Consider the following 63,531-nt stretch of genomic DNA (forward strand, 5'->3'; position numbering starts at 1 on the left):
GTGGGAGGAACTCCAGAGTTACCTCCCACCCACAGTAGACCCCGATCAAGCAAGCAAGCGACAGGAACAAGATTTAGTGTATACTTACCTCGGTGGGCTCGATACGAGCTACGAAGCTCTCTGGTCCCAAATACTCCTTTCTAGCAGCTTACCTCGGTTCGATGCTGTCACAGCGCTTATTCAGCAAGAAGAGACTCGACGCATCACCATGGGAGCATCAAACAATAATGAAATGAAGGCAGAGCCTTTGCTGCGCTCTCTGGCGACCCAGCACGAGGCAGGGGGACACCCATCAACCTCGAGCGGTGTCACCACTGCAACAAGCAGGGTCACACCCTCTCACGTTGCTGGCACCTGCCGGCCAGCGCAGCACCGAGGCGAGCGAGGGAGAGGGCGACACGAGAGAGAAGAAAAAAGAGGGGAGAATAGAGTGGGCGGCGTGGGGTTAAGTGTGTCTAACCCTAAGGGTTATGACACACTTGTCGGGTCGGAGGCAGTTAACGGGTCAAATTTTTTTGGCCCGACTCGACGTCCGGCCCAGCAGCAGCCATTGGTCCGGCCCAGCAGAAGCACCTCTTGGGCCCACCCAGGCCAGTCCAGCAGCAGCTCCTAAGCCAGTCCGACCCATACCAGCAGCACCCATTGGGCCGAGCCAACCCGACCCCATCCGTCGATTCGACCCGGATCCGGCCCAGTTGATAATTCCCAAATCTCGCACATCATTTCTCAACTTCAATCCATGTTACAGTCTCAGCAATCCCGTGGGTCAGGTTTAGTATCTCACAATTACAAAGATTTTTTACCTGCGTGTTCTGATTGGAGTATTGATTCTGGTGCAACCGACCACATGACTTGGGATTCAACAAAGTTGCACAATTTTGCTCCTATCAATTCCCAACATGTGATTGTTGCCAATGGGGATCAAGCCGAAATTTCTAGTTTTGGCTCCTCCAACTTTTTTAATCACACCATACCAAATATCCTTCTTTTACCTAATTTTAAATCGCATTTATTATCTATTGGTAAAATAACTCAGACTTTAAATTGCAATGTTGTTTTCTCACCATCTGCAGTGATTTTTCAGGATCGACTCACCGGGAAGACGATTGGTGAAGGATACCTCAAAAACGGCCTATATTACCTCACCCCCACTAGTCAATGTCTCACCACCACTACCACTTTTCACCAAGGCCTGTTGATGCATAGGCGGTTTGGGCATCCGTCTGACAAAATCTTAAATCGGCTTTTTTGTCTCAACATAAATTCAGGTTGTTGTGATATTTGCAAGTTTTCAAAACATACTAGGTTACCCTTTCCTTTGTCTTCTACTAACTCTGAATCAATGTTTGACTTAATCCACTCTGATGTTTGGGGACCTGCCCCGTCACCTTATATAGTCACTTCCGATATTTTGTAACTTTTATCGACGATTATTCTCGTCTTACCTGGGTTTATTTACTCAATGGCAAAAATGATGTTTTCACATGCTTCCGCAACTTTTTTAACTTTTTCCGAAATCAGTATAATGCCAAAATTAAAACTTTTCGTTCCGATAATGGTACTGAATATGTCAACAAATATTTTTCTGAATTCTTTTCACAAGAAGGCATTTTACATCAAACTACTTGTATTTATACCTCTGAACAAAATGGAGTCTCCGAAAGGAAAAATAGACATCTTCTGGAAGTCACTCGTACTCTCCTTTTTCAAAACAATGTTCCCCCTATTTTTTGGTCGGATGCCCTCTTCACTACAGCCTATCTCATAAACCAATTCCTTAGTTCCATCCTCAACAACTTAAGCCCTCTAGAAATTCTCAAACAAAGAAAAATCAAACTGGGCCACATTAGAGTCTTTGGTTGCACAACCTTCGTCTATGTCCTTAGACTTCATAAACTTGACCCGAGTTCTGTCAAAACCATATTTCTAGGGTACTCCTTTGAAAAAAGAGGTACAAATGTTATGACCCTACCACTTACAAAACCTATATTTTTCGAGATGTCACATTTGATGAATCTACTCCCTACTTTCCTGGTGATCCCACTCTTCCCAAGACGCCGTCTGTCGAATTATTCCCTTCTAATTCTCTCTTTTTTGACAGCCTTTTTCCGGATAGCCTTTCTGACAGGGAGCTGAGTTACGTGACAGTCTCTTCACCTCACTCTTCAGGGGGAGAATCTTTCCCTCTTGTGGCAACTTCTTCAGGGGGAGATGAGTCACAACCAAAAGCAATTCCAGAAGAAATTGCCCTACGGAGATCATCTAGATCAACCAGACCTCCTGCTAAGCTAAAGGACTATGTGTCCCACTCGGTATCGTATCCCATCCAACACTTTATTGATTATAATATTGTGTCAAAATCATACAAGGCATATCTAGACACTCTCACTTCTCACATCGAGCCCACTTTTTTCTATGACACTAACACCGACCCTAATTGGTGTAAGGCTATGAAAGAAGAGCTCCAGGCCTTGGAAAAAAATGAAACTTGGGATCTCATCACCCTGCCACCAAGTAAAAAATCAGTTGGCTGTAAGTGGGTATATAAAATTAAATATAAGCATGATGGTACAATTAAAAGGTATAAGGCTAGGCTAGTAGCAAAAGGTTTCACCCAGACCTATGGTGTAGACTATCAGGAAACCTTTGCTCCGGTAGCTAAAATGAGCACGGTTCATATTTTACTGTCTGTTGCTACTAACTCAGGATGGAGCTTATTTCAGATGGATGTTAAGAATACCTTTCTTCAGGAATCTCTGGCAGAAGAGGTGTATATGACTCTCCCCCCAGGTCACAAATCAGCCTCTGATCCTTCCTTAGTATGTAAGTTAAAAAAGGCAATCTATAGGCTTAAACAGTCACCCAGAGCATGGTATGCCAAGCTAAGCCATTTTCTCTTAAATATTAAATTCAACAAGTGTACTTATGATTCCTCTATGTTCGTTAAACACACCCCTACATGCACAATCATTATCCTAGTATATGTGGATGATATTATTATAATAGGCAATAATAATGAAGAAATTGAAAAAGTAAGACAAAGACTAAAAGAGGAATTTGACATTAAGGATCTTGGTCAATTAACTTACTTCCTTGGAATAGAAATAGCCAAATCTCATAAAGGGCTATTTCTATCTCAAAGAAAGTACGTTCTTGACCTTCTAAAGGAAACATGAAAAATAGGGGCCAAGCCCATAGATACACCAATGGAGACCAAAATTCGGCTTAACCTAGAGGACGGCGATCCCTTAGATAACATAGGACACTATCAGCGTCTAGTAGGAAAATAAATCTACTTAACCGTCACTAGACCTGATATTAGCTACACTGTGAGCATGATTAGCCAATTTATGCATGCTCCCTGTACCTCACACTTAGATGCTGTTGATAGGATCCTAAGATATCTCAAGGGTACCCCTGGCTAAGGCATTTGGATGAAAAACAATAATAATGCTAACATTGTTACTAGCTTTTCTGATGCAAATTGGGCAGGCAGTTGTGACAGAAAGTCTACTTCAGGGTTCTGCACCTTTGTAGGAGGAAACCTAGTTACTTGGAAAAGTAAAAAACAACAGAATCGCAAGATCCAAAGGTCAAGTCACCGAGCCATGGCATCAACAACTAGCGAGCTCATTTGGATTAAGCAAGTGCTCACTGACATGGGAATAAAATGCAAAGGTCCGATGGAAATGTACTGTGATAACCAAGCAGCCAGACACATCGCCTCGAATCCCGTCTTCCACGAAAGGACAAAGCATATCGAGGTTGACTATCACTTCATAAGAGAAAAGGTCCAATTAGGAGAGATATCAACTCCATTTGTCAGAAGCCACAATCAACTAGCAGATATATTTACAAAAGCTCTGGATAGAGCAAGTCACCAAAGGCTCCTTAGCAAGATGGGTTCCACTAACTTATTCGAACCCATCTTGAGAGGGAGTGTTGAAGACATGAGTCTGGAAAATAAATCATTAAACCAGAGGGTAAAGACCACTGGTCAAGGTCTCAGATCAGTACAGCTAAAAGCTGTACTGACTGCTCATCACAGACCTAAATTCAGGCCAAGGGAGCAACCTTTCTTCCCTAACTTCTACCTCACCTAAATCAAGAAAAGAACGTTGGGCATCAGATCAAGTGACCGTTATCTTTCTCATGTATATATTGGCAACAAAGTGTATCAATAATTTCAGAATACAAAAACTGTAATCTTCATCACCGATTAATAAACATAAATTTAATCTTTTTCACAAATATGATGCTGGTAACAACTTAGTCCTCGAGTCCTATATGAGGATTAGAGTAGGTATAGATGTTCACCACCCTCTCAAGAGTTATAAGAAAATCAGGCCAACTAAAGGAGATTTGTCTCGTTCAAATACAAACTTTTGAGCGCTTTTTGCTACATATGTGGTCTTTGAGGCCATTCTGACAGATTCTATGACCGTTTGTTTAATACTCTCTCGAACAATTTTTGAAGGAATAGGGTCCTTCCTCGTATGCTGATTGGCAACGAAGCAATGATTTTGGTGGCACTCATTGGTTGCATGACAGTTTAATAGTTACGGATCTTGATCTTCAAAGTCCGCAAACATTGGAGATATTTGTTTATATAATGGATAATTTTCCTACAGCGCCTGATCAGTATGGCATTCAATATATGGCTTCGCATGGTTGGGCTAATGCCTACTAGTACTATGTGTGGTAAAGTTACTACAGGTTGGTCACCTTTTGTTATCTTTTATTGGGCAAGCAAAGTTATGCCTCCCTTACAAATTCCTATTGGTAATAGGCTGGTTAGGAGGATGCTATTTTGGTTATTCCAGATGATAGAAAGAAAAGAAGGGCCTCACGTCTTAGTACTGCTCTAATAAATTCCATGGTTGTAGATGTTCATGACAAAGGAGATGACTCGGGTGGTTTAAACTCTTCTGATATCGATTGTTTGCCCTCAGTTTTCTCTCATTTATTAACCGTGAAGCCTCGTAACCAAGCTTGTCGATCGCCATGAATTGCATTAGATGGAACTACCGAGGCATGGGCATTCCTCGTGCAGTTCTTAATCTTTGTGAGTTAATCAAAATTCACAAACTGGTTATGGTCTTTCTTTGTGAAACATTGGTCCATGTTAATAAAATGGATGAAATCAAGAGAAAGATTGGTCTTGATAAATTTTTTTATGGACAGGGATGGTCATAGTGGTGGACTTTCTTTTCTTTGGAAATCTTCGATACCATGCAATGTTATTGGCTACTCTAGAAATCATATTGACGGGGTTATTGGTAATTATATACCCGGTTAGTGGTGTTAACCTTGTTTCTATAGTCTTCTAGAAGAAAGCAGACGTCAACAGTCCTAGAATTTGCTACATTCGTTGCACCGATTGTCTTCTCTTTCTTGGTGTGTTCTTGGTGATTTAAAAAACATGACAAGCATTGATGACAAAATTGGTGGTGCTCCCCACCCCTCTTGGCTCCTTTAAGGTTTTAGTCAAGTTCTTTATGATTATGGATTTTCAAACTTGCCTTTATTGGGTTGTCCTTACACATGGGAGCATAGTAGGATCTTAGAGAATTGGGTTCATGAAAGAATTGATAGGGCTATGGTTTCAAATACCTGGTTGAAAATGTTCCTAGATGCAAGGCTAGTTAACTTAAATGTTGTTATTTCTAATCATATTCCATTGCATCTCGTCACTACTTCCCCTTCCTCGATTGCAAGGACTTACCACTTCCGTTTTGAGAATACTTGGTTTGAAAGAGGGTTCTGGATGACATTGTTTCTAGCGCATAGAATAATTCTGTTAATTTTGGATTATTGGAAAAAATTGAAGACCTTCACATTTATCTACCTAGGGTAAGGATGTTTTGCTCTACGATTTTTGTCTAGCATTAAGGAGTGTAAGCAAGAAATAGCCAGGCTTAGCTTGTCACACTCATAAATAGATTATCATTTATTGCAACTGAAAATGTCCTTAATGATCTTTTATGGTAGGAAGACTCGTATTGGAAACAAAGAGCTAAATCTTTTTGGCTTAAGGAGGGGGTGATCTTTATTCTAGATATTTTCATAATGCTGCTTCTTCAAGGAAGCGAACTAATACAATTAAGCAGCTTCAAGGTGATTCTAGTACTTGGTATGATGATTTCCATGGATTCTCAACAATGGTTCGGTCCTACTTTAAATATTTCTTTCTGGTCCTAGTCATATAGATCCTATCGGGTTTCTGATGCTCATAATTTGGCTCTTTTAGCCCCTTTCACTTTTGAGGAATTTAGAAATGCAATCTTCCAAATGCACCTTAGTGAGTCTCTTGGTCCCGATAGATTAAATCCAAGTTTTTTTTAGCATTATTAGAATTAAATTGGACATAGCTATCTTTTTAGCTTTTTCCTATTGGTTATCCTGCAAAAACTTTTCTCATGCCTGGAATAAAACAGTTATTGCCTTAATTCCAAAATGTGAGTCCCTTACTGGAATGAAGACCTACGCCTTATTTCTCTCTGTAATGTGTTTGTTCTCACTAATTGTCTTTGAAAATTTTTCCTATTATTTGTGAATCTCAATCAGCTTTTGTCGCAAGAAGATCAATCTCTGATAATGTTATCATTGCCTTTAAAGTAATCCATTTTATGAAAAGAACGACTAGAGGATTTAAAGGTGAAGTTGCTTTAAAGGTTAATATCAGCAAGGCTTATCACAAAGTTTCTTAGGATTATCTGTAGGGTGTGTTGCTTTTATTGGGGTTTGCAAATTAGTGGGTTGATTGGATTATGTTGTGTGTTCATCTTTAGTTTCTCTTAATGCTGAGGAAATCGAACAATTGTGCCTTACGGAGGGTTAAGACAAGGTGATCCTTTATCACCTTAATACTTTATCATTTGTGCTGGAGGATTATCTGTTTTAATTCAGCAGGCTAAACAGAATGGGTCTCTTCACGGTTGCAGAATTTATCACGGTGCACCAAATGTATCCCACCTTTTATTTGTTAATGACAATTTCTTTTTCGTTAAGGCAGTTGTTGAAGAAAGCAATGCTCTAAAAAGCTATTCTGTGTGTATATGAAGATGATTTTGGTCAAGCTATTAATTTGCAAAAATCAGGTATCATATTTAGTACTAATGTTGTTGTTTCCATGTGCACTACCATCTCATCTTGTTTGGAGGTTTCCTTACCATTGAATACAGGCAAATACCTTGCTTTGCCTTCTCTAATTGGCAAAAATAAAAACATGTTTTTAATTTCTTCAAGGAGCGCCTTTGGAAAAAAGTTCATGATTCCGGCCTACTAAGTTTGTTTCTCAATCGATTCCGGCCTATTGCATGAGTATTGTTTTTAATTCTCCATTCTCTTTTGTGATAAACTCCAAAAGATTATAAATTCTTTCTAGTGGGATATGAAAGTTAATGATGGCCGGTCTATTCATTGGTTCAATCAGAACCGTTTATGTTTTAGTAAGGCTATTGGTGGTTTGGGATTTCATGATCTGCATGGTTTAAATTTGGCAATGCTAGGAAAAGATGGTTGGAATTTCTTAACCAACGCTAATACCTTTGTTAGTCGGCTTTTCAAAGCAAAATACTTTCCAGGGGAGAATTTTCTGTTTGTCGAAATAGGGTGCAATCAAGCTTTGTTTGGAGGGCATTTGGATCTGCCATATGGTTCTTGAAAATAGTTGTAGGTGGCGGATTGGTAATGGCCAGAATGTAAGAGTTAACTGTGACCCATGGATAAAAGATCCTCCATCCTTCTCTATGCAATCTCCGGTGGTCTTAAGTCTTAAACACATTACAACTTCTGACCTTTGGATACCAGGCTATAGGGAATGAGATTATGAATTGTTTAATGACAAAGATATTTAGGCAATTTCAAGAACCCTGTTATATCATAATGTTGTGGATGATTCCCTGGTCCACCATTACACCCATTCTGGTGTTACACAGTTAAGTCAGGTTATAAATTTGTTACGTCTCTTGTTATTATTGTATCTCAACAAGATTGTTCAAGTGCATGGAAGAAACTTTGGTTGTTATCACTTTCTCCCAAGATAAAGCATTTTATTTGGAGTTTGTATCGCGAATGTTTGCCTACCAGATCTAATCTTATTGTTAAAGGACTCAATCTTGACATCACTTGTGTCTCTTGTTTGTCTGCTACTAAAGGTTCAATACATGTCTTTTTCAACTATCCCTTTGTAAGAGCTTGTTGGAATGAGACAAGGGTTACTCTTACTAGCTCTGATTGGTAGTCTGCTTGCTCTTAGGTATCATCGGTTTTTTGGATTTTAGTTTTTCCACTTTTCAGCTAAATTTTGCACCATCTTATGGAGAATATGAAATCACCATAATTCTTTGTTATGATCTAATGCTAGCAAACCTCCTCCTCTATTTAGTTTCTGATGCTTCTACTTTCCTTGGGGAATGGGTTCGTGCTCAATCTGTTAGGACTCCTAATGTCTCTCACTGTGGGCGGGCTAATAATAAGTGAGTAGCGTTCGCAACCAAGGTGGTGGAAATGCAATGTTGGTGGAGCTTGTTTTAAGGAGTCTAATTCTATAGGTATAGGCTTTGTTATTTAAGATTGTAATGGCTTCCTTGTTGGTGGCGGTTCCTCTATTATACTAGGATCTTTGCTTATGAATGAGGAGATAAAAGCCTTTGCAGTAAAGGAAGCTTTATCTTGGTTACTGCGTACTACAATACTATTCTCGAATCTGTTCTCAGCTGGTCACAAAAACCATCAACTCGTCCTCTGTAGATTGATCCGAATTTTGTTTAATTATCTCTAATGGATCCGAATTTTGTTTAATTATCTCTAATGGTAGTTCCTTGTTGAAACAAGGTTTGAATTACTCGATCAAATTTGTCTGTAGGCAAGCTAATCAAGTGGCTCATTGTATGGCAAGAGCAGCTTGCTCTCAGGCTAGTCCGACACTAATTTTTTTTTTTTTTTTAAAACATAAGTTAGAATTCTGAGAGGGACCACATTACAATTCTGACACAACGCAACAAATTGTCCCCGACCGGACCACATTACAAAATCGTTGGCAATGCAGGATGTGAGGCCCCGGCGACTATCTCCTCATGCTAGTCCTATTTTTTGGCTTAAGCGCCCTTTGTTTGTAGGGCCTTGCTATCTAGTGATTTATCTGCTGTTTGATTAATATTATTAACCTTAGAAAAAAGAAACTTTAATTGCTAAACTATAAAATCTAAAACATATAAAATGAAAGATTAAAAATAAATAAATAAATGCAGCATTTCCTTTCTAATACATAAAAGTTACAAAATTAAATAGAATCTTTGTTTTACAAGTCCACAAGTTCATATCCACAATGTTACAGTGATCACTCATGGAACAACAAATTTAACTTTAAATAACTCACCTACATATATATGTATTCTGCACATTATATAAATACAGACAGAATAACGAAAAGGGTACAAAAATAGGGCACATTTCTTTACGAGGATTGCATGCAAAGGATAGGGGATTGTATTGTAGTGTCTCAAGGTTTCTCTTTTTAGCAGTTGATTCCACATTGCTCAACATCTGGACCAGTTACTCTTGTAGTGAACGGATCAACCCGCACCCACAGCAAAGAGAAAATGGATGCCAGTAGAATAGACCAGACGACCACAATGGTTGGCATCCGGTTCTGACGACCCATCAGTCCTTTGAGGAAAGGATAAAGATGGATAATCACCCAAAACGCAAAGAAAAGTTTGCCAAAGAGAGGACCCCATGACTGGTATCCGCTGTTGATGGCATGAGATATTCCAGCAACAACACCAATGAAGTTTATGATGAGGAGTGTTGTTGGTGGGACTAGAAGTGTTGTCCATTTGAACATGTAAAGTTCAGCAAAGTCGCCGTCCTCATCTGATGCCTTGGAGGTGACCGTGAAGTTTGTGTCAATGCCAGCAAGAACTTTGAGCAGGCCTTGGAAAACAGCAAAGAGATGGGCAGAAACACCACCAATAACCCAAAACTGTTCGTTTCTCCACCACTCATCGATTCCAACACCACTCCATCTCATCTCCAAAATACCAGTTGCGAAAATGGAAAGAAAGAGTGATATAAACCATATACTTGCAAGGTTACTGATCTGCAACCAGAATGTGTCGAGCAAACAAAATTAAGTAAATCCTAGAGATGATGCAAGACAATGTGGATCAACAAATCAGTAATCAGAGACTGCACAGAACTGGGCCATGGAGAATGAAATTCCAATACAAGTAAAGACATACAGGATAAATGGAAGATAACTGGGGTATCACTAACCTGTGGAATAATAAACTTGTCTGTAAGCAGACACACAGCTGGAAGTGTGCAGTACATGAGAAGGGGGATGGCTGTGACTGGATAAATGGTGGTGTTTACATATGCGAACCTCTCAAGCCATTTCAGTCTACCACTATAACCGTACCAAATCGGGCAATGCCGACTGAAAAGAATTTCCACAGAACCTAAAGCCCATCGAAGAACTTGATTCAGACGATCAGAAAGATTGATAGGAGCAGACCCTTTAAAGGCTGGACGCTTAGGCATGCAGTAAATTGACCGCCAACCACGAGCATGCATCTTGAATCCAGTAAGAATATCTTCAGTAACAGAACCATAGATCCATCCAATCTGCAGATCAGGTGATACGTATTAATGCTTTATGAAGAACCCAGCTAGCCCACACACAAGAGAGAGAAAAAGCAAAAAAAAAATAAAACATACCTCACTTCCCCAGTCCGTTTTGTCCTCGTACCCACAGCTGATAACATGAATAGCCTCTTTAAGAAGAGTTTCTGATGTTGCAGACTGGGGAACACCACCATTCTCCATGAGTGTTGAGGCAACAAAAACAGCAGACTGTCCAAACCTTTTCTCCAGGCTCATTTGTGACATCAAAAGTGACTTCTCATCATCAAATCCAGCACCTAATTTGCAATGTTCATGGGAATATCTCAGTCATATAACAAAACTCAGTAATTCATAAACCCAAACTTGAATCAATAGCTTCTGTAAACAAATCCAGATAGGGTGATCACTTCTTTTGTAAACAAGCAGCTAGTCGCCAACAAAACCACATAATAACGACATTATCCAATGTAAGAGTAATACCAAAAACTAGACCAGAATGCCAACCAAATACTAGGTCGTTTCATGGCAGACGCATCAGCTTTTGATGTTATAGATATTATTATCAAAAATGCTATATAGGACGTGAAATTCCACAATCAACTGATATGTTTGACCAATGACACCAAAAAAAGAAAACAGAAAAAGACTAGCCCACAAATGTACCTTCAACTCCCTCTTCTATGTCTTCCAAGCTGAAAATTGGCACAGTGGGATCCACATGCTTCCCAGATTTCTTTTTATCTAAGCCCTTTTTGTTTGATTTTGAATTCTTCTTTCGTGATCCACCACAGAGAGAAGATAGTAACCCAGGTTTCTTGTGCTTGGGTTTGAGAGGAGGTTCATAACCATACAAGGCTGTTCTATTGAAGACACATCCAGTACCCACATAAACAGGGCCTTGTACGCCATCCAAACCCCTCAAGTTTATCTGGAATTTCATAAGGTCATTGCCATTATAATTGATGGTAGCAATTGTAATTCTATGCAGCATTTTCTCGATATTTGTTCAATCAACAAGTCATAGCAGACATTAAAGGAAAAATGCTAAGAAATCATTGAGTGACATTATGTAGGAAAATAATTTGTATCTTCAAAAGTTGATCAACGACTTACATCAAAGAAAACAGTATTGCGGTTGGCATATCGATCATTCCTATCAATACCATCAAACCTCTGGGGAAACTGAACATAACATACTTGTTTCCCAAGGTTTGGATCCATCAGGAAACACATAGCTTCTCTCAAAGCCTTGCTGTTGTTTATGTAGTGATCACAATCAAGATTCAACAGGAAAGGTCCATTAGTAAGGACAGCTGATACCCTGACCTGCAAACATTGCATGCCACCAGAGGTGAGATGGAACTAGACATAAGAGAATACTATTTAGCTTTTAATTTTTACATCCTTACAAGTGCATTCATAGCACCAGCTTTCTTGTGGTGTTGGAACCCTGGACGCTTTTCACGAGAAACATAAACTAGTCGTGGCAGTTCATTACCCTCAGCATCAAGACCTCCATTTTGGCCTAAGAAAACCTGAACAGATGACAGACTTAGTGGCATAATGATAAATTGATAATAGGTCTGGAAGCATACACAAAGGAAACCAACTTCATCGCCACAGTGACTCACAGTCCAAAAATGCAAAACACGAGTGTCATGAAGAGGAAAATGTCGAATAACAGTATCTAATCTTATGCAAAGCCCAGAATGCAGGAAGTCTTATTCACTGAACACCGTTTAGTAAAATCCAAATGCAAATGTCATGATGAAGAAAGAGACTGAAGACTGAATAAGGCAAGAAAAATGCAGAATGACATCTAATCCTGCTCAAAAGCCCAGAATGTTGGAAACCTTAGTACCGAGACACCATTTTGTGAAAATTTTCTCGATTTTTAAATATATGTCATTTGAAGGGTAACGGTTTTCATAAACTAATCAATGTCTTCATAAACAGATTATTACCTGAATCATTCCTGGATGATCTCTGGTGTTGTTTCCTGGCCATGGAGTACCATCTTGCATAATCCATCCTTCTTCAGGAATCTTTTGTGCCTTTGCAACAAGCCCATTGATATGAACTTTAAATTCTTCATATTCTCTCTGCATAAGGAAAGGAAGGAGTAAATAAGACAAATTTAATAACTTCATAAATGCAACAGCCCAATGCACACATGTATCATATTCCTACCTTCATAGCTCTCCGCTCTTTTACAAATGATGTTTGCACTTTATCCTTCAAGTAATCAATCTTCTGTGTAAAGTACCATTCTGGGGCCCGTGGCTCAATGTTATATTTCTTGCAAAAAGGTACCCATTTCCTAGCAAACTCTGAAGTCTCAGACAAAGCTTCAAATGTTAACATTGCGGCACCATCATCAGAGACATAGCAAGAGACCTTGTCAACTGGATAATCAACTGCAAGAATAGATAGCACAGTATTCGCCGTCACAAGAGGAGGTTCCTTTAATGGGTCCACAGTACTGACAAAAATGTCAACAGCAGCTAATTGTGATGGCTCTCCTTCACGATCATATCTGTAATGACATGGGAAAAAGCAATTAGTGCCCTAAATACAACGGGACATGGAAACTCTTAAAACCTGGCCACTTGAAACACATGGAATAGGATTTGATCATAAGCAATGTACACAAGGACATTTACATACAGAGTACAATACCTTAACGAAAGCCTGTCAAGATATGTTTCACGGTTTATGGGAAGCCATTTAGGGAACTGATCCAATATCCAGGATATAGCAAACCAAATCTCACATATCACAGATATTAACCACAAAGCATATGCATTAGTCACAGGGTTTGTGATTCGGTAGTGCAAGAAAATGCAGAGGATAATCAGCCGCAGAACAATGACCATTCTGTAGGGATTAATCCTGGATGATGGAATTGAAACCTTCCTTGAAAGAGGTTGCCGGGCTTCATCATTCCTGCAAAACCAAAGAGTACAAAACTAAGAAATTGCCCCTCTTGAACGCAATCAAAAGATAAACAACAAAGATGAGTGTTATACTGAAGAGAAGTCCAATCCACTAATAGTTGGCTGTAGTTAGCACCTAGCCATTTGTACAAAATCTAATAGACTAACAGTTGAGTGTAGTTAGAACTTAGCCCTTTGTGAATCAAAATCATTGTTAAATTTGATGTTCAAAATAGCAAAATAGATTCTAGGTACCACAAGGATTCAAAGTGTCCCAAATGGTGAACCCATGTAATAAGGTATGCATTGGAAACCATTCTAATGTTTCTACCTTATGACTTTTGTAACACCTGTTGAAACTTACAATAGAGAGTCATCCACAAGTACATCAGTGCTGGCATCAATATCTCCAACACCCCTCTCAGATGGAGCTTGGCCACTACTCATAGGAATAACATTCTTCACAGGATCCTGTTTCATCTTCCATCCATCAACTCTCTCTTTCCATGCAACATTGCCCAATCCTGGCGAGCCAAACTCCCTCACTGGATCGACAACTCTCGGATTAGCTGCAGAACAAAAATGCATCCAAAACCTAGAATCAATATCACATATGACCAAACATGGACATAAGGCATGTTCCATGAGAGAAAATTACGTGAGGCATTGATATCGGCTGCATAAGGCAGGGTATGGATGCGTTTTGCACCACCAACTCCAGGAGATGCCATAGAAACATGTTCAGGTGATGCAGCAGATAGCTCTCCAGAAACCTAAGTGTTAAGAGTAGTTGAATATTAATTTTACTTCAATATCATGCTAGCTGAGAGTAAAATAAAGCCAAATGCTTATTAAGCTACCTCATGTCCATTGGTGAGCAGAGGAATATGATTATGAGAAACCTCTTTATCATACTTTGGAGCTCCGACATCATCCTCCCCTCGTCCATAATTCATCTGCCAGCTTAACATGCGCTCTGCAATCTTCTGTCTCTGGTTTTGAGTTTCTGTAGGATAATTGAAATCCTTGGCCCCATCATCAGCATCACAATCTTCTTCTCTATCACCAAGAATAGCAGGGCTACCTGGACATATCCGAGCAATCAGTTATACAAAAATGCAGAAACTAATATCAGCAAAAAAGTAGGTTAGCTAGACTAAACTATTTTCATTTTTTGATTCACTACAAACAGTTTCTACAGTGCGCACAAGCACTAAAATGACTGTAATACCAAAATAAATGCTACATGCACCTCAAAAACTAAGTTCAGGTCAGTTTCTAATAAGCAGACTCGACAAATATCCATTGACAAAATTACATAACAAACCTACAAACCTTTCTGCCTCTTATATCGGGTTTTGCATTGTGGGCAAGACTGATTTCCATCCTTCCTTTCATATTCATAGCAAGGCCTGCACACTGGAAATGCACAAACATTGCAAGCAACGAATGGATCACCATCCAAAGTTGTGCCAACATTGTCACTGCAGATCTGGCAGACCTGTCTGCCTACGCTCTTTACGGGCTTTGCCTGAGTAACCAATGATTACAGTGCATGTTAGAAACTAAATAGCAATCATGATCCACCTAACATCACAAATTATACTGTCCAAACCAGACTAATTTACCCTAAAAATCACACTAATCATAGAATATGAAAAAGTATGTAATTGCAGAAAAACATTGACATCCAAACTTTTTGTTGGATTCAAAGCCCACTTAGCTGCTGAGGCAGTAAACAAAAAGGAAACCAACACATTCCACCATTTGGGTTGTTCTTAGAAAGTAATTTTTCCTCTCAACTAAACTCATGAACCATTTAGCTTCTTTGAAATTGTACATTTCCTCTTTTAGAAGCAGAAGCAACATAAAGCATTTCAGTATCATGCCTACAGTCTATGTTCCTTACCCCAGTTTCACCTTCAGATTCCATTGACACCCGTCCTCTGCCCAGATACGAACAATGGATAGAAATAGCAGTTCAGGCTCAAAATAATTTATGCATTCCTAAATATGCAAGAAGTTGCAAAACAATGCTGCCTTTTGGTTTGCTTCCACTTCAAAAGGTAACTATTTATACTTCCGATCTGCAAAACAAAGTTAAAATCAGATTCTCTTTGCCTTCAAGCACATTCTATACTCTACAGTCATTGCCTTGTAAGATTGAAAAGAGAGAGACCTAACTAAAAAGTTTAACCTTTGTCATCTGACTAATGTCAGAGGCAAAACAGAGCGATATACTGAGATAAAGTGTGTTATTATATTTTAAAAAGAAGCAAAAGAAAGTTCCAATAATCCAAGAAAAGGAACAATTTTTTAAATGAAAATACTGAATTGAATCAATTATCTTTCCTCGATTTTTCGGTAACTAAACAAAGAGATAGTCAAGTTCGAAAAAACAAGACAGATTATATCAAACCCAAATTCAAGCACCAAAAAATAAACGGCATCTTAAATTCAAGAATCAAAATTCAACCTGCTTTTTCTTTCTCTACATTTTATCGGCTACCAAACAGAAAATACTGAAAAGTGTGAATCTTTTAAGGCTATATCAGCATCTAATATCAAAATTTATAGAATTCAAAGTAATCCAGTTGAATTCCTCAACTTTCTCAGCAACCAAACAAAACTATCCAGTTCGACACCAAGCTAAACTCAACGCATCAAGCACAAAACAAAACGCATTCCTCGATCCCATGAAAACCCAGCTCAATTTTCTCAAAGAAAAGTAATTTGCAAAAATCTGCAACGGATCTAACAAGAAAAAAAAAAACTCCACAAGAAAGAAAACGAAAACCTCAAAAATGAAGAGAAAAAGAGATATTTACACTTGCACAGCTCAAACTAAAGCTTGATTTTACAGTGAGAAGGCAACAAGAAATAAACAGACAGATTTGTTTATCCAAACAATACAATGCAACAACCTAACACCTCTCTCTCTCTCTCTCTGTTCTTGCGTTGTCTCTGTATTTATTTCCTGGTTTCTGTTTTGTGTATTTGTTTATTTAGATTAGACATAATAATAAATAATTAAATAAAGAATGACAGAGAGAAGTGTATAATAGCTGTAAATGAATGTGTATGTGATGTGATGTTGGTCATATTTTTTTATAAGAAATTTGCTTGCGAAATGAAGAAAGCGACACTGCAACTAGCAGCATGAAAATCAGAAGTCCACCGACAGTGTTGGGTTTTTTCTTTTTTCCTCCGAATTATTATTTTTTCAGAGGTAGAAGAAGATAAAGAAATAATTAAAACATTCATAATATTCTTCCCCAATCATTTATTCTTTCTTGTGTCTGTTGCTATAAAATTATTAAACAAGAATATTTGTATTTATTATTTTAAATATAAAATATAAATATCAGATATGTAAAAACAATATATATAGTTTGTACAATATATTAATATAAAAACAAAGGAGAAGAACCACATGGTAAATGCATTGAATGAGGCTGTTATCTATTACTATTAATTAGAAAAAAAATTTAGCCATTTTATTTTTTTCATTTATTTTTTATTGTGGCATCTAATATTTTTTATAAAATTATTTTTTTAATTTTAAAATAAATTTAGTTTTCAATATTATAGTTATTATCAAATCTAGCATTTATTATTTAAATTTTCAATTTTAGTATCAAATTTTAATATTAATTTCAATTTTAACTTCTCATGAAATTATCAACAAAATCTGTTAATATGGTATTAACTCCAGAAACAAAAAAAAAAGAATTGAATCAGTACTTATTATTAAAATATTATCATTTAAATACGTAAAATTAATAAAATTTTTAAAAAAATTAATTTACGTACTTAAATGATAATATTTAGTAATGGAATGAATCAACAACTTTAATATTGATTTGATTTTTTTTGTTATTATTGAAATTCACGCCAAGCTAGCAGATTTGGCAGATAATTTTATTAAATACTAAAATTGGAATTAATGTTAAAGTATGATATTGAAATTAAAAATTAAAAATTTACGTGCTAAATTTAATAATAGTGCAAAGTTCATACTTTTTTTTAGCAATTAAGCCTTTAAAATATTAGAAAAAATTTTATAATGCCAAGAAGTGGGATAAAAAAATATAAACTATATGATATGGCTAAATCAGAATTTAAAATGAATTAAAAGAATATATAATTAAAAAAGTGTTGGATAATCCAATTTATCACTTAAAATTAAAGTTCTTTAGCATTTATTAATTTTAAGTTAATTTGATAATATATTATAGAGTCAATTTGAAAGTTTCAAATAAATTAAAAACTACTTAAAATATTAAAAGTATTTAATTCAAAATTCCTATTAAATATACTCAATTACTGAATTTTTGAAATATTTTGTTAAAAGAATTTTTTTAATCTTAATATATAATTAATTTATTAAATTCTTAACTAGTTAAACCCTTGAACATAACATAGTGATATTAAAAAATAATGATTAATATTTTAAAATAGAAAAGCAATTTGTAAAATTAAGAAATTAACCTATTAAATTCTTAAAAAGAAATCATAAGCCTAGTTTTTTGCATTTAATGGGACATTAATCTTAAATAGATCGTGGAACATTTTCTTTTGGTACAATTAAAGTGTTAGATATTTTATTTTTAGCATGTATATATTAAGACACGTTTAGAATGTTTATTAAATATTAAATAAATATAATTATGAATTTGTATTAATAATTTAAATTTTTTTCAAGTTTTCTATAAATTATTTTTATCAATTTATTTTAAAAAGTTAATTTACATATTCTTCTAAATATAATTTTTAAAGTCAAAAATTAAATATTTATCAAACACGACTCTAATCTAGTTTTAGTATTAAAAAATAATTTTATTTAACAATTTCTCTTTTCTTTTTTTTTCTAACCTATGGGTAATTCAGAAGGTGAGACCTCTAGTTAGTCGATGTGCACTGAGCAGTTAGTGGGGCTAGATTGCGCTTCCGTTTAATCAATCGTATCTTGCCACGTAGTATGAGGACAAATGTTTGTTCAAAGGTAGTAGAAGTGAAGCACAAAGGATGTACTTGAAGCCCTGAACTAAACAATGCGCGTTGTACAAAATGCCATGGGACAAAGGGTCATTTTGGCCCCTCAACTTGTGTGTTTAGGTTAAATAAGTCAAATTGTAACTTTTACAGTAAATACGCTCACAATTTGTCTTAGTGTGTCTCTTTCATCTCTAGCGTTTGCACTAGTTTAATTAATTTAAATTAAATTACAAAATAATTCTTACTGAACCAAATTTACATCATAAACAAACTAAGCTAAAAAAAAATTCTATCACAGAAAATCGATCATAATATATGTGGTGGGTGATTTCGGACGCACACTCAAATGTGTTTAGCGATTACGATACTGTAAGGCTTTTTAACCTAATCAGGAATATGCTAACTTATTGCTAAGACTAACGCGAAGATGGGAGTCACCATTCGAATAATCACTGGGACACTTTTACTAATGAATGACTTTTTTCAGATTCTATAAGGAAGCTTACACTACAAATCCAAAGATGAATTTGGAAGCCAACTTCCTTATTTGTATATATTAGTCTTTACTTTTATTATTTAACAAATCATTCCCTATAAACACAATAGTTCATACACAGGTATACCAAATAGCACATATATTTCACCTAGGTCTAGCCTATTTTATTAACCGTAACCCATATTAAAGTTGTATATTCAACTTACCAATTTTTTTATATATGTAGCCTACTTAGTCTAGCCCAATTACAAGTTATGTCTTTCCAAGCCTTTAATCCTAGATGAATTACATATTATGATAAGGCCCATTTTAATGTAAACCTAATTCTAATATAATTCAATCCTAACTAAAATATGGTAAAGTCCACTGCATCTATTTTAATGTTAGAACTTAAGCTTGATTAATGTTGATTAGTGATAAATCATAAATAGTTATACTTATTGTGTTTAATTCCCTTATATTTTGATTGGATATTGTGCTTAACTGTGGAAATTATGCTTGTTCTGATCTAGGTGGTGAAATATCAAAGATTGAGTGAAATTCAACTTAAAGACATGTTTTAAAGCATCACTTGTCAAAAATCAAGTCTTTTGGAGGAAGAGTAAAAATTTATGCAGAAGATCATTTTAAACAAGGCGTGACCACGCCCTATAATCTATGAGCTGTTGAAATCTGTTGAAGAGAATTTTGAAATAAGTTAAATTCATGGTGGGTCCACTTTTATGTTATTTTCTTTATTTTGGAAGTGTTAGATAAAGGAAACTGTCACCTACAATATTTAGGACTTTATTTGTTTAGATTTCCCTTTATTTTAGCTTTTCTTATGGGATTAAAATTATATAGGAAGTCTGTTTCTTTTTGGATAGGAATTATTTTATTAGGATTTAGGTTTGACTTCCTATATAATTTTACAAAAGGGGACAACTTCTATTTCTTTATTTTTTTTCTTTCTCCTGAGGTTGTGTGCGTTTTCTTCTTCTATTCCCTATAACTCTTATAATTTTTTTACTCCACCATGTGTGGCTAAGCTTTTAATTTCTAATTCAAGAGTGAATAAATTCCAATTACGATTTTGTGAGGCTTTGTGCTTAACATAATTTCTTCTTTAATTCAAGTATTCTTTATTTCTTATTTTTATTATTTATGAATTTTTGATATTGATTGAACTGACGACTCAATTTGATATTAATTTTTCTATTGCTATCCTTGACTTTGTGATCCGTAATTATCATGAACGATTGATACAAGTAGCAAGAAGTTGGCTCATGTGTGTGTGATTGCGGCCTTACCGAATTACATAGCTTGCATGATAGTTTCTAGGGAAATAATAAAACAAGATTAATTGAATTGCAACTATCTCGATTAATTAATATTGGTTTAGTCATTCTCATTATTCTTAATGCTATCATTGAGTTGATATGGAATGCTATCGTGTCCAGTTGATTAATGGTAAGTTTTGATTTGGATGTCAGGTTTGAGTCAATTATATTAGGAGAATTTAGACTTGTTGTGGCTTTTTTGAATAAATGGACTGAGTACTTGAATAGAAAATTTGATATTTTAAGCCTATGATTAGAATTACAATTTGATGGAATTTGCAATATTGAATTGAAAAGTTGGTAAGATTGATTTTTATTTACTTTAATATTCAGCTTCTATTATTTTCTGATTTATTTATAATTTAGTTCAATCATTCAAAACCCCCTATTTTTATTATTTAACTTTGAGAAGCTATTCACATTGGTTCCTTTGGGATTCGATCTGGTTTCACTATTTCTACAAGTTAGTTTAGGAAAATGAGTAAATTATTTTGAAGGGCTTCGACAACCCGTTCAAAATTTGGATTGTTTAATTTATTTATTAATGACTCGTTCTTCTCAGGCTATTGATTTGCCGTATAACCTTAAAATTGAGAAGACAACACGTCGATTAAGAAAGGAGATTAAGCAAAGAAAAATTCATCTCATAGAGGAATTGGAGATAGATTTGGCTATTGGTAACACTCTATTTTTCAAGAAGTTGTAGAAAATATGGCAAACAGAACTCTCAAAAAGCTAGCCACGCCGGATTTGAATCAACAACCTTTATGCATTATATTTTCTAATATTGCAGTTGATTCTAAACTAAAATCTGGCTTAATTCACTTACTCCCTTCTTTTCATGGATATGCAGGTGAAGATCCTCATAAACAATTGAAAGAATTCCATATTGTATGCTCAGTTCAAGGACATCCCACTGATATGTGCCCTACATTGCAACAAGACTTGATGCAAGAGGCTAATGGTTTAAGCGGGTTTACTGGTTAACCTCAAAGGAAGTATGATCCCTATTCCAATCAATATAATCCTGGATGGAGAGATCACCCGAATTTGAGCTATAAAAACCAAGAAGGAAAACAAAAGTATCCTTCCTAGAATTTCATTAAACCACCTCAAGTTTCCTAAAAACCTCAAGCTTCAAATTCAGGTATGTCTCTGGAAGATATTGTTAAAAATCTTGCTAACAGTACTCTTCAACTTCAATAGGAAGCAAGGTCAAGCATTCAGAATTTAGGCAATCAAATTACTTAATTGGCTACATCGGTTAGTAAATTGGAGACTCAAAATTCTAAAAAACTACCTTCATAACCAGAAGTAAATCTAAAAGAGAATGTTAGTGCAATTGCACTAAGAAGTGGAAAGGAGATTTTTTCAAGGTCGATTCCACTTAAGGAAAGTGAACTGAGCAAGGAAAAGGAAGAAGAAGCTTCCTTTAAAGCATCACATGGGGTAAAATTCGATCCTCCTTTATCTCTTTCATCTCACACTCCATTACCTCATTTTCCTATAGCTAAGCCAAAAGAAGATGAGCAAGAAAAGGAGATCTTAGATACATTTAGAAAGATGGAAATAAGTATCACATTATTGGATGTTGTCAAGCAAATTCCTAAATATGCAAAGTTCTTGAAGGAATTATGCATAAACAAAAGGAGGATGAAGGAAAAGGAGAAAGTGGTGGTAAGTTAAAATGTGTCGGCTATCTTGTAAAAGAATATGCAAGAAAAATACAAGGATCCAAGTATGTTTTCATTACCTTGTGTTATAAGTAATAAGAAAATTGAGCATGCCATGTTAGATTTAAGAGCTTCCATTAATGTCATTGTCATTATCTGCTTATCAAGAATTGAAACTAAATGACTTGCAAAACACTAGTGTAGTGATTCAATTAGCTGATCGTTCTTATATTCATTCCCTTAGAGTTGTTGAAGATGTTTTGCTGCAGGTTAATGAGCTCATATTTCCTGTTGACTTTTACATTTTGGAAATGGATGATAATTTCTCATCAAAATCAGTTTCAATTTTGTTAGGACGACCATTCATGAAAACAACTAAGACAAAGATTGATGTAGATGAGGATACTCTCTCCATAGAGTTTGATGGAGAGATTGTTAAATTTAATATTTTTGATGCAATGAAATATCCTAATAATATACATTCTCTTTCTCATATTAATGTGATTAATTCAATTATACAGGATGTATTTGCAAAAGAAAATGTTAGTAATGAGCAAGAATTAGAAGCATAATCTAATTTAGAAAGAATTGATTATGAGATTAGTGTACAAGAATTATTTTCAGCAACATTATCTGAACTAATAAATTTCAATGCTGAAATTTCTAATACTAATAACAAGATGTTACCTCCAATTGTGCAAGCACCAAAATTGGAGCTAAAAGCTTTATCGGATCACCTAAAATACTTGTATTTAGGTGATGGTGAAACATTGCATGTCCTCATCTCAAAAGGACTAACAATGAATCCAGGAAGAAAGGATTGGACCCTTCATTTAGATGACGCTCTTTGGGCTTACCGCACGGCTTGGAAAACTCCTATAGGAATGTCCTCTTATCAGTTAGTTTTTGGTAAAGCATGTCACTTACTAGTAGAAATTGAGCATAAAGCCTATTGGGCAGTTCGACGGTGCAATATGGACATAGATAAAGCTGGGATGTCAAGGCTACTGCAATTGCAAGAATTGGAGGAGTTGCAATTGGATGCTTATGAGAATTCGAGAATTTACAAAGAAAAGTCCAAGTTATTCCATGATAACATACTTATTAGGAAACAATTTGAGATTGGTCAAAAAGTATTGTTATATAATTCTCGATTGAAGCTTATGCTTGGTAAGTTTCGTTCTCGATGGATCGGTCCATTTGTTGTTACTAATGTGTTTTCCTATGATGCAGTGGAAATTAAAAGCTTGGATTCAGATAAAATTTTTAAAGTGAATGGTCATAGATTGAAGATCTTCCACGATGGTGAAATTGCTTCATGTCTCATTAGTCTTCCTTTGGATCACCCTACTTATTTTAATGACTAAAATGTTTCATCATTCCGTCGAGCAAAACAACGTTAAATAATTGCGCTATTGGGAGGCGACCCAAATGCTTTCTTTATTTTTATTTATACTTCTTATTTTCTTTCATTTCTTTTATTTTGCTTTTAGTTTTTAGTTTCTTTTAATGAGGAAGTTCAATTTTTTGGCAGGAGATTAATTTTGATAAGGCGTCACCACGCCTTTTACAGCTCTCCGAAATGCATCAACCTAAATTTTTTTTCAGAAGATCGTTTTTGATAAGTCGTGACCACACGCCTTATCTCAAACCACCTTCTGATTTTGTTTTGAGCAATAATCCTTAAAAATTTGACTTCTTTACTTTATTTTCTTTAGGATATTTTATTTATGATAAAAAAATAAAAAAATATTTTTTTTATTTTCTACTTTTTTCCCATTACCCTTTTTTTCTAATATTTTCTTTTATTTTTTTCATGCCTCTGATGATTCAATTGGACCAGATTTTGAAGCTCGTTTGGAAAAGGTGGAACATAAAATTTCAAAAATGGAGAAAAATTTGGACGCCTTGATAAAACACTAGGGGGTTCTACCTCCTTGCCCACCATCACCATAGATTACTCAGCCCGAGTTGCTCACAATCAGGGGAGTTTCATATTTCTTTTCATTTCTTTTGTGAGCCATTTTCTTTTTGATACATTGAGGATAATGTATAGTTTAGGTGTGGGGGAGGAATTTGTTAATTACATGATTTTCTTTTCTTTTAAAAATTGTATTTTTTTATGCTTAGAATTAGGTGTGCTTTAATTTATATGTCCTAATTTTTCTTTTGCAACCTTGAGTTCTTTTTTTTGATTACCTTGAATACCATGTAAGTTAAGGATATATTTTTTTATTTGAGTTTTAATGTATGAAAGGGATAAGCATGATTAGTGTTTCTTTAAAATTATTTGATGGTATCTCATTGGTCTGTTGATTGAAAAATGCACAAAACTTGATGCAAATTTGAACATTCAAGTGAGCTTTTGAGCCTAAGAGCAATTCATTATATTGTGCTCTAATTATTTTTGTTGAGTGTTATCAAACTTAGTGTGTTTATTCTATAACTTGCTTCTGAATGCATATTGAGACCATATTTTTTAATTGATGCTTTAATATGACAAGGGCAATTAGGATTAACCAATTCTTAGATTCTTAAAACACCTACCTGATTTTCCTTTTAGTTAGCCATTTTGAGCCTATTTTCCATTTTTTTCTTATTTTTATTACATATTTTTTAGCCCAAGACCTTTCGTTTATTACCCTATTTTTCTACCCTTGTCAAGACAAGAGGAAAAGTGTTGCATGGTATAAAAAGAAACAGAAAAATACAAAAAAAGGGTGATGGAAAGAAATAAAAAGAAAATAAAAAAAGTTTAAAAAAAAGGGTTGATATTTATTCATTTCATGAAAGAGGATAATTGGAGAAGTGTTTATCAAATATGTTGAATTGAATTGTTACATGTTATTTCTCCAAAGTTTTTAGTGCTAATATAAGATATGGGGATAAATTTCAAAGTTTTTATAGTGTTTTTTGTGGTCATGTGGCATAATTATCATGCAAGTAAATAACTTTTTGTCTTGACTATGAAACCCTTTCTATTTTTTTTCTTTTATCATATACCCTTTCCTAAGCCTCATTACAACCCTTGTGAAGTTTTTTTTATTTTTGCATCTAATACATGTGTAGTGGTGGAGGCTTGATTCATTAGCAAGCTTATGGTAAAAACATGCTATGTTTTAATTCTGAGAGCAAATGCACCCTAAACACTTTAAGAGTATTGAGTGAAACCATGTTAGGGTATTAAATCTTATTGTATTTGATTTTGATGGATTAGTGAGATACTTGTTTTTTTTTGTTACAAAATTTATCCTATGAGTGATATTCTCTTGATTGTCATTATGATTCAACTCATTAATATATGTTTAACTTATTTGTATTTGTAGATATTGAAAGAGATGAAAAGGAGGTAAAGATGAGAATTAGTATGTTGAGTTGAGGTATGCTTGAGGATAAGCATGGATTAGGTGTAAGGAAATTTGATAGATCATAAATAGTTATAGGGGTAAGTGGACGACTCGCAATGTTAAATCGATACTCAGCAACGTCGAATTGACACACTGATACTTCAGCTATCGATCTTGCGGATCTAGGAAATGGACACCAATTCAGACGATGGGATGGGGGATTTGGGAGAGAACCCCAGCTTTTGACCTTCTTTGTTATTGATTACAGTTTCCTCTTTCATTATTGCTTGTAGAGCTCTTATAGACTTTTGACTTTTTTAAAATATACAAAATCATGATTTTAGTTTTTGAATTACTTTGACTTTGCTTATTTTCTTTTATTATTGTATTTGTATGATCTTATGTGCATCGAAAAATAAATGAGCACCTAAAAAATTTCTGAAACTGGCAAAAAATTGCACTAGGAGGCCATACAGTCAATCGATTTTGTACTCAGCCGATTCGGCTCTACATACAGTCAATCGGCTGTGCATAGTGTCGATCGGCTCTGCAGTTGTAGAGTCCAAATTAGACACTGATTTGAGACCTATATATATCCATGAGCCCCCTCACTTCCTCACATGTGATTTCACACTTCAAAAAGTAAAAAACATATATCAAATGAGTGCCAAAAGCTTACAAACTCTCTTGAAAACCCTAACAGGTGATGATTGGATTAAACTGGGGAAATTTCATCTTTCAAGGCCATGCAACATACCAAACTTGATTATGGGTTTCTCCATTCTGCTCTCAACTTTTGGTGCCAAGGGACCATGTCTTTAGATTCAATAGGAAAGAGTTGTGCTTCATGGTTGAATAATTCTCCGCTATTATTGGTGTCTCTATGGATTCTACGCATCACATTGCTCTACAAAAAATGAATGAGCATTTTGTTGAAAAGCTAGTGGAATTGTTCGATATGACCTAACTGAGGTACTTTCCCATTCTGTTTGTGAGTACATTACCCTTACTTTGTTGATTTCTTATTATGAGAAGAAGGAAAAGAGTACGCCTTCTTGGATTTGGATGTTGGCCTTTTGCCTTTAATTTCTGTTGATTTCTCCTCAGGGAAAGGGAAAGGTCATAATTAATGGTATTATCGACTAGGTAAAACATGGAATATATCTAATTCCAGTCATCTTGGCTAAGACCATCATTGGGTTGGACATGTACAAAATCCATCAACCGTTTGCTGGTAGCCTCATTCTCTTATAGGTACACAGCCAAATCTCTTTTCTTTTACGATTTTTATTTTTTGCATTAATTTTTGCCTAAGCCGCTCTTTCAGATTTTCAACTTAGCAGGCTTTTATCTTAACTTTTGCCTAAGCCGCCTTCTCGGGTTTCAACTTAGCTTCTCTTTTTTTTCCTTTTCTTCTATCTCTTTTTGCAGATTTTAGTGCGGGAGAAACTTCAGATACTGACCATCCCGAGGAATATTAATAGGTACGAGCTGAAGCATACGCAAACTCAATCTATTGTTACCACATGGGGTCATGACGACTAAATTTCCTGGATGAAAGGCATTCCGAACACACTCATTTGCTCGACTTGCCCTTGGTGGAGAATCAAACATGTCACACATGGTGTATAATGATTGCATACCCTTACTTGGACTATGGGCATCCACCTTTTATACGCTTTCGAGACTTTACTACCAGTACGACCAGAAGCAAAGAATCTTGGAATTCCCACCTGAACTCGAAGGCTTCCCACTCAGACAAGACTTCCTGGATAAGATCGAGAGACTGTGGCCCCGTCGAGACTTAGAGTGAAACCTCAACTTCGAGGGTGATCTAACCACTGATGACAACTTCAAGGATTGGATTCAACTTTAAATTTCTTCTTCTCCTGATTTCGCTTGATTTAAAAGGACTCGAGAACTACCTGCTCTACTCTAGGGATGCAGATGCGAAGAGGATAAGAAGATAGAAGATATGCTCCTTTTAGATCTCATTTATTTTGCTTACAACTTTTGGCTTTGTTTTTCTTTTAATTAGTGTGTGGAATGGTAAACATACATACATATGTTGGATAAAAATTCTAAATACTTTATTCAATTAATAAAATCCCATATGGGTACATTTTAATTTTTCAAGATATAACTCATGTTATCAGCCAATCTTTTTAAATTTTCTAGCTGATTATTTTCTCTTTTTTGCCTTGACTTTTGTCTGACTAGCCTTTTTAGCTTTCCGATTAGCAAGCTATTTTTTCTATTATTTAATTTAATACATAGTATTTCTTGAGACGATCTATGTTGATTGGTTCAGTGAACTCATTCTCCTTGAGGTTTGAGATCTTAGCAGCACCTTTGGGTAGGATCTTCTTTACCAAGTATGTGCCTTCCCAATTTGGCATGAACTTCCCTCTTTGGTCGAATGCAATAGGCCTTGTATGCTTCAATACTAGATCAGCAACTCTATTACTTTTATTGAATGCTCTAGCTATCCTTTTCTGATATAACTACATGTGGTATAGGGCTTTCATTTTTTTCTCCTCAACTAGAGCCAATTACTGGTATCTTTGCTTGATCCATTAGTATTTCGGCCTTTAATATAACTCTCAAAGACTTCAATTCCAACTCAACTGGCAAAACGACTTCAGTCTTGTAAACCATAGAGTACGATATTTGTCCAGTCGATGTTCGCTCAGTTGTCTGATATCTCCAAAGTACAAAGAGTAATTGAACTACTAGTCTTTATGATTCCACATCATCTTCAAAAGTATTTTTTTAAGTTCTTGTTGGTTGCCTCTACCTTTTACTTTCGCCTGAGGTCTATACATAGAAGACATGTGATGCTCGATCTTGTATTTCACTAACAGGTTCACTGTCTCACTTATACTGCATCCCATTATCTGTCACGACATGATATGGATTCCTGTATCTGCAGATTAGATTCCTTTCTATAAATCTGGCCATTTTCCTTGCCTCCAGGTTAGTGAATGACTCAGTTTTGACCCATTTTAAGAAGTATTCAATTGCTACGACTATAAACCTATGACTATTCGAGGGAGGTTTTATTTGTCTAATAATGTCAATCCCCAAAGCTGCAAAGGGCCGAAGGAACATTAAGTTGTGTAGCTCAGTTGGAGGTACGTGACTCAAGTCACTGTACAACTAGCATTCACGGCATTTTCTCACCAATGCTATACAATCCTTTTCCATTGTTAACTAGTAAAAACATTATCGTATGATCTTCTTGGTTTATGCCATTCATATATGGCTCACATACTCTTTTGTGCATTTTCTCCATCACCACTGGAGCTTACGCTTTAGTCACACATCAAGGTTGTACACCTGAGACTATTCTTTTATACAAGACTCCCTAATGGTTGATGTAATTCCTAGTTTGAACCTCCAATGCGTATCTTTCTCTAGTAGTCACTTCTTCTAGATATTCCTTGTTTTCTATGAATCCCTTCATATTATAGAACATGGCTTCTCTTCCGGTCCCATTTAAACTTGCAGTATTTAATCCCATTAATAACAAGACATACTTAATTTCATAAGCACCAAAGATTTCATTAAAAGCTGTGAGGAATTGATCCACATAGATGATAGGGTAGCCAATGCATCCCCCATCTTGATTCTCATCTCGAGGCAAGTGTACAAAGGAACACTTGGAGAAATTGCACATTAAACTCCTGAGATAGTTGACATATGGCTTTAACCTCTCTTCTTTACCTTCCATTCCTCGAGGGCTTATTGGATTACTAGCATGGTGTCCCTATAGAACATCAATTGCTTAGCTCCTGCTACCACGGTTACTTCTAATCCAAATAAATATGCTTCCTATTCTGCCATATTATTGGTCACTTTCAAGTCCAATTTCTTCGCCATTGGCAGCATCTTTCCTTCTAGGTTGATTAGAACTACTCCCAAGCGTGCACCTCTTGCATTTACAGCCCCATCAAAGTACATCTTCCACTCCTAGATCTCGATTGTCCCCAAATTTTCATCAAAAATTTCTAGATCCCAAAGGTCATCTCCTTTAATCGCATTTTGTGCTTAGAACTCAGTTACGACCCTACCTTTGACCACCTTCTTGGTGATATACTCAATGTCAAATTTTGTTAGGCGTACTAACCATCTAGCCAGGCTTTCCTGTAAGAGATGGAGCTTTAAACAGGTACTTCAGATCATTTATTTTTGAGATTTCCTGCACCTTATAAGACTAAAACTAGTGCCTCAAATTTTTTATAGCCTATATCATGGCTAGGCATGTCTTTTCCTTATAGCAACTTCTTACTATAGTAATAGACCGTATGCTCCGCATCATTGGATCTGTATTGTGCTACAATTGCCCCTATGGCTTCCTCTTCTAAGGCTAAGTATAGGATCATCGGCTTACCATCTTTGGCAGCTTGAGTATCGACAACTTCATCCGGTATTCTTTTGTCACGACTCGATCTATGGGCCCGTGACCGGCACTAGGGAATGGGTAGGCGTAAGGCCACCGAATCCCGTAGTAAGCCTGACACTGACTAACTCAATTAAATCTCATCTAATATTACTGATGCCACAATTTATCTTAACTGTTAAATTTCACATATTTAATTCGGTCTGCCAGAAGAATTAGGTGAGACCTGAAACTAAATAAAATTACAACTAATAAGTCTATTATTTCTACTGTGGAGAATTTAAGATTTTACAATTTAACATATCAAATCAATTACATCACCTGATGATGAAGGAGTCAGGTTGCTAGATAAGAGCTGCGGGAAGACTAACAATCATGGATCTGAAAAACAGTAAAATTGAGACTGTCAGTCTTGAGAGTGAGTTAAAATCATATATCCAAAAATATTTACAACACTTCCATAACACATTTATTTAATTTGAAATAAATAATAAGTCATGCAAAAATAAACGTGCCATGTCATGCTTATATAAAATAATTTTCACGCATTACGGGACGGAGTACCTCAATAAAATCCTAATCCCAACACTGAACATCCTAACTCTCTCTCATTCTAACAAAACTGACGCCCAGAGAGCGAGGTTCGACCAGGGTCCTTAAATCCAGTTCAGACACTTAATTATCACTAACACTCTTAGCCTTTCGGTTCTCTTACTCCAATAAGACTGCCGCCCAGAGAGCGAAGCTCGACTAGGATCCTTAACTCCAGTCTGGTCACTTAAGTGTCCAAATAAACCGGCGCTCAGAGAGCAATGCTCGACCAGGGACCTTTACTCCAGCACACTCACTCTACTCAGCCTAGAGAGCAATGCTCGACCACGACAAGTCCTAAGCTTACATTTTTAAATTTACCAATTTACCCTTTTTTCATAACTCTTGGATTTATACCGGTGCACTCATCAAAATAGTGGGTTCTACTGTCGTCTCATCCCGAGTCAACACAAAATTGGTAGAATCATAATGCGAAAAAATGAAACATATATAAACAGTATATAACTAAATAATCAAAATATTAATCATTTAATCAGAAATATCGTGTAAAATATTAGCATGACACACGTAAGCAGATATATGACTTTAACTTACAGCTTTGATGACCTCCTAGCTCTACTCCGATGCCTTGGGTGGAGCGAGCCGAACTGACAGATTATCTAATCACGGAAAATAATTAATCAATAACGCTGAAACAGTTGACAATTAACCCTAGGTCTAGATTCCTAGGACTGACTGTCTAAAGTCTCGACTCGTAAGAATTCTACCAAAAATTCGGCAGAACCTCCCCTAAAATACGGACATTTACCCCACCATAAGACGGGTCTAGGACCTGCCAGAAAACACTTCGAATAATCAACATTTCATTTTAACGGTAGTCGGGTCCCCAAGACTTTATTATTTTTCCGACTCCGCCACACATCATAAAACACGACCCAAGGCAGGTAGTCCGACAAATAATTATTTTGACTCATAATATTTTATAATATTCAACACAATTCAATAAACATATAATTTACTAAAGAATTCTAAAACCAACGAGCCAGAGAAAATTACCGAGACGCTTAATCGCTCGGTGGACTCGCGTCCAGCCGCCGGAGTCCGATCGACGATTCGAACACACCAACAGACTCGAAACAACGCGCTGATGACGATCCCCGCTTCCGATCTTTCGATCTGACCCCTGATCATCCGGAGAGATTTATGGACGATCTCAGCCGTGGATTTGCAACGGAGTCCAATCGCCACGAAATCGATGCCATTACGGAGCTTGAGCTGAGGGGAGTCCGGATATGTCCTCCGATCATCCATCCATCGCCGGAGCTCTCCAAAAAAACCAGAAAACGCCAGCTGCCCCTAACTTTTCACTTTGCCGAATCTTGCAATTCCAGCAGCCTCAAGGGGTGGCGATGGTCGAAAAAGAAAGCCTCAGAGCTACTGATCATTTTGAGCCTAAGAACGCTGCTAATGGTCGCCGGAAACCCCTTGACCAACAGCAAGAAATATTCTGCCGAAACAAGCCATTTTCCACCCCCTGCCGACACTAGCGCCACTGCCACCGCCTCTAGCGTGCTCGCCGTTGACGGGCACACCTCCCGACGTCGACGCCACCCTCGGCCGGGCCTGCAGCGTCCGTCCACCATGGACGCCGACGCCCCCTTCTCCCTTTTCCCTTCTTCTTCTTCCTTTCCTTCCTTCTTTCTTTTCTTTCTTCTTTCTTTTCTTTCTTTTCCTCTCTATATCGGCTTTTGCTCCCTGCATTTTTCTTTGTTACCATTTGGTCCCTCAACTTTTTTAATTACAACAATTTCATCCTGCAGAAATTCCAATTAACCCCTAAGCTTTTCTTTAGCTTTTCAATTAAGCCCCTAACTATTTAATTTGGGCCAAAATATAATTATTGAAAATACACAGTTACATATTTACCCTTGCTTTTAAATGTAAAATTATCAAAAAGCCCTTGCCGACATATTTAATTATAAAAATACCAAATATACAAATTTCCATTAAAATCCCATATTAATAAAATTATACTTTTAATCCTTATCCCAAAATAAATTTTCAATTTAGTCCTAACACAATTAATTTAATTAATCAATTTGCTAAATATTTTTCAATTTAAAATTTAACACCACTAGCTAATTAAAATGTCATTTTTTCCAATAACTCTTTTATAAAATATCCTTTACAAATTCTTCCATAACTCTCAATTATAAAATTTAATTTATATATATTCGTTTGGGGACAAATTTGATTAACCAAAAATATAATTTATTTCTCATAGAATTTACTTAATTAATTCCTGAAAAATCAAACTAATAGGATATAGAAAATAACTCCTTTATTTGTCTAGCATTAAAATTTCCATTTAAATCATTCAAATTTAAAGCAAATAAAAATAAAGCAAAATTTATTTAAATAAAAACTCATTTATTAATTATTATTAATATTATCATTATTAAAGGAAAATTTCGGGTATTACATTTAATCCCATCGAAGGTCTTCTGACAATGTTCATCCTACACAACAATGTGATGCTTCCTTAAAAGCTTAAAGATAGGATCGCAAACTATTGTGAGCTTGAAAATGAACCTGCTGATGTATTGTAAACATCCTAGAAAACCTCTGACTTCTTTCTCCGTCTTCGATGCTAGCATCTCTTGAATAGCCTTGACTTTGTTTGGATTGATCTTTATGCCTTGTAGACTTACTATGTGCCCTAACAAACTTTCTCGATGTAACTCCAATTACACTATTCTTTAGGTTGAGTTTCATGTTATACCTTTCCACTCATCCTAAAACTTATTAAGAGCTTGGAAGTGCCCTTCCCTTTTTTTAAACTTTATCATCATGTTATCAACATACACTTTAACCTTCTTGTGCATCATGTCGTGAAATAAGGTAGTGGCTGCTCTCTAATAAGTTGCCTCCGCATTCTTTAGCCTAAAATGCATAACCTTATAGCAGGATGTTCCCCAATCAATGATAAATGACATTTTCAACTTGTCCACCACTGCCATCATGATCTGGTTGTACCCAAATTCCCAATCTGTAAAAGAGTATATTGCATTCGAGGCGGCACTATTAACTATTACATCTATGTGAGGAAGAGGGAAGTCATCTTTCAGGCATGCCTTGTTCAAGTCTCAATGATCCAAATATATTCGAACCTTACCATCCTTTTTCGGAACTAGGATAATGTTTGCCAACCATTCAGGGTAATCAACCACGTCTAGAAAATTGGCCTTAACTTGCTTATCAACCTCTTCTCGTACTTTCTCTTCCTATTTCTGCCTTAATCTTCTCATCTTCTGTTTGACCGGCTTGATGTGCAGATGAGTTGGGACATGATGCTCTACTATTCTCCTATCTAGATCTGGCATGTTGTCAAAGGACCAAGCAAATACCGCTTTTTTTTATTCTCTCAAATGCTCTCCTCTCTTCAAGAGTTATATCATGAGCTATCAGAATATTTGATGGATTTGCATCTGCGCCTAAATTAAATGAATCAATTTATATAGAATTGATGTCAAACATGCACATATCATGATTATCAAAGTGCACACTATCACTAGAAAAAATATCGCACAAGTAAGCAAAATCGTTCATATCATTAATCTTGGAAAGGAAAGAAACATCGTCCTCATAAAAATATCAAACGTTATTACATCATCATAAAAAATATTAAAAATATTATTTTCTATAAGAGCAACTAGTTCCTTTTACTTATTTTTTGGGCGGTGAATTCTTTTAGCTTCAGCTCTTTCATCTTGATGGTGGCCCTCTCTTGGACTTCCTTGATACTCAGCTCGACCATCCTGTCGATAATCAAATTCTTGAAAATCTCAAACCTTGGTACCTCTGTCCTAACTATGGTAACAGATTCAGGCTCCTTAAAGTAGGGCTTGCACTCCTGCATGAACATGTTTTTTAGAGTCTTATCCTTTGATTTGCTCTCGTCTTCCTTTTTAGAATAACCCAATCCTCGCCGAGTTTTCTAACCTTTAAAGTCCGGCAGCTCCGCGATACCTTGTTGATTCTTTTCCAGCCCTATTCCAGAAATGAGGTTCATTTTCTTGAACATGCTGGCTACTGTAGGATCCATGTAGTCCTCATAGAGAACAACTTGAATCTAGTAAGGGCATCCAGTTCCTTGATAACTTCCTAAATAGCCAAGACAACCTTACCACATTCGGCGTTGATGGTGACGATCTCGCCTTCATGAGGGAATTTTACCTTCTGATGTACAGAGGAAGGAACTCCTTCTAGGGCATGGAACCATGACCTTCCCAATAGTAATGAAAAAGTTACCGAAATGTCTAGGACAATGAACTCCACCCAGGATTCAATAGGACCCATCTTCACCAGTGCTAAAAATGTTCCTTTTACATCTCTTTTTATCTCATCGCAGACCCTTATAACTATATCTGATGGTTTTAGGTCTTTTGTAGTCATCTCTAGTTTAGAGAGTATACGAGAAGGACATATGGTGATGGTTGACCCATCATCCACCATCACACATGGGGTTCTCTTCTTTTTGACTTTTGCTGCTATGTAGAGGGTCTTATTATGGTCTCTTTCCCCAAGTGGTAGGTCTTTGTTTGAGAAGGTGATCATCCTAGTGGTCTTGTGAGTCACTTTTTTAATCATTTCCTCAAGGGTGGCTACTGTGCTAACGCTTATACTAGATAAGGCATAGTGCATCAGCAGTTCCCAGACATTGACTGTTTTCTTTTCTCTCTTCCACCACTCTAACAATACAACATCCCCGTCTTCAGGTGCTTGCTTATGTTGCTTTAGCTCTTGTACTTCAGCTTCCTTACCCTTACTTGCTACCTCGATTTCTTTATTAGACTCATTGTCTGCTCAGATATCCTTAGCCTTGGTGTCCCAAACTTCACACTCATCCTTAAAGCTATACCAAATGTCGATAGCCATGACTAACTTTTTTCCCTTTTTTTCCAAACCTCTAAGAGAAAGGTTCATAAGCGGCTTGATCGTCGTTTGACCCATAACCACTTGGCATAATATCCTCAATTCGAATGTCGGTCGAATGAGGCCTCGAATATTGGACCTTGAAGTTAAATTTTTTCGAGGGCTACCTTAGTAGGATTTCACACTCATACCGATGAAGTTGCTCAATCTCCAATTTTCCACAGTCGATCAAGTCTTGGATCTCATGCTTGAGAGAGTTGCACTGGTCCATCACATGCCCAAAGACTTGGTGATACTCGCAATACTGACCATTATGATGCTTAAGGTTGTCCTTTAGCGATTGGGGCTTAAGCTTCCCGCTCTATTTTAAGTGATAGAACACCATCTTAAGTGCCCCCGGCTCGGTGAAAGTTTTTATGGGCTTTCTAGCTTGGCTTCTGGCTCGGTTAGGGTATATCTATAAAAGAGTTCATGATCTCATTTTCATTGAAATTAGGGTTGATTATTGACACTTGGTTTGGGGTGGTGTGTTGTTATAGTTTGGTAAGGGGTTTCTTCTGGTGCTGGGCTGGTCAGTGTCGGTGAGTTTTCTAGCATTGATAAGGTCTTGGATTTCATATTTTAGCCGGATGTAGTTGTTAGCATGGTGGCCCGGTACTTGGTGGAATTACAATAGGTGTTGGGTTTATATACAGGTGTGGTGGGTTTTGAAGGGTAGTAAGTTGGAGCATGCCATTTTATATCAATCTCTCAAAAATCTTAGAGAGGGGTTGTTTAAAATTGGAGAACTTCCTCAGTTGTTGCACAGTCTAGGGTCCTGCTCCCTCCAGCTTGGTAATTTTCCCTTCCACTAGCTCTCATAATTTTTCTTCTATCATTCTTGATCTCCTCAACCTATAGCCCATCATCATACAAGTCCATGAAAGTTTTCGAATTCATCATCTGCAACCTTTCAACCCATCCTAGAAGAATGTTTCGAACCATCATATGAACTTGGTCCTTTTAAGAGGGCTTGTTCTTCATTAGTCCAGCCGTATTCCTCCATCTGGTGAAGAAATTAGAGAATCATTATTTGGCTTTTGCTTGGTGGACTCGAGATCCCTAATCGATACTTTCAAATGAGTGTTGTAATCATGCTGTTTGACAAAAGAATTACATAGATCATGTAATTCAGTTTTGGTAGATTTTTCTAGACCATTGTACTAGTTGACAACGGGTCCATCAAGAGACAGCATGCACAGCTTGACAATTTGGGTTATGCATAGTTGAGTAGTTCCCATGATCGTTACATACTACTTTAGATGAATTTTTAGATCACCAGTCCTGTTGGACTTGTCATCTCCGTCATTTTAAACTTCGCAAGTAGCTTGTCTTCCCCTGTTAGAACCAATTCTTTGAAATCATACGTAGGGTCGAAACATTTAATTTCCAACATTCCCTAGATTTTTTCAAGTTTGGCGCTCAAGCCACTCACAGCTTTATTGGTGGCAAGGGCGGTCTCCCTGTTAGCCTGGTTTAGTATAAACTCATCAAAGTCTCAAAAACTTCGAGGCACTCCCCTTCTAGCTGGGTCTTCAGCATTAGTACTCGTTGCAGCAGCAATAGTAGCTATAATGGCAGCAGCAACTACAGCCGGGTCAACAACAATAAGAGGATTAGCTAGTGCAATGGGAGCAGCAAATGGGGCTTGTTTGCAGCCATTCTTGCCAAGAGTTGTTAGATCTCTTCCCGAATCACACCTCTCAAAACATCGATGATGGCGTTCTTGAGAATCTCAACATCTTGATTGTTAGCTCTATCATTGGCCATCTCAGATGTAGCTTCAGTAGCTTAACGTTTAGTCTTTCAAAGTGCTCTAACACAACCTGGATTCTCAGAGAAATAGGCACTCTTTCCAATCTCCCACTATTTTATCTCTTCCAACCCACAAGAGAATCTATATGGCTAAAAAATAAGGGTTAGTATAACGTATGCGATAAGTGAGATGCATGATGCACGTGTATGCACGAAGATAAAAGAAAGAAAATGGGCTAGCACACACAATAATATACAATTCATGTTTCCAACCCTATTATTTCTGCATACAGTTCATGGTAGGTTTTTCTTCTTTAGGATTTTGGATTTGGGCTTTCTATCAATAGGAGATCAGTAGGCTCAACAGACATGCCATAATCTCTCAAAGCATATTTAAAACAAACAAGACAATGTTTTTCAGTATAAGTATAAGCCCACATATTTTGGGCCTAGAGCCTGATTCCATATTCTTGGGCCAATTCCTTTAATACTTAGGCTTTAGACACTTATAGGGAAAAAACATTTCATATAGTAAGCAATGGGGTTTCTAAGGGAGATTATTACTGTTATTACAATAAGCTGAGTCTTATGTAAGGATAAAAGGCTCCCATAAGTAAAAAGTTCTCTTCCTTAGCTTGTCTTCCTATCCAAGGGTCCATGCAATGAAGGAAATTCATTCAATGGTTAGCCAGTGTTGCAATTCCAAGGTTCGAGTGGAACCAAAGAACCACTAACCGACGCCATCGGGGCTATAGGGATCAAAGTGCACAATATGTGAAAATGGTATAGTGATGCAAGAATAATATGATAAATAATAAAATTAAAGATAAACATACACAGAAATCAACTTCTCTTATCCCCAATGGAGTCGCCATAGTGGGCGGCGGGTTCAAACGTGCACCCAAGTATCTTTAGCGACTATGACACTCTAAGGCTTTTCAACCTAATCAGGAATACGCTAACTAGTCACTAAAACTAGCGTAGAGATGCACCACTTAGGTAAACACCGGGACACTTTTACTAATGAGTGACATTTCTCAGATTCTATACGAAAGTTTACGCCATAAATCTAGAGATGGATTCGGAAGCCAGCATCCTTATTTATCTATATTAGTCTTTAAATTTATTGTTTAATAAAATATTTCCTATAAATGCAAACAATTTATACACAGACATGCAAAAATAACACACAATACACCTAAGTCTAACCCATTTTATTCAAACCCAACCCATATTTAAGTTATTAATCTAACTATAGCGTAAAACGCATAAAAGTAAGAAAATAAAAAAGATTTGGTTGCTATCTGCATAAGATTATTATCATTGCACAATATCAGTATAACCCTACGGCAAAATGATCTAGTCCTCGCATGCTTGAGTTATCTCTAGATCTGCACTTTCTATATTTGCCATGACTTTCAGATTTCTGATATGCATCATCATCTTCATCATTTTCTATCAACCATTTAGCTCCATGCCTTGTAGCCGAAGAGTAGACAACCTACTTGTTAATACGTCAATCTTTTACCGATGAGCGTCGGAATTCCTCTATCCAAACTAAAGGATGATTTTTAAAAATGCATTACATGTCATACATAAAATGCATATCATGCACCCCCATTATTTTTTTGCTTAATATGATCTCTGTACACTTGTATATGTACTACTTTGATGAATAAGAATCTCGCTACAACAAGTGTTGATCTACACTCAGTTTACTTTCCAAAGCGAAAGTTCACAAGTTTACATCTTGAAATGGAAGATGATTAGCTCATTCCCCGAAGTGGAAAATCAGTTTACTTTCCGAAGCGGAATATCATCATATACATCCTGAAGTGGAAGATCACAAGTCTATTCCTATAAGTGGAGAACTAGTTCAAAATCTAAAGAACAAGTGTACTTCTTGAAGCAGAGATTATCAAGCTTACTTTTCGAAGTTAAAGATCAATAATTTATATCCAAAGTGGAATAATCATTATCTTATAGTAGAATACAATCCATGGAGGATCATCAATTTACTTTCCAAAGTGAAAGCTCACCGGCCTATTCTCCAAAAGTAGAGAATCAGTTTAAATTCTAAAGAATTGACACACATTTTGAAGTGGAAGTTATCTAAAAGAATAACATACATAACAAATCACAACCCGAAGTGAAAATTACAACACAATTGAATCCCAAAATGAAAAGTAATCAAAAAGTTAGAGGAAAGTCTCTACAAGTGCAAATCATTGGGTGTGGTTCCCAAATCAATGGACGTGGTTTCCAAAATCATCAGGCGTGGCTCCCAAATTAGACGGACGTGGTTCCCAAACCATCAGGCGAGATTCCCAAACCATTGGGTGTGGCTCCCAAAGTATCGAGCGTGGCTCCCAAATCATCAGGCGTGATTCCCAAATCAGACGGGCATAGTTTCCAAACCATAAAGCATAGCTCCCAATTCAAACGGACGTAGTTATCAAAAAGTAGGTGAAGTCTTCAAATCAAAGCAAGCGAAGTCCTCAAATCCCTAATAGAGTGTAGTCCTTAACCTAAGCAGGCGAAGTTCTTAACCTAATCGGGCATGGCCCTAGATCAAATCGGCAATTTCCTAGTGGAGTGAAGCCTCAACCTAAGTGGGTGAAGTCCTCAACCCAAACAGGCATGTCCCTAAATCATCAATCAAAGTTCGAGCTTGCGAAGCGTGGCTTATACAACTCACATATCTTTTTGTCGTATCCTTGATGTCTAGGATTTGTCTCAATTTAGTTAACATTTTTGCATGCTCATAAATTTCGACAAATCGAGAGCAGCTGTAAGCACCCCTTTTTCGGATCCAAATATTGAGAAAAAGAAATAGAACACCATATGATAAGAGTTACTACTTTCTTGGGTCTCGAGAAGTGAAGAACATACGAATCTAAGGTTGGGTTGAGGTTAATCCAGTTGGAATTATCTTTTTAAAATTAATTTAGACCTAATTGTCATAAAAAATAAAATTTAAGGGTCAAAATGATAATTTTTACAAAATTAAGGACTAAATTGCAAATTTTAAAACTTCCTCTATAGAGCCAATCAGTTCTATGAAGAGCCAATCGACTCTATATAGAATCGATGGATTTTGACTGCCTGACGTTGTTTTTTCGGATGATTTTACATCCAAATATAGATTCTAGAAGGTTTCCTTGACAATAGGCATTATTTTATCGATAATTACTTAAATTTCAAATAAATAAATTGTATATTTTTCTAAAATTTATCCATTTCTCTAAGGTTTCCTTTGAAATCCTACCTCTATAAATAGTAAGAGGTATTTAGGGTTTCATGGGGGATGAAGAATTGAGATTCGATCATAAGTAAAATTAAGAGAAAAGAAACACTGAGAAAGAAAGAAAAGAAAGAAAATTAAAAGAAAACATAAAAAATTGCACTGACAATCGTAGTTAATATTCGAAGACTCAAGTCATTTAAGAAAGAGATTTTAAGGAAACAAGTCACCTAAGAAATAGCGTTTTTGGAAACCTTTTTTTAATCAACAGATAATTTCACAAAGCCAAATCCAGCTCTGGATTCCTACCCAGTTTTTTATTCAACTACGTCCTCATTGCCCGAGATTCGTAGATCTAACATTCACGGTGACAACCTGAGGGTTCCTTCCACCATGCATCTACATCAATCATAAAAATTAGTTCTTTCATTCATTTTGTGTTTTCTATGTTATTTGTTTTAGAAATATGATTAGAATTTTGATTATTAATTAATATAATTAGATCAAGTGTTTTTATTAATATGCATAACAATAGGATTTTGAATCTAATATTAAGAAACAGATTTTTTCTAGATCTAATTCTTTTGCCAATTAGGGTTTTAGATTTGATTAAAAATATATTATAGGGTTAATATTTAGATCTTTTTGTTAATATGATTTAGTAATTAAGCATAAATAAAATATGATTCTTTTTATGTAATCTTTTGTTAATTTATATTACTTTAGGGTTTTAGTGATTTAGGTTTTTTAGCTTCTCTAACTTTTATTTTATTATTTTCTATCTATTTTATCTCATTCTAATTAATTTTTACATTTGTACATGTGAAAAACAGCTCTTGAGTGTGAGATCAAACTGGTGAATAAAGAAAAACCGATAGAAATCTGCCCTTGGACTCCAGAGCCGATCGGCTCAATATGGAACCAATTGGCTCTGTACTAAGTCGATCGGTTCTTCATGCACAACCGATCGGTTGACCAAGCTGGACACTTTATTTTTTTTATTTATTATATGTTAACCTAATACGTGATTAAGTGACTAACTAATAAAAATGGGCCACATAGACTTAGGGCTAAAAAACTGATCTAACATGAATTTGTTAGTTTAATAGGCTAATCTACCTTAATTGGGCCTAAACGCTAAAATTCAATTAAACTAGTGGGCTTGGCATGTTTAGGTAGGATTTGAACTTAGTTAGGATTGATATCACAATAATAACAAGTAGTCTATTAAGCTTAAAGGCTAGAATTCAAAAAGCATAACATGTAATTGGACTAGAATAGAAGGGCCTTATACATAATTGATTAGTAAGTTAGATTAACAACTTATATATGGGCTGTGTTTGAATAAAATAGGGTAGACTTAGATGTATTGTTTGTTGTTTTGGCATGCCTGTATATAAGGAAGTTGGTTTTCAGATCCATTTTTGGACTTCATGGCGTAAGCTTCCTTATGGAATCTAAACTCATTAGTAAAAGTATCTCAGTGATTATCCGTGTGGCAATCAAAATCTTTTTTTAATATATTGCATAAATGTCATAGCATATTGAGAAATAGAACCAAATAAATAACCATATAATCATTATCAAGATTTATTATCAAATAATTAAATAATGTATAACATTATTAAAATTTCATATTATCAAACTGGAAACCGAATGATAGATAGTTTAAGAATCATACAAATTATACTAATAGGAGCTAAAGGAAAATAAATAAAATTAACTATTGAATGTTAAACAGAATAAAGCATGAAAAATAAGTAGTTGAACTATAATTTCAAAAGTCCAACCTTTTATTCTTTGATAAATCATCTGACCTTGCTATATTAGTAAATGAACAATATGATGTTATATCGTTTGGTCATTATGAAAAATGATAATTTTCTTCATATTTTTTCATAAATTATACTAATTTTTTATAAATATTACTACTTGTGAAAAAATAAATAATATTACAAAAAAATGATGAAATTTAGTGATTTATAAAAAAATTGGCAAATTTATGAAAATATTAAATTTTTTCATAATTATAAAATTTGTTACTAAATTATGGAAAACGATAGTCTTCTTCATATTTTTTCGTAAATTATACTAATTCTTCGTAGGTGTTATAATTTTTTCATAATTGTAAAATTTAATAATTTATGAAAGAACTAATAAATTTATGAAAAATATTAAATCTTTTCATAATTGTAAAATTTGTTACTAAATTAAAAAAATAACAATATTTTTAATATCTTTTCATAAATTATATTAATCTTTCATATATTTTAAAGATGTATGAATTTTTTTAAAACTAGCTTATGTTACTTTAGCAAATCTCATTATAATTGGTAATATGTAATTACAAGTAACTAAAATTAAACATCTTTTTATTATATAAAATAAATTAATTGTCATAATCTTACTGGTTATTAAAAAAAAGGATAAAGTAATCATAGAATTTCCTATAGGTACTTTTTAAGGTAACTTTATTTAATACAAAGTAAGTTTAAAACAAAGTAACTTTACTTTGTCTTAGAGACTATTGATTCTTAATTAGCTTAAATCTTATCTTTTAGATCTTTGTAAATAAAGACGACTTGCAACCTATTGAGCCCTCTATAATTCTATATTTATAAAAATAAATAATATTTTATAGAAAATGACAATCCTCTTCATTTTTTTTGTAAATTATTTTAATTTTTCGTAAGTGAAACTAGTTGCGAAAAAATAAATGATATTACGAAAAATAGTTACTTTTATGAAATTTAATTACCAAAAAGTTGATAAATTTAGGAAAAGTATTACATTTTTTATAATTGCGAAATATATTACTAAATTACAAAATAAAAATCATTTTCATATTTTTTTTGCAAATTAAACTCATGTTTCGTAAATATTACTAGTTGAGAAAAAATGATTACTTTTATAAAATTTAATGATTGACGAAACAAATAATAAATTTATGAAAATACTTAATTTTTTTGTAATCACGAAATATATTGTTAAATTACGAAAAATAATAATCTTTTTCATATTTTTTTGTAAATTATATTAATTTTTGGTAAGTGTTACTAGTTGCGAAAAATGATTGATATTATAAAATAATTATTAATTTTATGAAATTTAATAATTTACGAAAAAATGACTAATTTACGAAAATTACTAAATTTTTTTATAATCGCGAAATATATTATTAAATTACAAAAAATGATAATTTTCTTCATATTTTTTTATAAATTATACTATTTTTCATAAGTATTATTAGTTGTGAAGATATGATTGATATTCAGATTTTTTTTGGTTGTGGGAACACTCTTCTAGAATTACGTTTAACGTCCCTTTATGACTTTCCCGATCTGCACTTTGGGTCGGGAGCCGGGCTTCGGGACATTACTACCATGGCTACTATCGACCTGAGCCAAAAGAAGGAAAAGGACGGACTAAAGCGAGGAGTTCATTGGCTATACATAATGAAGGGGGATGGGGTCAACCTCTTTCATGACCCATGGCCCAGTATTGTCACTTGGTTAGCATTTCTAGAAAAAATAGAGTATGATAGAAAAAAAATTATTACTTTTGCGAAATTTAGTGATTTAAGAAAAAATTGATAAATTTATGAAAAATATTAATTTTTTTATAATTGCGGAATATATTACTAAATTACAAAAAATGACAATTCTCTTCAAATTTTTGTAAATTACACTAATTTTTTGTAAGTAAAACTAGTTGCAAAAATGAATAATATTACAAAAAAGTGATAACTTTCTGCGAAATTTAATGATTTATGAAAAAATTAGCAAATTTATAAAAAATAAATTTTTTTCATAATCGCAAGATTTATTGTTAAATTACTAAAAATGACAATCGTCTTCATATATTTTCATAAATTAATCTAATACTTTTTAAATTTTAAGAATATATAAATTTTTAAAACTATTTTATATTACTTTAGTAAATTTTATTTTATTTGGTAATATATAATTACAGATTATCAATTTTTTATAAATAAATTATATAAATTATCATTATTTTAGTGGCAGATTATTATTAACGATAGAATTACACTTATCTAAACCAACAACTCTTTTCCCCTATTGTTGCACATTCGTTTTCCTTTGAATGCATTTGTAATACGATGATCAACAAATTATTTTAAAAGTGGAGGAGTAATTACACTCTATTTTGTCTTTTGAACCAATTCATGTCAACCAAATCGAACAGAACATTTGGCAATTACATTTAAAATGGCTAACTACATCCTACAACATGCAATATTATTCTTACAACTCTTCATCAACAACTTCTTTGCTTGAATAGCTGCTATGTTGTTGAATGACTAAAACTGAACCACGTATATTCATTTCAGTGGAAGCTAAGAGATCACCAACTTTCCCAAGCTCTGGACATTCTTCCCAGTCACTTAAACCAGACAACAATGGTGAGTGCTCTCTCCTACCCTTCCCTACTATGATTAATGAGTACTTGTCTCCCACTTCTCTTAAAGCTGCTACTGTTTGATCCCCAGTACTTACATACTTTTCTGTATAAGCAACTTTGCCAGATTTCACATGCCTGATCAAGAAAACTGTAATGTTACATACAAACAAAATAACATAACCTCATCAGGATTATAAGTAAACTATATTTGCTTTACATTCACCTGTTCACGAAGTCCCCCAAAGCAGCATCATTCATCTCATTCTCAGCTTCAGGATCTGATATTGCCAGTAAGACTTCATCATTCTTATGGGATGCATCATTAGTCCACTTATTAAGTTGTTCTTTTGATGTCGTTGGTAAGAACCGAATCACTGTCAGCTTAAGATAAGGGTGAATTGCAATCCTGTTACTGCATGTCAATGCCTCCCGATCATCAGGTCCTCCGAAAAATAGTATTGCTACTTCTTGTACTATTTCTGGTCCTGGTTTTTTGAACCCAGTGTGCCCTCTATCTACCAACATCCCCACCGAGCATGGTGCATGACGAAGGATCTTCTGGTTGCTACTCCTAACTCCCTCCTTTCCGTTCTCCAATTTTTCATCAATGCGCTGGTGTTTATGCAGATGAATGAATATGATAGACACACGCAGGTCCTCCGCGCCACTGCACACATCCTCATACATTCTTTCATACGATGCTACAACTTTTCTTTGGTGGATCATGATTTTGGTTTCTGAGACGAAGGCATCGACCACATCATTGATCTCTAGCACATCGTTTCCGCCATATTCCTCCTCGTCACTGAACTGATCTCCATCTTGTAGCTGATGGTACATCAGTTTGGTTTTACGGCGTTTCTTGGGGAGCTCTACTAGGTGCATCAAGTAAGGTGCGATGGGTGTAGTGTAAGGAGTACCACTCATTGCAGAGATCAGCCCAACTGTAGCAGATGTGTGCCGAGAAGCATAAACACAAGACAGTACTCGAAGCTCACTATCTGGGTCATGTGATTCGAGCTCAGTATATCTGTGAGCAAAGTAATTTTCCCTTGTTCTTAACATAAAAACAACCACTAGTCCTGCAATCAATGTGTCGAGTACTACTACGATAATCACTAAACTATGAAGTCTCCGGCTCCACCAGGACTGGAAAAGACAACCAGAGCAAGATTAATATACAATTAGGATGCCAATATTACGTAGTGACTACAGTTTTAAGGAAGCAAAAACTTACAATGAACCTTGGAAGTAGTTCAAGAATTATAAGTTCAGTATGGCCTTTCAAGTTCAGTATAAAAGCAAGGATGACACCCTCAGTCCTTGGAATGTTAAGGTAACGGCATGCAGCAAGTGTTCCAACTATTTTTCCTCCAGTGCTCAACAATATCATAAGGCCAATCATTATGATATTCTCAAAGTTCATAAAATAAAGCACATCAAATTGGAATCCTACAAAGCCAAAGTAAATGGGAAGCATGAAGTTGTGAACAGAATAAGTGAGTTTGCGCAGTAATGTCCGAGCTGTTTTTCCTTCTCTAGGGAACAGTAAGCCAAGAAGGAAACAAGCAAGCGTACTTAGGAAACCATAGGCTTCGATAACCATAGCAATAGCGATAACAAGGATGAAAACAACAAGGACCTCTGTGTTTGACACATATTTTTGGTTTTGGTTCCTTTTGTTGAACCAAGTAGCTAAATACTTGTTCAAAATAACAAGTACAACTATACAGAAAAGGCAGAGAATCCCATGTCCAAACATTTTCCAGGACTTGACAGAAATAAATATAGAATATAATAAAACACAAGACATTTCATTGACTAGCGACGAAGCTATTCCTAGTCTTCCAACATCTGAAGTATCAATTTTCATTTCAGCTGCCAATCGAATCACAACAGGTGAGGCTGAGTTTGCCAGGATTAGTGGGATAATCATAACCAATAACAATGTATTGTATTTGAACTTTAATAAATGGAGAATAAAGAAAGCAGAAGCTCCTCCAAAGAGAGTGCATATGATTATACCCCCATATGCAACAGTACTTGACAAACGCAGGTTTCTCTTCATGTAAGGAACATCTGTGTCCAAACCAATCAAGAACATGAAAAATACCCGAAAATTGAATGTCAGGACTTGATAGTATTCTATAGAAGAACTTTGGATGAAGAATTCCTTGAGTTGTTTAATACGGCACAACAGTGAAGGACCTAGCACCAGACCAGCCTGATAGAACAAATTAACAACATATGATTAGTGCAATTCTTAGCAAGAAATGATTTTGTACTCGACAGGAATAACCAGAGTATTAAAAGAAAAAATTGGATACTTACAATGATATTTGCAATGGGTCCAGTTTGTCCTGAAGGTGCCAAGATAAGGTGAAAAATATGGGAAATTACAAGCATGCAAGCTACTTGCATGCCTGTTGTAATTAGTGGGTTAAAAGGATCTTCTTGGCATATTGCTCGTTTGGCAATTTGAGCTGCATCCATTGCCCAAGAAAACCAAAAAAAAACAAGTGTAAGATAACACAAGAAAAAACAAGTAAAGATGGCCAAGAAGATGAAAATTGGACAACGTGAGAAGCTAAAGGAAAGGACTTGGAATCATTCAGCAGTAATATTTCAGAGAAAGTCATAGTTTAATAGGCCTTCTTTTACTGTTATAGATTAATAAGCCTTCTTTTACTGTCTTCCCTTCCTTTCAATCCTATCTCACATATCCTCTCTACTTGGAAGTTATGTGTGGTTTGGAAACATTACCTTTGTATATGAAATTTCTTGGAGTACCTTTGTTTTCGGTAACATGTTTAAGAGATTACATATTTTTTTCTCCCTTGTCTTGTATACGTTTTGTATAAAGAATTGAAAGAGTGAACAACTAACTCCTAAGCTTTCTCCTTCTTTCTCTCATACATTATTTTCTAGTCAAAAGAATATCAGCTTGAATTAATGAAATTTTAAGTGTATGAACAAATTATATTAAATATTGACATTGTGGCATTATTTATTAAGCACAACATTTATATTGATTGAATTTCTTATTACCTATTGACTATTCATGATTGAATAGTAATCATTAGAAATAGAACAATTAATATTAAGAGCCTCACTAATAGTCCTTGGATCAATTAGAGAGATAAAGGCAAGATTGTTGTCTAAATTTTTTAAATTGAGATTTAATACTTACACTTTTTAGTTACATCACCTATAATGAGTTCTTTTGGATGCCCTTTTAGTTTCCTTCATTCTCTAGGCGACTCTTGTTGAGCTTCCTTTGAGGAGATGTAGATGGTTCATCTAGATGAGGTTGAGATTGAGAAGACTCTCTTTTTTTTTTTATTTATATCATCATTGAACTCGAGTTTTTCAAAGTCATTTACAAAATAGTCAAAAGAACCTTTCACAAAATCAAGTATACTAGACTTATCAAAAACAACATTCATAACTCCTCAATTATCCTATATTTTTGTTGAATGCCTATAGGCTTTGCTAGAGAAGAAATATGCCAAAAATATACCTTCATCCATTTTGGATGAGAATTTTTCAAGATTTTTTTTATATTTAAAATATAATATTTGCATCCAAATACAATTAGATATGAAATTTTGAGCTTGTTCCATTCCATAGCTCATAAGATGTTTTATTTAAAATAGGTCTTTTGGAAATTCTATTTATTAAATAGCATGATGGGTTGACAGATTCGGTCCAAAAGTAAGTAGGTAAAATATACTCATTGAGCATTATTCTAGCCCTCTCTACAAGAGTTCTATTTTTTCTTTCTATAACACCATTTTATTGTGGTATTCAAGAGGTTGAAAAGTCATGAGAAATGTCATTTTCATTATAAAATATTTTCAAATTCCTTTCCACGATCACTTCTTATTCTAGAAACACAAAAACCTTTTTTTATTTTGACTTCTTTTTGTAAGACTTTTAAAAGTCTCAAAAGCATCATTATTATGAGCTAAGAAACTAACCAACATGAATCTAGAGTCGTCAACAAGGACACATGCATAATATTTTTCTCCTAAGCTAGCAACTCTAGTAGGGCCAAATAAATCCATGTGGAATAGTTGAAGAGGTCTAGAAGTACTTACTACATTCTTTGCTTTGAATGATGATTTAATGTTGTTTTTCCATTTGGCAAGATCCACATGTCTTGTCCTTTGTGAATTTCACCTTAGGCAATCCAATCACTAGCTCATCCTTCTTTAGGCTATGAAGGAGCTCCATGCTTGCATATCCAAGCCTTCTATGTCAAAGCCAAGAATCTTCACTAATAGACATAAGACACTCAAAGGATTCATTAGTAATTTTATGTAAGTTAATTATATAGATATTGCCAAACCTTTCTCCTTTAAGGATTTCCTTGTCATTCTCTAAGGAAATGACTTGGCAACCCTTAGAGTTAAAGGTAATATTGTTACCCTTGTCACACAATTGACTTACACTCATTAAGTTACACTTCAAACCATCAACAAGAAGAACATCATCAATTAAAGGAAAGTCTTTCTCACCAATGGATCAAACGCCTACAATTTTACCTTTGGCATTATTTTTAAAAGTTACCTTTTCTCCATCAATCTTCTTCAAGTGAGAGAAAAGGCTAGCATTCCCCATCATATGCCTAGAGCAACCACTACCACATGCCAGTCTTCTTCTTTCAAAGTTGACTTGAAGCATACCTACCAAAATGAAATTAGATTTTCTTTATTTTAGGTATCCAAACTATTTTAGGTCCTTTGGAATTGGCCAAGAAGGTTTCTTTTAATTGGAGTTGTGCCTTCCTAATGTAGCAAAAGACATTTATGTGCCTATTCCTCACGCAATAGTGACATTTGACATTTGGATTAAATCTTCCCTTACTCAAGTATCTCTGTGCTTGAGGCTTGGGTCCTTTGTCCCTCTTAACATTGCTATGCATACAAAAACAAGTTTTAGATGTATGATTCTTATCCTTGTTCCAATACATGTATGCATAATTAGTTCCTTTAGGCTTAGCCTTTGGAATTTGTAGAGCTTTTTCCTTCCTTTGGGAGGTGTAGCTTTTGTGTGTGTCTTGCCCTTTGTGTCAACACCTTTAATAGAAGAGGTTTATGGTATTGAGGCCTTGATAAATTTAGAAATAAAAGGGGAGATGAGGTAGATGATGATGATGCACTATTAAAGAGTAATCTATATTTTATTAAAGGGGGACTTTGAGATATAATTAGAATATCCAAAGCTTCCTTTCCCTTATGAAACTTTAAGATGGAGCTTCTCAATTCTTCAACTTCCACCTTTAAGGAATCATTCTCCTTTGAGAGAGATTTTAGGGAGGTAGTCTGAGATGAGAACTCATTTAAAGATTTCCTAAGGTCCATTTGAAAGAGTTAATGGAGAAATTTTCTTTTAAAGATTATTTAAATCTTGCTCAAATTTTGAGCATTTTTCTTTATAAATCTTCATCTTCAAATAATATTTTTTTACATCTTAAATTCATGACTTTAAGTAAGTCATCATTATCCAGGCAATGCAAATCATTTTCACATTCATGGTCATCACAAGAATGAGATGTGGAACATACCTCATCTGGTTCATCTTCTTGTGCCATGAAGCATAGGTTGGCCACTTCCTTATCTTTATTTTCACTTGATGAAGTATCATCCCAAGCAGCCTTGAAGGCTTTTCTCTTTTTCTTTTCCTTCTCAAGTTTCTTTTTATTTTTGCTTTTGAAGCAATCAGCCTTCATGTGCCCTTGCTTCCTACATTTGTAGCAAATGAGATCACTCATTTTCTCCTTACTTTCTTTAAAGTTTGAGTTGTTATTGGAGCTTGATAATGATTTCTTGAAAGCCCATTTTTCTTCTCTCATATTCCTCATGATCTCCTTAACCCTTTTGAAGAGCATTATAAGTTCTTCATCCTCATCTTCACTTGATTCAGATCCGCTAGAGCTATCAATTTCTTGAATTTTAGTGGAGCTTTTGAGAGCCAAGAGTTTTCTTTTTTCTCTCCTTTTCTTGCTCTTCCTCCTTCCTAAGAGCCATCTCATGAGTGATAAACTTTTCAATAAGTTCATTCGCTGACACCTTCTCCAAGTCCTCATTGGCTTCTTCTAAACCATAATCCTTAAGTGGAAGAGCCTTGAGGATCTTGTTGTTGATATCAACAAGCTCATAGTGCTTGCCCAACTTTCAAAGATTGTTGATAATGGTGGGAAATAGGTTGGTCATTTTGGTGATGCTTTCATTTGGCTTCATTTTGAAGAGTTCATACTTCGTCACAAGTAGTTGGATTTTCTTATATTTTACTTATCTTGTACCCTCATGGTAGTTCTCCACGTTCTTCCATATCTTGTAGGCTAGTTAGAAGGTGTTGAACCCTTTCGCATTTCTCTCTTGAGAATGAGCTGAGGAGGATGATTATAACTCTTTTATTCTTCCAATTTTTCTTTCTATGAGCATCCACCCGCTCATCTCTATCAAGAGGGATGTCTATGCCATATTTTTATTTGGTTGGGGGTTTCCACTCCTTCCTCACATAATCCCATACATCCATCATATCATTATCCATGAAGATCTCCATCTTGTACTTCCAATGGATATAATCGAACCCATCAAGGTATAGTCCAAGGTGGTGGATACCTTCATTGGCCATCTTGATCTTTGACTCTTGCACTTAAGCTTAATGAAGAGTATCTTGCTCTGATACCACTTGTTTGCCCTAATGAACCAAGAAAGGGGAGTTGAATTGTTGAATAGAGAATGATGGAAAATTAAAAATCTGGTTTGAGAAAATGTTAGAAAAGTAGAAAGAAAGAGACACCAGAAGTTATAATGGTTTGGGTATTAACAAATCCTACGTCCACTTAGGTATTCCTTATCTTATCAAACTTTAAAAAGTGGAGTTTTTCAAGCTCACTCCCAACTTGGTATTTTATGGCTCATACTAAACCTTACATTTTCTGTTTTAATGCCTAATACACAACCCTTATAAGAGTCTTCCTAGGCTGACCCTTAAACCTTACCCTAAGTGTTTAGTCTAACACTCAAACCTCACAAGAGCATTCAAGCTCTTACAACAATCAAAGAATGATAAATTAAGTGCAAGAAAGAGAGAAATTGAATGCACAATAGTATGAACTTTTGAAGGTTGTTGATCAACCATAGATGACCATTTGATGTTGTTTTTATAGCCTAAAAACTCTAAGAGTCAGTGACACATATATCTAAAAAGATTCAACATACTTTACTTTAAGACAGTGCATTGAATCCACTAGTCAGAATACAAAATAGCGGTCGTAAATCTTGAACTACCATCAACGGCTATCTAACGTGGCAGTATGGCATTGGCGGCTTTCAAATATAACCGTTGGCAGTTCCTAACGGTTACTCTAAACTTCAAGTTTCACGACCGCACCCACTTGAGGTGCGATCGCGCCCATCCCGGTGCGGTCGTAATTTTAAGCTTTTGTATACTCAAAGTTTCTACCATGAGAATGTTGTTTTTCACGGTCGCGCTCTCCTAGTGTCGTCACGATTCTTGAGGCAATCTTTCTTAAATTAATGCTACAACATTAACACTTCAAGAACCATTTGAGTAACACTTCTTGTTTGTTAAGATCAAAATAAGGGATGAGAAGGCACTTAGGCTAACAGTTTAGAATGATCATGTTTAGCATGAGACAGCTTAGCTACATTAACTTGTACGCTAGTTGATGCATGATCATTTGAAGAATGAATCGCTTTCATAAAATTAGTCTTGTGTGTGCTAGGTGATGCATCATTGTTGCCTAATCCTTGTCTCATATAAGATGTTCTTTGAGAACCTAGCAAAGCATGAAGATTTTATTTTCCTTTTGTAAACTTTAAAACTGAAGACTTTAAGTCAACAATCTTATTCTTAAGAACTTCATTCTTGTCACGACCCGACCTGTGGGCCCGTGACCGGCACTAGGGAATGGGTAGGCGTAAGGCCATTGAGTCCCGTAGTAAGCCTGACCATTCACTAACTCAAACAAATTGAAATTCGGACTCATTCCAAAGCACCGATTCACAATTAATCTTAACCATCAAATTCTATATATTTAATTCTATCTATCAGCATAATTAGGCAAAACCTGAATTTACATAAAATTACAACTGATAAGTCTAATATTTCTACTGTGGAGAATCTAAAATTTTACAAGTCAAGCATGCCAAAATCAATTACATCAACCCGATGATGAAGGAGTCAAGTTGCTAGATGAGAACTGCGGAAAGACTAACAATCACCTGAAACATAGTGAAAATGAGACTGTCAGTCTCGATAGTGAGTTAAAATCATATATCTAAAAATAATTTCAAACACTTCAATAACACATTTATTTAATTTGAAATAAACATTAAGTCATGCAAAAATATATGTGTCATGCCATACTTAAATAAAAAAATAACTTTCACATACTAATCCCAACACTAACATCTCGACTCTCTCATTCCAACAGAACTGGCGCCCAAAGGGGGAAGCTCAACCAGGGTCCTTAACTTTAGTCTGGTCACTTAATTATCACCATCAGTCTTAGCCTTTAGGCTCTCTTACTCTAATAAGACTAACGCCCAGAGAGCGAAGCTCGACCAAGGTCCTTAACTCTAGTCTGGTCACTTAAGTTTCCAAATAAGCCGGCGCCCAGAGAGCAATGCTCGACCAGGGACCTTTACTCTGACAAACTTACTCTACTCAGCCCAGAGAGCAATGCTCTACCAGGGCAAGTCCTAAATTTACCTTTTAAAAATTTACAAACCTTTATCCCTTTATTTTCTGTCTCTGACTCATACCGGTGCAACTCATCAAATAGCATCTTCTACAACCGTTCCATCCCGAGTAAATATGAAAACACAAACCATAATGCAGTAAATGAAACATATATGAATAGTAATTAAATAAATAATTAAAATATTAAATTATTTAATCAGAACTATCACGTAAAAATCTTAGCATGAAAGTTGAACAGATATATGACTTTAACTCACAGATCTGATGACCTCCTAGCTCTGCTCTGATGCCTCAGGTGGAGCGAGCCGAACTGACGGATTATCTAATCACGGAAAATAATTTAGTCAATAACATTGAAACATTTGACAATTAACCCTAGGTCTAGATTCCTAGGATTGACTATCTAAAAAATTCGACTCGGTAAATTCTACCGAAAATTCGGCAGAACCTCCCCTAAACACGGACGTTTACCCCCTGTAAAACAGGTCCATGACCTGCCAGAAAACACTTCAAATATTTCAACAATTTATTTTAATGGGAGTTGGGTCCCCAACACTACATTATTTTTTCTAACTCCACCACACATCACAAATCACGATTAATGGCAGACATTGAGACAACCTACTAATCTTAACTAATAAACTTCACATAATTTTTCTAATAATCAACACCACAAATAAACAAATAAATTTTACCAATGAATTCTAAAACCAACATGCCAGAGAATTACCGAGACGCTTGATCGCTCGGTCGACTCGCCTCCAGCCACCGGAGTTCGATCGACGATCCGAAGGCACCAACGGACTCAAAACGACACGTTGATGACAATTCCGGCTTCCGATCTTTCGATCTGACCCTCGATCATCCGGAGAGATTTATGGACGATCTTGACCGTCGATTTTCAAACGGAGTCTGATCGCCACGAAACCGATGCCATTGGAAAGCTTGACCTGAGGGGAGTCCGGATATGTCCTCTGATTAGCCAAAGCTTGCCAGAGCTCACTGGAAAAACCAGAAAACGCCGGCTGCCACCCACTTTCTCTCTCTACCGCAACTACCAACTCCGGCCACCATTTGCATCGCCGCTGCTCCCAAAAGAAAGCCCACTCTCCGACAAGCCGATCGCCACCCTCGGTGTCGCCGGACACGCCATGAGCGGCGCCAGACAGCTACCTCTTCTTCCCATTTCTTTTTTTTTTTGCATATTGTTGCGCCACTGACCGCTGGACTCGCAGGCATCAGCTGTGCCACCAACCATCGCCACCGCGCTTCAAGCGGCCCCATCTCCTCCCTCTTCCTTATTCCCCAACGCCCATTTCTTCTTCTTCTCTTTCTTTTCTTTCTATCGACAATTGGTCCCTGAACTTTTTTTCTTTACTATTTAGTCTCTCAACTTTTTTAATTACTAACAATCTCGTCCTGCAAAATTTCTAATTAATCCTTAAACTTTTTTTTAGCTTTTCAATTAAACCCTTAACTATTTAATTTGGACCAAAACATAATTATTAAAAATATATAATTACTTATTTACCCTTGCTTTTAAATATAAAATTACCAAAAAGCCCTTACCGACATATTTAATTACAAAAATACTAAACATACAAATTTTCATTAAAACCCCATATTAATAAAATTATATTTTAAATCCTTATTCCAAAATAAATTTCCAATTTAATCCTAACACACAATTAATTTAATTAATCAATTTGCTAAATATTTTCCAATTAAAATTAACACCATTTGCTAATTAAAATTTATCATTCCTCGATAATTCTTTTATAAAGATATTATTTACTAATTCTTTCATAACTCTCAAATATAGAATTTTAATTCATATATTCATTTTGGAAAAAATTGAATGACAAAAAATATAATTTATTTTCCAAAGAATTTACTTAATTAATTTCTTAAAAATCAAATTAATTGGATATAGAAAATAACTAACTTATTTGTCTAGCATTAAAATTCCATTTAAATCATTCCAAAATAAAGTAAAATTAATTTAAATAGAAACTCATTTATTAACTATTATTAATATTATCATTATTAAAGGAAAATTCCGAGTATTACAATTCTCTTATAAAGTCTTGTCAAAACTTTGTGACTTCACCAAAAGCTCTTCATTTTTCTTTTCCAAAGTATTTTTGGATAAAGTTAAAGAAAGATTCTCATTTTTTATTTTCAAATCTTTAATTTGAGTTTTGAAATTATTATTTTGCTTTTTAGCTTTCTCAATATCATTTTGCATAGATTTTAATGCATTTAATAATTCATTATATAAAATTGCATCATCATCAAAATTAAACTTAAAAGGACTTGATATTGCCTTTTTGTAGTCATCCTCAATTGCTACAGAGCACATACTTATTTTTTTCTTAAGGTTCTCTCATTATTGCTCACAATCGAAAATGGCATTGCTTGTTGAGGTTGAGCATTCCAAGCCTCTTTCTCTTCTTCATTGGATATCATCCTCCATAAGAGCAATGGAGCATATATGATCCATTGAGCAATTTTGGGAGCTCTCCTCATGAGGTTCTTCATTTTGTGGCTCTTTCACTTCTTGATGATAAATAGGGTCATTTTCTACACGCATATATTCATCAACTTCACAAGTAGTGTTAGTGCTGTAAATAGAATCAAGACAATTCTAAATATTGTTAGCATTAATACATGATGTAATCTTTTCAAAAGCATTTTAAATTAAAGAATTTCTTAAAAATCTCATGGCTTTGATGTTTAATAAAAATTGTTGTTCATCACGAGCATAGTATTGATTTTTGGTTTTGATAATTCAAACACCAATTATTAACAATATTCCATAAATCAATATCATCACTCATGAGAAAATATTCCATTCTTTATTTTCAAAACTAAGAAATTATTTCCATCAAAGAATGGAGGTTTGTTTAATGAAAAATTTTCTTTTGAAATAAACCCATTTAAGTATATCAACTCCTAGACGATTAAGTCTTTACTGTGATACCAATTGAAATTCCTTATGGAAACCAAGAGGGATGAATTGGTTGTTTATAAAAAATAATTTAAACTAAAAACTTTTTCTTTGAAAAACTGGAGTATTAAAATCAATTTTAAAGGAAGCAATTACCAATCTAATATGAGAATGCAAATAATAAATTAAACACTAGTAAATAAAAAGGGCTTAGGCAAGAGAAAATCAAACTCAAGAGTTTATAATGGTCCAGCCAACTCCTTGCCTATATCCACTCCTCAAGCTTTACTTCATATTTTCACTATCAATGATCATTTTATGGGTGTAAGATCCAACCCAAATATTTTCAAGCTTACACTTAAACTTCTTATAAGTATTTCAATGGCTAACACTCAAATCTAAGTGTTTTCAATGGGTAACACTCTAATCCAAGTGTTTTCTCAAGGTTCACACTCTAACCTAATCTAAGATTTTCAATTTTAGTTACAAGAGTAATCAATCCCTTGCTCAACCTAACATTTTTGAGTTTTGAAGATAGAAATCAATCACTCAACTATCCAATAATTCAAGCCCTCTCTTGAATCTTCAGTACAAGAAGAATTAAATTAAGAAATAGAGGTTGTTGAGAGATATTACCATAGGAGGCTAAGTAAATGCTCTTGTTTAACCTAGAAGAATTAGAAATGAGGTTTAAATAGTTATATATGAAATAGAGTATTATTCCCTCATTAAATGCAAATATAGTCATTACAAGAACTTTTTTAAATGCAGGTTCATAGGTGGGAACAGTCCTTCACGACCATGAAGTATCAGCGTAAAAAATAAATTTAAAGAACTAGAACCTGTCATGGCCATGAATAATTCTTTATGGCTGCGAAGTCTACTTTCATGGCTAGAAACTTTTGTTGAAGTTTGGAAACTTTGGCTATGAAGGCTACTAGGCTTGTGAGAAAAAAAGTTCTTCACAAGCGTGAATCTTTGTTCACGGCTAGGAATGTTGGCCCTGAATACTTCTGTAGATTTTCTGCATTTCAATAACGGGCATGACCATTTAAAAGCTCAAAATCTTGAGCTATATAACTCTAAATTATAAAAAGTTTTTTTAGAAACTTTGGTCAATCCACTACAAAATTGTAGTTTTGAAGAACTTCAAGATCAACAATTTTTATACTCCAAAAAATTAAAATATTTTATTGTTCATCTAGTCTTGGCAGTTTGGACATGCTTCAGTATTTTGGCTGTTGTGCTTTCTATACACCTTAAATTAATGTAAGAAATTTCTCATATAAAACTAGACTATCAAGGCTATAAATCTGAGGAAAGGTATATTAAAATTCTTCTTGTAGGAATAGTACCACTAATTCTAATTGACCTTATCTACTGCAATCTAATCTAACAGCTTACTTCATACACAAATTTGAAACTCCAATTTTCTAGCTCCGAAAGTATTCTAATTTTTGTTCCTAAAATTAGACTAATATAGTTGTCCATCCATATATAGATTTCCCTCATAAACTTTTCGAAGTAGTATAATTTATTCTTCAACTTTCAGTAACTGATTTATTCCATAGAGATCATACTTATTCACATGAGTCTTTTGACTCCACATGCTCTTTGCATTGTGTTTATATGTTCTATCATTATTCCATCTTTGTTACTTTATGATTTTATCTTGATGCTCATATTGACTCAATTATTCAAGTCCTTGACTCTTAAATCCATATTCACACTTTTGCCTTCATTGTTATTTATATGCATCAATGATAATTAAAGATTACCTACTAAGAACAAGAATACTAAACAAGATTGTTAGTAGTAATAATATTTTACATCATCAAAATTACATATAAAACCTTTGGGTCAACACTATCAAATAATATTTTTATTGTTAACTAAAAATTAATAAAAACTAATGTAATTCTCATATAAAAAGAAATAAATTGGGTTACCTCCCAATTAGCGTTTAGTTTTAGTCATTAGCTTGACTTCACTCCCCCTTTTCCTTTATTTAAGGTGGTTCTTTCAATTTTTTCCTCCATGCCTTGCTAGTAATTTTCTAAAAGTCCTTAAAACTATCTCTCTTTTGTAGCCTTATTGATATTAAATTGCACGATATAATCCCCAATTGAAAGAGTTAATTTACTCTTTTTTCCATCAATAACTGCTCCAACGGTTGCCAAGAAAGGTTTTTTCCAAAATAAGAGCTATCATTACCATCTTCCATATCTAGCACTATGAAATTATTGGGCACCACAATTTTGCCTACTTTGATCAATACATTTTCAATCACCTCCTTCAGATATGTAACTGAATGATCTGCTAATTATAAGGAGACCAAAGTTGGAATGAGGTCACCAAGTCTTAATCTCCTATAAACAGATAATGGCATTAAACTTATATTAGCACTAAAATCACATAAAACTTTACTAAAATAAGTTTCACCAATAGTAATAAGAATAGAAAAACTCCCTAGGTCCTTAAGCTTTGGTAGAAGCTTGTTTTGAATCATAGTACTAAATTGTTCAGTAAGTGTAATAATCTTTCTAAGTTCCTCTTTTTTGATAAGATTTCTTTCAAGGACTTCACATATGTTGGTAATTGAGCCAAAGCATCAGCAAAAGGCATAGTGATGTGAAATTTCTTAAAGATTTCTTTAAACTTCTCGAATATCTTGTCCTTCTTATGCTTTTGTAACCTTTATGAAAAATATATTAGTGGCACATAACGATTACCTATTAGTGCTAAATTTCCTTTGCTTTCTTTAGGCGCATCTTTCTCCTCTTCATTTAGTGTTGGTTTTTGATTTTTTACCATTGCTTGATTATAACTTGTTTAGGTGGCATATTATTACCTACTCCAATATTAATTGTTGTCCTATTTATTGAAGTAATCACCTTGCATTGCTCTCTTGGATTAATCTCCACATTACTTGGTAAAGCTTTGGGTTGTCTAGCACCCATAATGCTTGCCAATTATCCTACTTGCATCTCTAGATTCCTAATAAAAGCTTGTTGATTACTAAATTGAGTTCTATTTTTCCTCATAATATATTGAGTAGTCTTAGCAAGATTAGCAACCATGTTTCTAAAGGTTGCTTATTCTTTTGAGGTCTTTATTGAGGTACAAAACCTTATTATCTATCTTAAAAGCATAGTAGGAAATTGCCTTTGCATTAATGCTTTTAACCCTCCAAGAGAAATTTGGATGATCTTTCCATGCAAGATTGTAAGTGTTAGAGTATTGATTATATTATGGATTGACTGGCCTTTGAAAATTGCCCACAAACTTGACTTGCTCTTAGATTGAAACACCTCCTAATTGACACTCCATATACGAATGACCTCCTCCACATAGCTCACAACTTCAATTGAAATAGCACTAACATTCATTCTATCCATCCTTCTTATTAATACATCAAGTTTAGCATTTGACATGCTAACCCCATCTATGTCATGAATTCCTGCAACCTTTCAAGATCGCCCTATCTCATTATTCTATTAATGGTTATTAGATGCCATCATCTTAATCAATTATAGGGCATCACTAGTGGTTTTGTTAACAAATCACCACCTGCGTCTGCATCTAGTGTAATCCTCATCGTTTGTAATACTCCATTATAAATTTTTTAGAACAACATCCAATTAACAAAACCATAATGAAGGCACCTCCTTTGCAACTCTTTAAACCTTTTCCAAGCTTCAAAAACTAACACTTTGTTGTCTTATTATTGTTGTTTTACCAGAAAAAAATATATAGTATGAGGAAAGCTTGAGATAACTCATCCCATATGGTAAATGTATTTACACCACTAGATGTCAACCAAGACTTAGCAGCCCTTATAAGAGTAAAAGGGAATACTTTAAGTCTTATAACATCATTGCTCGCCCCACTGATTTTGAAGGTCTCGTACTTCTCTAGAAAATCATTGATGTGTGCAATTAGATCTTCAGCAAGTCTCCCTTTAAATTGCTTTTATTGAAACGTTAGCACCCATTTTCTAGATCTAGATATTAAGAGAATTACCCTATGATGAAAGTTACTGCCTTTCTAGAGTCTTAGGAGATTAAGGACGGTTAAATCCAAGTAAGGTTTGAGAATAATTGTACTTAAATTAAAATCCAATTAGACTTAATGGGCTTTGGCATGTTTAGTTAATTAATCAACTCACTTATAATAGAATCATTGAATCAGGTCTTAGCATGTAAGATGTAGCCCATTTAGGTCAAAAACTTGGTAATTAAAGCATAATTTATAATTGGGCTAGAGTAGGTGGACCTTGTAAATAATTGACTAGTAAATTAGGATAATACTTTAAACATGGGCTGAGCTTAATAAAATAAGCTAGACTTAGGTGGACCTCATATGTTTTAGTGCTTAATGTGTAGAAATACAACTATTGCATTTATCAAGAATAGCCCGTTAGACAATAAAATTAAAGAAAAAGATACATAAATAAGGAAGTTGGCTTCCGGATCCATCTCTGTATTTGTAGCGCAAGCTTCCTTATGGAATTAAGAAACATCACTCATTAGTAAAAATGTCTTGGTGAATTACCCGGGTAGCATCTCCCATCTCCGTGTAATCTCTGTGACTAGTTAGTGTGTTCCCGATTAGATTCAAAAACCTGTCAGTGTCGTAATCGCTAAAGACACTTAGGTGTGCACCCAAAACCGCCGCCCATAGTGGCAACTCCACTAGGGATAAGAGAAGTTGATTACAGTGTATCTTTATTTTCAATTTTATTATTTAACGGTCTATTATTGCATCATTACACCATTTTCACATATTGTGCACTTTGGTTCCTATAGCCACAATGGCGTTGGTTAGTAGTTCTTTGGTTCCACTCGAATCTTTGAATTACAATACTGGCTAATCATCACTCACAAGTAATGAGTGAATTTCCTTCATCCTATGGACCCTTAAGTGGAGAGACGAGCCAAAGAAGAACAACTTTTACCTGTGGGAGCCTTTTATCCTTATCCAAGACTTAACTCATGGTAATGACTGTAGCAATCTCCCCTAGAAACCCGATTACTTGTTATATAAGATATTTTCCTATATAAGTATTTTAAGTCCATATATCAAAAGGCCCTAGCCCAAAACACATGGAATCAAGCCTTAGGCTAAAAAATATGCAGGCTTTACCCTTATAATTGAAAATATCACCTTATATGTTTAAATTGCTTTAAGAGTTATTGGCATGTGCTTTGGTACTTATTATCCCTTGTTAATAGTAAGCATAAGATAAAAATCCTAAAAAGAGAGACTGACCTCGAACAGTGTGTGGGAGTAATAAGATTGGAAGGATGATTATAATATACTTTGTGTATTCTTTAACTTTAATATGTTTGCTAACTTTTCTATTGTGCATTACACATGTATCTCATGCATCATACTAACTCCTTATTTTGAAGCCATTTTAAATTATCATTCTTAATTTGGATAAGATAAGAAGGGTGTCAAGAAGACTTATTTCACCAGCAATCGAGGCAATACTAAACAAGAGCTTAATAAGTTCACTACTTTCAAAGATGGTCCACGAGCAAGACATTGACGCTATCGACACTGCAATCATGGTTGACCTAAAGATTATGATATGAGAGGAACTCCAGCAAGCTTTGGCTAAGATTTTTAGAAATATACTATCTAAAAGACTACTACTGCCTGTGTAACTACTGCAATAATTACTCGTGATGAAGAAGCATATGGTGAGCACCTCTAGAATGTAGATGACTACATGTTAGAACAAGTTAAGAAAGAGTATGCTCTTACTGCAAAAGTTGTTATGGAATTTGAGATTATGCAGGGTCTAATTAAAAGGCTTGAAAAGATGCAAAATATGCTGAAAGATCAAGGTTTAGATTCAACCTTCGATTTCGATGAACTTATGCTGATTGGAGAAAACAAGCTACCACCCAAATTTTGTATGCCTAAAATGCAGAAGTTCAATGGAACTGGAGATCCAAAGATGCACTTAAAGCAATATACTACTATCACGAGTACTACTCATTTGGCTAAGACTTTAATTGTCAAGTTGTTTGTACTTTCATAAAAAGGGCTAGCTATGAACTAGTACCATGGTTGGAAAGACCCATCAAGTCTGATTGGAAAAAGCTTTATGATGCTTTTATGTAGCAATACGACTACAATACTCACCTAAAAATTTCTATAAGGGATTTGGAATTGACAAAGCAAAAGTCAAATGAGTCTTTTTCTGACTTCTTAACTAGATAGAGAAATAAAGCAAAGTTAATGAAGAACAAGTCTTCTAAGAAGGATCAAGTTTGAATGGTAGTTCAAGATGTTCTCCCATCTTCGGTAGAAAAGCTTCAAATGATGAATCCCCTGACCTTTGCAGGCTTGTACGATGATGGCTTACAAGTAGAAAAAAATTGAAAATGCTAAAGCTGGATGGAATATAAGAAACTATCAAGCAAAAGAAATCGAAGACCAACCATCTAAAGATTATGGATCATCACAAGATTCAACTATTGATTTGTTTTGAAACAATGACATGATTTTACTTCTAGGATCAATGAATAACTCTGATTTTTATTTGTTTGATGTTTATCTTAATGATACTTTGCATGATAATGATTACTACATGAGCATGTCTAATATTAATTCTATTTGAATTCATTTATTTAATCTGGACATAAATGATAATTCCAAGTATATTTCTATTACACATAATATAACTTTTGAAGAGAGAAAATGTGAGAGAATAAAAAAAGAAGAAAAAATAAAAATGAGATAGTATTTGATACGCGTGATTAAATCCAAGATAATAGAATTACTCAACATACTGGGGGCAAGACAAGAAGACCGAGTTCATCCCTCATCACGTAGCAACCTTAAGGATAACAAGAATCCCCACTATAGAAGAGATTAAGACCTTGAAAAATGTAATTGTATTTGACTCCAAAAGAAAATTTAGAAAACTTCCATATCAAAAAAATAGAGAAAAGATTAAGCCTCAGATGCTCAAAGGAGTTTAAATCTCGGGGGCAATAAGTTCACAAGTGAATATGGACCATATCAGATACAGTCTTTGGAAAAATAAAAAAAATAAAAAAAATAGAAAGACGGATC

General features: G+C 34.9%; 3 protein-coding genes across 6 annotated transcripts; 1 reads left to right on the top strand and 2 right to left on the bottom strand.

Moving 5' to 3' along the window:
* Nucleotides 1-9,237: 9,237 nt before the first annotated feature.
* Nucleotides 9,238-16,786, bottom strand: LOC8271836 (cellulose synthase A catalytic subunit 3 [UDP-forming]). Of its 3 annotated transcripts, none has more exons than XM_015727214.3 (15): nucleotides 16,493-16,786; nucleotides 15,478-15,655; nucleotides 14,904-15,099; nucleotides 14,429-14,652; nucleotides 14,227-14,341; nucleotides 13,933-14,137; nucleotides 13,312-13,578; nucleotides 12,823-13,168; nucleotides 12,597-12,734; nucleotides 12,042-12,167; nucleotides 11,746-11,958; nucleotides 11,296-11,560; nucleotides 10,726-10,928; nucleotides 10,282-10,632; nucleotides 9,238-10,105 (listed from the first exon to the last, which is right to left on the bottom strand). In XM_015727214.3, the coding sequence occupies exons 2-15, from the start codon at nucleotides 15,499-15,501 to the stop codon at nucleotides 9,521-9,523; spliced, it is 3,258 nt and encodes a 1,085-aa protein (XP_015582700.1). In that variant the 5' UTR covers nucleotides 15,502-15,655; nucleotides 16,493-16,786; the 3' UTR covers nucleotides 9,238-9,520. The 3 variants fall into 3 exon arrangements, with proteins under 3 accessions (XP_015582700.1, XP_015582699.1, XP_015582701.1); XM_015727213.3 differs by having other exon boundaries at nucleotides 16,397-16,786; XM_015727215.2 differs by lacking the exon at nucleotides 16,493-16,786 and adding an exon at nucleotides 16,045-16,159.
* A 5,948-nt stretch (nucleotides 16,787-22,734) lies between these two features.
* On the top strand, nucleotides 22,735-23,421 carry LOC125370280. Its single transcript, XM_048375286.1, has one exon. It carries the CDS (start codon nucleotides 22,735-22,737, stop codon nucleotides 23,419-23,421), a length of 687 nt encoding a protein of 228 aa, XP_048231243.1.
* Nucleotides 23,422-44,444: 21,023 nt separating this feature from the next.
* Nucleotides 44,445-47,435, bottom strand: LOC8271837 (cation/H(+) antiporter 1). 2 transcript variants are annotated; one of them, XM_002532121.3, is made up of 4 exons: nucleotides 47,082-47,421; nucleotides 45,988-46,974; nucleotides 44,974-45,899; nucleotides 44,445-44,885 (listed from the first exon to the last, which is right to left on the bottom strand). In XM_002532121.3, exons 1-4 carry the CDS (start codon nucleotides 47,241-47,243, stop codon nucleotides 44,594-44,596), a joined length of 2,367 nt encoding a protein of 788 aa, XP_002532167.1. In that variant the 5' UTR covers nucleotides 47,244-47,421; the 3' UTR covers nucleotides 44,445-44,593. The 2 variants fall into 2 exon arrangements, with proteins under 2 accessions (XP_002532167.1, XP_015582697.1); XM_015727211.3 differs by having other exon boundaries at nucleotides 44,620-44,898; nucleotides 47,082-47,435.
* Nucleotides 47,436-63,531: the final 16,096 nt, after the last annotated feature.

The sequence above is a fragment of the Ricinus communis genome, chromosome 6, assembly GCF_019578655.1.
Source record: "Ricinus communis isolate WT05 ecotype wild-type chromosome 6, ASM1957865v1, whole genome shotgun sequence".
NCBI classification, from domain to species: Eukaryota; Viridiplantae; Streptophyta; class Magnoliopsida; order Malpighiales; family Euphorbiaceae; genus Ricinus; species Ricinus communis.

What these genes read in the sequence shown, in the direction of transcription:
- LOC8271836 (XM_015727214.3), bottom strand. Translation starts at nt 15,501, where the DNA reads ATGGAATCTGAAGGTGAAACTGGG. An exon ending in AAACGGACTGGGGAAGTGAG is followed by an intron (nt 10,633 to 10,725) that starts GTATGTTTTATT and finishes CCTGATCTGCAG; the next exon opens with ATTGGATGGATCTATGGTTC. An exon ending in ACAAGTTTATTATTCCACAG is followed by an intron (nt 10,106 to 10,281) that starts GTTAGTGATACC and finishes TTCTGGTTGCAG; the next exon opens with ATCAGTAACCTTGCAAGTAT.
- LOC125370280 (XM_048375286.1), top strand. Translation starts at nt 22,735, where the DNA reads ATGTTACCTCCAATTGTGCAAGCACCAAAATTGGAGCTAAAAGCTTTA.
- LOC8271837 (XM_002532121.3), bottom strand. Translation starts at nt 47,243, where the DNA reads ATGGATGCAGCTCAAATTGCCAAACGAGCAATATGCCAAGAAGATCCT. An exon ending in AACTACTTCCAAGGTTCATT is followed by an intron (nt 45,900 to 45,987) that starts GTAAGTTTTTGC and finishes TGTCTTTTCCAG; the next exon opens with TCCTGGTGGAGCCGGAGACT. An exon ending in TTGGGGGACTTCGTGAACAG is followed by an intron (nt 44,886 to 44,973) that starts GTGAATGTAAAG and finishes TTTCTTGATCAG; the next exon opens with GCATGTGAAATCTGGCAAAG.